At 44.8% G+C, this 72,089-nt stretch overlaps 1 protein-coding gene across 1 annotated transcript; it reads right to left on the bottom strand.

The window, feature by feature from the left end:
* Positions 1-42,602: 42,602 nt before the first annotated feature.
* LOC149331139 (uncharacterized) lies at positions 42,603-65,826 on the bottom strand. Its single transcript, XM_089555880.1, has 4 exons — positions 65,724-65,826; positions 63,265-63,434; positions 43,900-44,688; positions 42,603-43,656 (listed from the first exon to the last, which is right to left on the bottom strand). Exons 1-4 carry the CDS (start codon positions 65,824-65,826, stop codon positions 43,318-43,320), a joined length of 1,401 nt encoding a protein of 466 aa, XP_089412006.1. The 3' UTR covers positions 42,603-43,317.
* Positions 65,827-72,089: the final 6,263 nt, after the last annotated feature.

The raw sequence follows: 72,089 nt of genomic DNA, 5'->3' as shown, positions 1-72,089 counted from the left end.
CTTTCTCTCTCTTAGTGTGACAGCAATCATTTTTCATTCGATACCTCGCTGCGGTGTCATGAATTTAACTGGAACCCATTTGGTTACCGTCCACATTTCTGTTCAAAGGTGATCACCGGTAAAAACTGCTGCTATTTGCCTTTCTCTTGAGGAATATTCGTAAACTGCCGTTCGTGACTTGACATAACCTACCAAATGCTCTCAACTTCAATCTTATTCTTCTGGTTATTTCATCTTCGTGATACAGGTAATTACCTGCCCTAAATGAACACATTCTCTTACCCCTTTCAGCGCTTCATTAACTATAGTTAACTTCTCTTCCCTTCAAAAACTATAGCACAATTTTTAAGTTTTCTGCATACAACTCTTAGACCCACCATTCTTCCTTACCTGGGTAAACAACTAATCATGCCTTGCAATTCACCCCCTGAGTGATTTAGCAAGGCAATGCCATCAGCGAATGGCAGATTACTAGTGTATTTTTTATTAACTCATGTCGCAAACTATTCCAGCTCCAGATATATAAATACCACCTGTAAACAGACGGAGAATAGAAATGGACAAACCGTGTCTCCCTGCGTGGTGTCCTTTTCAATTGCAATTTTATTACTCACTTTATGGAGGACTATGTTGGCTGTGCAACCGTTATATATCCTAGTATTTTTACATGCATCAGATTTTCATTTCGTACAGTCACCATTACTTCTGAGCTTTCGCGTCAGTGAAGTGCTGTCTCGAAATCTTCGAAAACATTCTAACTTTTGTCAAACGTTTAGGGGAATCCCCCAAGGACCACAGCTTCACCGGAGGAGTCGCTCTGCCAACTGGGCTAACACGGGTGGCTGGCGTATAGCAGGGCGAGAGCGAATATATTAGTAACTCGAAGTGGGAACTTAGTGTTCGTAAAATTCTGAGGGGAACCTCCAAGACGGAGTAAATATGTAATAAGAGACAAATTACCGCTATAGCCGAATGGACAGATAGCGTTCTTTATTTTCCTTTTATGGCTCTATTCGCTTCTATATTTTATCTGTCTTATTTTTGTATTCGGAATGCCTTATTTTCCTGAACACCTACATAAATTTCACAAGCTTAATGTACTTGAACAAGAGTCGCGAGAAAGTAGAGAATGATATATTTTAATATAAATCCCAGCATTGCTTCTGGCACACCTACCTTGACCATGCCAAGGCCTTGAGACGACTCATTCTGTTCAAGAGCCTTAAATTATTTTTGTATTTTCTCTAACTAACAAAAAGGAGAAGCTAAGCTGGTGTTAAAGTCTGAGGCCAGAAAGGCTGAAAAAAACTCATGTAACAAAAATTTCCCTCAAGCTAACGCTTGTAATATAGACCCAAGTTTGTAAACTTAGGGCAGGAATCGGAGTCACGTTTTCGGTTACTTTTGGTGCAGAGCTAACGAAAACATAGTGAGGCATACTGGTCACGCGCCATAGCGGCGTGGTACGTGAGGAAGGTCAGTAAGCTTTGAACGTTCGTTTGTTTTCGCATGCCAGGATTTCTGCTGAAAAAGGCGGTTTTTTTTTTTCAATGCCAGATGGCGAGGACTGCCCATTCTTACTTGTCTTCTAACCTGCTGAGACAGCTTATACAGAACTAAAGGTCTCAGAAGAATTCGGACCACGCTTTCAACGGTTCGCGGCTTTGGCTGACTCGACCGAAGCGTATTATTTTGTTCGCGGGAGATGCACAGCAGCTTGACCACATAATTTGGCCCCTAGCAATCTTTGAATTTTAGTTCCTTCTTTAAAGGCTACCATGGGGGTGCAAGGAGCCGTATATTTGAAAGATAGCTGCCACCTATTTTGGTATGTTTCTTTAACTCATGACTGATATGGGACACAAAGTCATAACCATGCTGCATAAACAAGTATAAAACTGTCCATAACACAACTAGGCACGAAGACGCCATAATTCATGATTCATAGAGGATCAAGCACAAAGGAAGCACAATATCTAGCGTTTAGGCAATTTAACCAGGAGTGCTTGGCTGCTGAAGCCTACCTGAAGAGCATGCATTATTCATGTGCCTTCATGTGTTGTTCGAAGACAACTACGAATGTATCGAAGATACAAGTCGTCTACTTCCCCAGAGTGTTTGGCCGTGCTGAAAACAGCAAAAAATGAATTTAGACAGAACTCTCACATCGTTAAGGACTTCTATTTTTCGAATCTAGGAGAAAGAGTTGTCAGAGATACCAAAGAAATTTAGAGGTATGTGAAGCGTAATAGTAAGGATGACAGCTCAGTACCTGCTCTGAAAAATGTTGAGATAATAATTCATGATAATGAGCCTAAAGTTGAAATGCTTAACCGTTATTTTTTCAGCTGTGTTTTGACGCCTAGTTCACGTTCTGTCTGTTTTGCATTACCTCTTGAAATAGATTGCATACCGGAAGTTAATTTTCTTGTTGACAGTGTGCGTAAATTATTGACGGATTTAAACCAGGCTAAGGCTTGTAGCCTTAATGACATTCTTGCCGTAATTTTAAGAAATTGTGCGGGCACATTATGTCTGTATTTCACCAGGATGTACCAAAAGTCCCTAAATGAAACCGACTTGCCTGCTGATTGGAAGGTAGCATGTGTCGTGCCCATACATAAGAGTGGTATGCGAAACTCCGTTCAGAACTACAGACCCGTTTTCTTAACCAGCATAACCTGTAAAATTATGGAGCATGTAATATATAGGTGCGTTATGGTCCATCTAACCAAACACAGTTTCCTATGCACTAGTCAAAATGGTTTCAGGCGTGGATTTTCCTGCAGTACGCAGTTAATAGAGTTTGTTCATGATTTAGCATCGGCAATTGACAAGGAACATGTTGTGGACTGCGTTTTATTAAATTTCCGTAAAGCATTTTATATCGTCGCACACAGTATTCTTATCTCCAAATTGAAAGCGTGTAACTTGGATTGTAAAATAATCGCGTGGATTGCAGAATATCTGTCGTTACGAAGGCAGGCTGTTGTTCTGAACGGTATTTCTTCACAGTATGCACCAGTTACGTCGGGAGTTCCCCAAGGCTCAATATTGGGACCACTTTTGTTTTCGTTGTATGTTAACGATATTTCAATAGGCGTGCAGTCTTCATTAAAGATGTTTGCCGATGATTCTGTTGTTTACAGAGTAGTAAATTCCACCTCTGATTCGTAAATCTTGCAAACTGATTTGGCAGACTGGTGTGTGCGTTGGTTCATCTCCTTAAATATAAATAAAACTGATCACCTCACCTTCACAAGAAAACGTACTAATCATCCGTATAGGTATAGAATTCATGATTTTACTCTAAACATAAGCAAGTCATTTAAATATCTAGGCGTCTTTTTTACATCGGACTTACGATGGAATAAGCACATTAATTATATTGCGAATAAGGCAGCATCACGTTTGGGCTTCCTAAGGCAGAATTTTAACCATTTACCAAGTAACTTAAAAACACACTGGTATTTCAGTCATGTATGCTCAATACTTGAATATAGATGTGTTTGCTGGGACCCACACATATCTGAGTGTGTAGGCAAATTAGAGAAAATTCAGAATAGGCCTGTTAGATTTCTTCTTGGTAATTATAATCGGCAAGTTAGTATGGCGGAAAGCAAACTAAAACTTAAATGGCAAGAGTTGAAGGACCGTAGAAGGTACATCAGACTTAAATTTTTCCATGAGATTTATTATTCGAAAACTGTCATAAACCGCGAACAGATTTCCATCGAGCATTGTGCGTATCACATCTAATGATGCATTTTTCCATTCATTGCAATAATTGTTTTATACCTCTAATGAAGTCTGTACCCCGCCTGCTGTAATGCCTTGCGGGGCGATGCAGGTAACTAATAAATAAATAAGTAAGAAGAGCACAAAGGAAGTAAAATATCCAGCATTTAGACAATTAAACCAGAAGCGTTTGGCTGCTGAAGCCTGCCTGAAGAGCCTACATTTTATGCCCGCAAGAAGTAATTATCCTTCACATGTACCTTGAAGGTGAAAGCGGACGTTCTCAAGGATTAATAAAATAGTGAACATAAAATGCTGCAAATTTTCAAATATTGCAAAGCAGTAATCGCATACGGATGAGTAACCTCACTTTTTTTTTATTGCGTCTCCCGATTACCTTCGTCCTTGCTTATAAAGATTTCTTGGGACTGTTCTGCTATTTTCCCAGCATTCAGCAAAAGAGGGAAGAAACGCCCCTCTTAAGCCCGGTGCAAAAGGGAGTGAAGTTTTCCTGCTGGGTACGAGAAGTGGAACACCGCGGCCTTCATATAAGGTGCACTGCTATTCACGCAGCAACGAAACACTCTTCTGAATTTTCTGCTCGAACGATTCTGTCACTAGTAGATGTCGGCGTTCCTGGCCGTTTAGCATGGACTCTTCTGAAGGGTGCGCTCTACTCCCCTTGCCTGACAGCTATCACTGCCAGCTTTCACTTGCCACAGGCCACTGGGAGGGTGCCGATGCCGCGCGGAGCAAACAGTATAGACCTTTGCAATAAGGACTCCCTGGGCGCTGCCATATCGTTCGCTGGACTGTCGTGTGCCCCTCGTCCTAGCACGGTGGAAGCGGCAGCCGAACCGCTTTCCAACAGTCCAGAGAGGAGGCGTTTCGAAAACTCCCTCGCCAGGTGCAAAGGTCTATTAGTGTGGAAGGCGAAGCGCAAATTGTTTCTGACGAGCCGCCAAAAAAGCTTCCCCGTTCGTTTCCTCGTATAGTGCACGCTTCTGTGGACATGCGTTCAGAAAACCACAAATTAAGTAGGTTTTTCTGAGCATTCGCATCCTCGTGATTGTTCGAAGACGCAAACAGTTTTGTATGTTTTTGTTGTTCATCTCGAAGCACGAATTACTATATCAAACACAAATAAACAAGCACAAATTTTAGCTCATAAAATTTATTGTTTAACACGTAAGGCTGAGAGTTTGTACTTCTGCCCGCAATGTCACATTATTCTTGATGTGACTGAAAGATAGAAAGCTGTGACTCTGAAACCTTTCATTCTTTCCTGGCTACCTGTTCTTTCATGCAGTGCAAAAAATTCGCAATTAGAAATGAGAGGAAATATCAGGTGAACGTGTTCGTAATGGGAAGACAAAGAGATAAAAACATCCACCTTATAGACGTATGAATAGAGAGGCCTTGACTTTCACTCTGCCAGCGCTTGTTTTACCTATGCTTTGGACCTAGTTCGCAACTAATTTCCTTAAGCAAAATATTAGCAAAATCAGCAAGCAAAATTTAAAACGTCAACGCCAAAAACAACAGGAACAGATTAACCTTGTTAATGTCGTGACCACGTTGGGCCCAAAATCTCTCGCGTCACCGCTGCGATGTACAAGCCGCATGGTCGGTAGTCAGGTCGACGTTTCAAATTCAAATTCAAATTCAAATTCTTTATTTCTGCCTTGTAAAGATACAGACAGCGGAGGCGCAGAAAAAGCTGAGAGACAGCTTGACTAAGCCGTAGCCCCCTTTCGCTTGGAAGCAGCTTGACAGCAAGGCTTTTAATACAAAAGGCAGTTGCAAAGCGTGATAAGAAGTATACAATAATAAGCAGGTACAAGAGAAAACGAAAGAACATTATACAATATTGACACAATATTCACATTGGGTAGACACAGGTAATGGCAGCAACGAAAGAAAAAAAAAGAGAAAGAAGGAAAAAAAAGCACAAAACAAAAATCCTACATGCTAGCATACAAAGCACGCAAAGACCTGTTTGACGAACTGAAAAGGTCAAAATTATTATATATATACGCGTTTAGCAGGGACGGAAGAGTGAACTGCAGGCGTTCTCTACCCGAGTTTAACCGTGGGGTCGGGACTATCCATGTCTCCGCATACCTTGTTGTGTAGCTTGCATCTCGGGTATGTAGTTCAGCAAGTTTACGTATGTGGTTTACATTTCTACGTGTTTCGAGTTTAAACCGGACACTCAAGCGATATTTATACAAGTTGTGTATTTTTAGCACACCACTTTGTAGAAAGAGATCTTTGCTTGGCGAGTCCCAGGGGACATTGTAAACATGACGAAGAAACTTTTTCTGAAAAATGTAGATACGCTGAAGACAGCTAACCGTAGCTGTGCCCCACACTAGATGGCAGTAGTTTAAATAGGAGTAGAAAAGTGAATTATAGATGAGTAACTTTACTGTTCTTGGAATGACGTATCTGAGCCGACTTATGACTCCGGTTATTTGAGCCAGTTTCGTGACAATATGGTCCGTGTGGTGTTCCCAAGACGTGCTGGAAGAAAAAACTACTCCAAGGCATTTAAATTGTTCAACTATGTCTATACGTCGCGAGTTCAGTTTAATCTCGATGGGGGAGGGAAGCACTTTGTTTTTAGGACGAAATATGACAGCTTTTGTTTTATGGTATGCCTTGAAAGATATACCGTTTCTTTCAGGCATTATATTTTTAATATTCCTGTGTGCAATACCTGTGTGCAAGACGAACAAAGACGGCAATGATATTTGTGGCCCCTTATTTCGCATACCAAACATGGTCTGTCCCGTCACGCCATAGCGGGCAATGAACTGTAATCATGCCATCACTTTAAACGCGTTGATATTCATAATGCAGGCTTCAAAATGAAGTACTATTATACCTTTACAAGCTTTTTGGTACTTGTTCTCTTGTTCGCTTATTAATCTGAGGCCTGAAGCAGTTCGCACAGTGTGGACACTAGATTCTGCTCCAGTTGGCTCATTCTCATGATGAACGTAACTCAACGACTCAGCCAGATCCCATAGTAGGGTGTGCCAAAACTCTAAATTACCAGGATTGCTCAATACCGTTTTACTGCGTAAAGAGTAGAGTGTTCAGACGCCAAAAATGTGGTATTTGTAGGAAGCCTTGCTGAGTGAAGCCTCAGCTTTCCAGATACAAAACCATGAGCTTCTTGTCCACTACTGCCCCCCAGCTCAGGGGACTGGCCTTGCACATGTTGCCGCCATCGATGCACCTCCCCGCTCTACCTCCACTAATCTTCCATCTCCACAAGCGCCATCCGCCACCCATACACCCACCACTACCCCCCGAAGCGCCAAATCTAGGACAGAGTAGAAAAGCCAGTTACCCAACAGCCACCTAATTACACCCCTCCCCACCCACCTTATCCACACATATTAAGCTTCCAGAAAAGCCGCCAATCTACGCACCCCCTTTCATCCAACTTCACCCTCCTTAAAACTTCTGTTCCTTGTGCAACGCCTAGACTTAGAGTAAAAACATTCAGTTGACAAAAGCCATCAGTAATCAACGAGGGTAAATACTTGTCTTTCGCAAAATTGTCATTAGAAACGTCGCATGAATAAATGTTGTTATTTGTTTTAATTTTACCGTGGATAAAGTAAGCTATTCACGTCAATACAAACGGAAGTTTTTTTTTTTATCCGTGCTTCAAGCTTATAAGCACAAATCACATTTCTTTCTGATTATTTCAGTTATCGCTTATACTAACCATTTCCGATATTGCGTGGGGAATATCTATATAGAGACCACTTCAAATTCAGTTCCTTCATGCGACCAAACTGTTTGCTTCCTTATAGTCCACTCTTGTACTTGTGCCATTCTTTTTAACATTTTGCAGTAGAAAAAGTTTGCGCAGGATCTATTTAGAGTCATTACTATTGCGAAACAACCTAAACTGGCCAATCGTTACCGCATAAGATCATACCGCTTAACATTACGCATAAGCCTCACCACTGCTTCCTGAGAAATGAGGTCAAAGCAGAACGGAACCGACAAGGGCAAAAGAAGTGGCAATGCGGCTTTTCTGCGGATTCTTCCGTCTTGCAGTCCTCCGTCAGCGAAGCCGTCGTTAGGGAGATGAATGGTTGCGTGCTGACAGCGCTAATGAAAAATGGGTGCTCGCTGTCGGGAGCAGGTGGTAGCATTGACTCTTCGCCCCATGCGTTAGAGAAGCTTACTTGCGTTGAGCAGTTTGTAGGTTACATGTCACCGACGAGAAAAAAAGCGGCTTCTTTTCATCCCAGCTTCCATCCATATAATAATATACTTGGCGGTTGTTATCGGCCTCCCCTTGTCAAAAAAGGAGTCTTTCATCTTATCAGACAGCTTATTTTATTTTATATTGTCTTTGAATGTAATGTGGCGCGAGAACATGCCCAGTTTTTCTCTATAGTTTCCATCTTTCTTTTCTTGTTTCCGGGCGTTACGCTTACCATAGAGAGAAGCAACTCTTTGCAGTCTTTACAGTTTTTCAGGCCGGGTTGGGTAGGCAACTGGGAAGCCATCCAGTGGACGTATATACTAAAATACAATATTGCTTCTCTAAAAGCCTCTGGCAGTATTTGGTCCCAGTTTCTCAAGTATAATTTCGTGGCAACCAAAGTCAAGGAGGCTGTTTTTTAACATGATAGGTTTCCTTACGCTGTCGCACGTTTTCTTTCTACGTCAATGAGACAAGATAGAGCGTCGCGGCTATTGTTAGTATGCGGGCGTCAGTGGAAAAATGTTACCCAGCCGGCAGCCCTAATATTTTGTTTTTAGTGTTCAACAGCTGATTCAAAATGAAACCTATGAACGTGACGCCCTCTTTTTTTCTCATTATGTTCGGGCTAACTTTCGCAAATGTTAGAGCAGCATAATTGTTCCACATAAAAATACCACAACACTGCATCAATCACTGCGTGCAGCTGGTAGCGGGGCGAAAGTGCTTTCGTAAAATTCGTAAAGCTTATCTGTAGAGCCCCTCTATCGAAATTTACTTTGACGGCCATTCTTCATCAACATCAGTCCCACAGTGGTGACTAATGGGCGCTCGGCTGGTAAGCCCTAGAGCCCGGGTTCCCACGGCCACGGAGGCGTTGTTTCGATGAAGGAGCAACGCCAAGCGCCCATGTTCTGATCAAAATTATTTCGGATCCCTATACTATGGCTTCCCTCATAGCCCATGATGCTAAAGGACGTTAAAGTTCCTATATCAATACCACTCCGTTTCTACATCCCTGGGCTAAAGTCGGTCAGTATCCGTTTCTAGAACAGAATTTTCCGATTCCTGCACAACCGGCTTTAAGTGCCATGGACCAAATTTGAGAAATGAATTATTTATAAATAATAAGCTTCGTTACAAAGGCTACTAGGTGAGCCTGTACGCAAAGTCGGAATTAGTGCTGGAGATAAAACGAGTCTAGAAAATAAAACCGCTATGAAAGCTGGAAATCTCTGCAGACAGCGCCTATAAGGACATCAAAAGATAAAAAGAAAATTTAGGGGCCATCGCATAGATTAATGCCTATGAAATGCGACAGCTGCACTTCTTCCTCTGCCAACCTATTTAATTCTGATTCGGTTTCAATTCTGAGTTCGTTATCTCTCACTCAACAAAAATCGTTCCAATTACGATTCTATTCCAGCTGGCAGAAGAAACATAGCGCTGAAACAGAAAGACGACGACGACCAGGTGGGACAAGCGCTACAAGCGTGAGGTCATCATCATCACCTGACAGACCAGTCAGCTTTCGTGATGCAGGTTCAGGACACCCTCGACGCTTAATATAGACGTGAAATGAAGTTTTGTGCAGCTGTCTATTCCAATTCCTGCTGCGCTACTACCCAGAATATGTTACGTTGTTGGATCGCGGCGAGTCTCCGTACTGTTACAGGCGCAGTGGCGCAGCTGTTTAACGATTGACCATTGCACCGGCAGGTGGCTGTTTCGAACCCATCCACTGGTGGAGATTGTTTGAAATATTTGCCACACGGGTACGAATGTTCGGCTGATCAGAGGTAGTCGAAATATATGTCTCAAATATGCATACATCCGTGAATGTACTCAAAGTACTTGTGATTGTAGGTACAAAGGTGTCTGTCTCCTCCATGAGATTTCTCCAAAATTGCAACAGTCAAGAGACACTCATCTATCAACTGGAATCCGTCCAGAACCGGGAGGCTCGTTTCATTCTTTCAAATTATCATCGCAACTCCAGCGTCACGACTATGAAAACAAGCTTGTCACTACCCCAGCTGTCACAACGTAGGAAAATATACCGTCTTTGCCTGTTCCATGAGATTTATTACGACAATCCCATTCTTAAGAATAAAATGATATTACCACCCTTTTACATTTCATATCGCATTGACCATCGTCCTAAGGTTGGTATTCCTTCATGCCAAAACAACCATTATCACCATTCATTCATCCCAAGTACGTCAGTAAGCTGGAATCACCTTCCCGGATCTATCGTCGAAATTTCTGATAATTCTACGTTTAAATCTGCTTTAACGAACCTGCTGCTGTCATAAACTTGGGAATCCTTGACACTGTCATCTTTTCTTTTTTTTTTTACGGTTGTTCCACTTGTTTTATATGCGCGCATGTTACTGCCTTTTGAACGTGATTTCTCTTGTCGTTTTTATTTTTCTCGTATGCTGTTGCTTTTTGTTGTTTTTATTCTGCGATATGCGCTGTTAATTTTTTAAACGTTTTGACGTAGCCTGCTTGTTCGTTTTTTCTGTGAGCTTCATTTATGTCTAATTTTTAAGTGTATTTACAGCCGTAATTTTTGTTTCACTTTCGTGTGTAACCCACTCCCTTCTGTAATGCCCTCTGGCCCTCTGGGTAATGAAATAAATAAATAAATAAACCCTTTATATTTGGGAACTCTTTGGATGCATGAAGCAGAAAACTGATTTAGACAAAGCGACCAATAAGAATGAAGGGGTGCGCATATGGCATGTTCTTTCAGATCATAATTGTCAGTTTGCCAATATCCCTCAAGAGAAAAGTATACAACAGCTGTATCGTACCTGTACTCACCTACGAGGCAGAAACGTGGAGGCTAACAAAGAGTGTTAAGCTTAATCTAAGGACAACGCAGCGAGCTATGTAAAGAATAATGATAGGTGTAACGTTAAGAGATCGGAAGTGGACGGAGTGGGTGAGGGAACAAATGCTGGTTAATGACATCCTAGTCAAAGTTGAGAGGAAGAAATGGACTTGGGCAGGGCACGTAATGCAAATACAAGATAACCGATGGTCCATTAGGGGAACCGAGAGGATTCCAAGAGAAGGCAAGCGTAGCAGGGCGCGGCAGAAAGTTAGATAGGCGGGTTAGATCAAGAAGATTGCGGAGATACGGTGGCCGCAACTGGCAAAGAACAGGGTTGATTGGAGAGACATGGAAGAGGCCTTTGCCCGCAGTGGGCGTAGTCAGGCTGGTGATGATGATGATAATGACTAAATTGAAAGCTCCTCAGAGAGCCCCAATTGTATCATAGTTCTTAAAAATCTCATTACGTGGATCATAGTGATCACTCCCTCATTTCCAGTAGAAGACAGCCTATAAAAGTTTTAGCGTTTTGTTACAAGTTTTGCAAAAGAGAACTATGCATTGCAAAGCACGCGGGGCCTGACGGAGATATGCGCCTCGAACTGTAGTCAACCAAACTCAGAAAAGAAGCCGAAGATGGTTTAGACTTGCGAGTGATCTCTTTATAATTTCTTGAGAATAAATACCTGTCATGCCTACTCTGATAAGACAGTTTGCTTGCATTTTCTTGTTGCCTTGTACACCTGCGCACGCGCACGATTTTGGAAGGGCATATATATGTTGACCGCTTTCATTTCATAACATGCTATTTCGTAACAACGAAGCTTTTGTTTGTCTGCATAAACCAAAGCGCTGTGATACTACAAAATACGTCTTTGTTCAGTTCTACTTGGTTCAATCAGACCAGTTGGGCTAACATTCAATTTTCTTACTAAGTTATTGGCTTTTTCTTTCTCATTTGGAATTTTATGGCGGCGTCTTCTCCTTGTATTGTAGCGAGAGCTACATTACCTTCAGTCTCGCCATTTCGCTGTGGGCCTTGGGCACCGCCACTTGTGCGCATGCGTGAGGAGCTGAGTGACGTCACAGCCGCGCAGCTGGTGCGCCACGCGCCTCGCCGCTCGCCTCCGACTGAGAGTAGTAGTAGTAGTAGTAGAACTTTATTTTCCACCGATGTAGAAAGAATGTGTAAAATTACATGCATAAATAAACAAAATGCAACCAACATGAAGACATTTTAGCATGGTTTTCAACTCATTCTTCTTCACCGGTGAAGTCAACCGCAAACATCTCATTTTTTATGCATCCAAAATAATGGATAGGGCCTGAAGGCGTTAAGGGCAGTTAGCAAAAGTTTCACAAGTTTGATTAATATTCACGGGCCCGAGGCGAGTGACGTCAAAGCCGCGAAGCAGCAGCGCCCCGCTCGCCTCCGAGCGAGAGGAGCCGCTGAGTGACGTCAGAGCTGCCAGCGCCGCACTCCGACGCCGCTCGCCTCCGACCAAGAGAGAGACTGCGCATGCGCGGCAAGGGGAGTATGAGGGTCGCGCTCTATAAATGATGGTGATGCGGTGGTGGAAAAAACACACTTCCATGGCGGCCAAGAAGAGCGAGGCCGATGCTGTGCGGCCAGGAATATACCGTACCTCTCACTACGAATATCCTGGCATAGCTGGGCTAACCAACTGACAATTTTTGCAGAATATTTATGACTAAACGCTGTTTTACTCAGGAACTTTTTCTTACGCTTGTGCACACTTTTATTATACTGGGTGCTCCTTTCTATGGCAAACCTCTGCGTGTACTGCTCACCTCTTACTCTCGCTATCGCTGTGATAGGTTGGAAGCTAGGAGAGAACGACGGGAGGAAAACATGGGGTTCCATTAGGATTTCTCTTCCCGCAGGCAAATAATATTCCAGAACGCAAATAATCTTCAGTGCAGTGACCACTCTAACGAAAGTGTTGAAAAGGAAGTTAAAGCCTGTTTCTTTACCGTGCTGTTGTAAGCCACATATACATCAGTAGCAACAGTCAACTTGTCCCTGGGAACATGCCTTAGGCTAACCTTCCCGTACGGAAATGTCATATCTGGTTTGATATGAAAAAATCCAGATATGAACAAATAGGGAATTGGGCATATAAGGTCTTATATGAATATACGGGCGTATATGTCCTGATATGCCCAATTCCCTATATATCCATATCATGACTGAACTCATATATGACAATATATGAATATATCTGGCATATATGGCCTGATATGTCCAATTCCCTATATAATCATATCATGATTGAACTCATATAAGGATATATCTGGCATATATGGCCTGATATGCCCAATTCCCTATATATCCATATCATGAATGAACTCATATATGGATATATCTGGCATATATGGCCTGATATGCCCCATTCCCTATATATCCATATCTGATGGAGCCCATATATGGGATTTCTATATATGGTCTTTATATACCCAGATACGGCCAAATCCGTATATAGCCATATCTGCGAACAGTCATATATGGATGAATATACTTATATGGGCCATATATGGCCAAATATAGATAAATCTGTAATGTCCATATTTGGCTGGAGCTTATATATGGAGCTAGTTCTATATACGAACATATACTGACAGATCTGCACATAACCTTATATACTTTTGGTTAAATGTTGAGGGGAAATTTTCCTTAAGGCGGAGCAGACTTCCATTAAGGTATTAATTACTTATTCGCATCCATCCAAGCACAGTCATACACCATGTCCCCAGACCAGAACGAATCTTTTTACGAAAGAGCAAAAGTTTCTGTGGAAGCTGTGTCGGGTCCCTTTGTAGCCGTGTGACTGCTTGGCGGAATGAAAATGAGTGATTACTCCCTTATTAAAACCTTATAAGCTTTCATATGGAAATATATAATAAATGACAGCCTATGTATATGTGCCCTCATACGGCGAGATCTACCGAAGGAGACGGTACAAAAAAAATTGAAGAAATCCAACGATTTGCGGCGCGCTTCATCTGCAATCTCTGCAAGCACCTAGGCTCCCCTTCTCCAATGTTGCAGGCTGCTACTATCACATTAGCCAATAAAGAGTGAACCTGGGGCGTGGCGTCTCCAAAAAGTGATGGAGGGCGGCCAAACAAAAGATGTAATGAAATTAGTTGCAACCATTGCAGAATGCTGTCATACATATGCCGTTATCGCCACATGCAGACGTAAGCGACTGTGCAGTACGTCCTTACCGCTACTACTTCAGATATGTAATACAGCTTAAATTTTTGACGTAGATTTTTATTTTAAAACTTTGAGAGATACGTTGGTGCTGTGTAGGGGGGTTATACAGGATGGTTAACATTATGTAAGCGATAAACCTGATTTAATAGACGATTAATTAACTAACATTAACTAATAAACATTTTATTTTGATTCTGAGGGGCAATATTATGTTGCGAAATTAAAGGCCGTCATCGTAAAAGGTGAGCCCAGTTTCTAACTTTTTTTTTAATTGGTATAGGAGTTTGAAATATCGAGCGCCAGATTTTGCGCATTTCAAAGCTCGCTGAGTTGGTTTACCCGCATTGAAAATGCATAAAACTGTCGGTCACTTTTTTTATGCATCAAACACGGACACCGTTTGTGTTTTTTATGATGTAGAAAAAGTTTCTTTGAATTCGGCGACGATACGACGCGGAGCGACGCGTTTATGAATATGCGAAGCGGACAAGGCAATTCACTGAGCTTGCAAGTGTGTATGTTCAGTATTTCGAACCACATTAACGATTACGAAAATTTAAAAGCAAAGGTTATCTTTCTTTACTGACGGCCTTCATTTTCGCGATACAGACTTACGCCCCAAAATCAAAATTATGAAAGCTGATTAGTTAAATATAATTAATCATTTTTCAGATTATTGAGCTCTATTACGTACATAATGCCCGTCTTGCTGTACGGTCCACCTTCACTGACCAAACCAACATATCTCTCGCACTTTGTAAAATAAAAATCTGTAAACGTTAAAAAATGTCATCCAATACATCTCTAAGTGCTGCTTTAAATTGAAAAACCACTCGGTTTTATACTGCTCTAAAGCTCCTGATAATCATATAGCATAGGTAACACAAGTAACACAACTACCACACAGAAATTGCGCAGGAAATTTTATTGGGGTACATTTAATGCTCTTGTGGTTCTATAGTTCTGTATGCTTCTTATCGTCGATGCTTTTCTTTCTCGCTCCTTATTTCGCTGAGTTTAGTGCCCACGGCCAGCAAAAGCAGCTTTCCGGAGATCTCCCGCCCCTTCTTGGTCGGCAGGGCCGTTGTGTAGGCTGCATGGGAGATAATTTAGAGCGATCATGATATAAATCTGCGCAGAATTATGCACTGAATCCGAGACAGCCTACTGTAAAATCCATTGTGGGCTATTAAAGGTGCCCTGCTACGTACATAAAGCATGGGTTCTTTAATCTTTGTATGCAGAGTAAGGGACATTGTGAGTCCTGAACGCGCAATGAGATCACCGAAATCATAATATTTGATATTTTAATCTTCGCTAGTAATGCTTGTTTCGAGCCGATGGTGTCGCAACGCGGCGGCCATTTGCGGCAGCGGAAATGAGGTGGCATCCAGATAGGGCGCTGCCTTTCTCATTGGTTGGGCGTCCAGTTTGCATATTGTTCCTTCATACTTGCGAAATGGATCCAAAATATTATGTCTCTGAGTACTGCAAGCTTTTTTGCATGCCACAAAAACTGGAAAGAAGCAGGGAAAGCGAACGAAAACTAACAAGAATACAGCTAGGGGAGACACTTTCCATTCCGCTTCAAACCTTCATGGCGGCCAGCGCTGTTCAAAAAACGTTGGCTCAGACCAGAAAGCGCGCGCGTCGAGACCGGCCGTGACCATACCAAGACGGCAGCGAAAAAAAAGCCAGTCGACACACCTTGCCCAAAATGTGAAGAGAAAGGCCGGACAGGAGACGGGAGTCGAGTTTGGGGGGGAGGGGGGCTACTGCAGACAGCCTTGCAGTCCAACTCAAAAAGAAACTTCGGGGAATTTCCTTTGTCGTTAGTCACCCCTGCCCTTACTACGGCGTCGCGTACACGGGGGGAAGACGCCGTCAAAATGCGCGGCTGTCTACAGCCCCGACAAAGCAACAACTGCATGCACGCTTCCGCTGCGTGGGCGCTAGGCGCGGTTCTGATTGGTAGCGCCCAATGTCGGTACTGGGTGAGTGAAATGGGAGAGTGAAATGCGTTTTCGCCTCAGCTTTTCATTTCGAATTTTCAGAGTGGAATAACTTTCGCTTGCATGCCCCGATTTCAATAATTCTTTTTGCTCTGGTCTCTGGAACGCATGATGAATCTATTTAATAATATTAACTGGTACAGAGCAAATCATCGCGATGCCCCTTTAAAAGCTTAGTCTCATGCTTTTTTTTCGGGCTTTACCATTAAAGTTTCCTGGCACAACCGCGAACGAAAACAGGTATACGCCAATTGTTTCTGAAACACGTTCGTTCGCACTAACCACCCGAAATAAAACGCGTACCACCTCTTCATTCCACTGCTCCTGCTTAGCTGTAGAGCGCAAGCCTTGTGGCAAATGTAATGGGGCCATTGTCACCTAATTGGATACGCAGAACGCAGCAGTGCTGATCCCGTGTTAAAATAGAATTCGCACTATTACTTACGACAATGAAAAGGGTTCAGTTCCTGATACGTGCATATGAGAGAATCCATTACAGCTTGCTGTCTACGTCTCGTTACTTAGAAAATACATCCCTAACTAGCCCCGCAATGTGCTTAGTGAGGTTAGTCTATGTTTTTTGCGTTACACAATTCATGTCATGCACTTGAACTACCGCTGGCAGGAACGCAACTCGGTGGCGGTAAAAATTTCGCTACTGAAAAATGAGAGATTATTCTCCGACTGCACATAGCCCAGCTTACAAATAAATCATGCATTATGATACCATTTAGCTTAATTTATAGCCCTATCATCGAAAACTGCCGACAGCATTGGCAAAGGTAAACAACAAAGCAATACGGGAAAAACAGTAAATGGTTGTTCACGCTTACCTGAAATATTGATGATTGCAGGTTCACAGAAACCTTGGTATTTCCCGCTCACTTGCACCCTGGATCCTTCCGATGGCTCGTCATCCCATGCATGCTTGGCGCAGGTCATTTTAACGCCGTCAAAAGTGTCTTCTTCCTCAAAACGCACAAGTGTGGCGCTGTACCATGATTTCAAAGGGAAAACAAGTGGATGCAACAACGGATTGCTCGCCCGGCAGGAAAGTGCGTAGCACACTGCAGAGTCCGGCTTCTAGCTCTGTGCAACAGACGACAGTCAAGGGTGGCGCCACCAATGCCTTCCTTAGCAGATATCTGTGCATATCTGTGCATGTCAGATATCGGCACCTGCGCACGGGCGCTCACGCGCGCGTCAGAAGCGGGGTCCGGTTTACAACAATGGGAAGACCGCGGAGGCTCTCGGGGACTCTTTTTCTTCATGGCTTGAAGTTCTTTCAGCCTCCCCTAAATTTTCTTGGAATCCTTGCAGATCCCCAACCATCTCTTGTTCACGGCTTGACATTTTTTTCAGTCGGCTCCCGAGGGAAAGCGAGCCAGCACGAGGAGCATGGAGGTTCATGCCACTTTTCGACGCCCGTCGCGGCGCGTGCTGGGCGCGCAGGCGCTTCGCGTGTATGCCTTGGAAGTGTCCATCGAGATGGGGCTTTATATCGCGTGTATCTTTATCAAAATAAATATAACTAACGATACCCCTGCTGCGTCGTTGCTTGAAATCTCGTCGAACCGATCGCCACTCGAGTCGACGGAGCTTTGCGGAAATTGAGAAAAAGATATCTTAGCGGAAAGTTGAGCACTCTTCGGCGTCCGGCCGACATTCGACGGTTTCAAATGCTTACGAAATGCGAACAGAGACCGCCCCTGTCATTGGCGGTGGCCGTTATCTTGCCTCAGAGCCGCGTCCCGCAACTGTTTCGGCCCTCTTGATTTTGACATCTGCTGCTCACTTGTTTCTTCTCCTCTTTGTTTAGCACACTGCTTGCGTTGTCGCTAATTTAGTGCTTCAAGTTAATGACTCGTCATTCAGCATTTACAGCGTGCGCGTGAAATTTCAGCGGGAATACACAAATGTCGACTGCACTGCAGTACCACCGTTGTCTGCATACCTGTGATCGTTTGTATGGCATAAAACGCAAGCTATGTTAAATATTCCCTTTCTGATGCGCGGATTGCAACTGTACTTGTTTACAGAGCATGATCACTGCAAGAAGACCGGATGTTTGCGATGAAACACTTGATAGCCGGAGAACTGGCGCTTTCCGGTCGTGGTAGATCCGCTTTCTGTCATACCACAAATATTCGGTGCTGAACTGCTTTATCCAGAAGCATGTTCGACGATTAATCGCATCGACGAAAATGATCTCATTTGTTATCCACGAGCGGCGCCAGTGGTCGACTGTTGACGGCTCCCTAAAGCAATGCTCGGCATGCCGGGTGACACCGGTGCTTCCTGCTCGTTCTATTCGTCCTGCGATATCAGCAATCCTCCGCTAAGGGTTACAGTTTCCAAAACTTCACTTATGACCATTTGCATTCGCCAAACTTGTGTATTCGCTCTCCACAAAAGCCGAGACCACATACGCGAACAATGCCGACTAGCACTTATTCGTCGAAAGCAAGTGTCTCATCGAAGCAGCTAATGACGGCGCTGGAGAGCTCGGAAAGCGCCGTGATATGGTCTGGTTGCGTGCACAATGGACTTCAATTCTAGAGACAAAAGCTATCTTTCTCTGATTTAGTATTTTTTGCAGTAATATGGGGAGTCATCATATTAAGAAGCAAATAGAAGGATCGTGAGCGTCAGGTTCATTATAAGGTTCAGGCTGTACAATCCAGCCGGAATGAAACGCGAACACGCATATTGCCTTCTTTTTCTACATTGCAGAGAGGTATTCACTTGCAGCCAGTTTAAAAATATGTACTTCTGTAGACCCTTCACCCAGACACAGGAATCAGGCTAGTTCTGCACTACAGTTGAAAGTAGACAGGCAAAATATTTTGTTTTTTTTTCACATGCGCTGTTCGCTTGCCATGCTGTAGACGGAACAAAGTGGGCTTAACTGTTAACATGTGACCAGTAAATAATTTACATTGCATTTTTTTTCTCTCATGGTGTTTCGAATGGGGTTTTAATAGCCGGCTGGGATGTCGAAGTTAAGTATAGGCACCATGCGCTGCGGTTTGGCGAGCACGAGTGACGTCATCTGGGTAACAGGGAAGGGGGGGGGAGAGGTGGACGTTGCTCTCTCGTTCAGTTTGCAGTCAGCTAGGAGAGCGCCAAGATACTCCCTCCGAAACCGTAAACAAACTTCGCTAATGATGGGAGGCTCGACCTACTGCTGTGTTTATATATCAAAATTAAAATTTCATCTCTTTTCATGGAGACCATGCATGCTTGCGCATGCATATGAGGGTCCACTGGAACGGAGTCTATTTTGGAGCTAAATTCATGAGTGCAAACTGGGAGCGGATTTACATAATCTGGAGTGTTTTCAAGGTGCCATCACTGGTAGGAGTCCTAGGAGTTGTTTTGTTTCTTTGTGTAAAGAGAGGGAATGCGCTGAGTAATAGGCAGTGGTTTTCGGGGGCGTTCTTGGAGAGGACATCTTTAGTTTCAGACTACGGTTTTTTATACATCTGTGTGGTTCAGCGGGTTAGGGCAGTTTTTTTTACATGCGTGCGTGCGCGTTGTGGGTACGATGTAGTTTTTCTGAGCGTGCTTATGCAGTTTTTCACGATGTTTCGCTTATAAGTTTTTCTGTATGGGTTTGTATCACGTTGCATAGAGCGGATTTAAAATTTTTATATTGATATCGGTGAACTCCCGACATCTAAAACCCTTTTCTGGATCAATAGAAAAAAAAAACTAGAAAATACATTACATTTTGTAACGTAATTTATTGAATTTTACATCGCTAAACCCTTCCTAAAGTTTACCATCACAATGCGATACATCACGGCCAAATTCCTTTGCTGTCCCTAATTAAATTAATGCCCTGAGGAAATACCTAACACAAAAGTCCTGTAACATACTCAGCAAGAAATGCTTAGTTTTTTTGTTTACTTACACCAATGCTTCTCTGAGCGGAATACATGTACATAAAACAAAGCAGTGTTCATCCTGAAGACATCTAGTATATAGCACTACCATTGTCTGTGTGTAGTAACGATGCGTTTTTCGCCATTCCAGCCGACCATGTTATGTATGTGGATGTTTGGTATGCGGCTGATTTCATTATGTGAGTGAATTAGACACCTGTCCTTCAATCTGCAAGGGCACTTAAAGGAGTATGGACACCTAACTTTTGGGTGCGTGTTTTCTTCTTTGTAATGATGCGTGAGGCATTATTATACATGGAGTACCACGTGGTGTTCCTACAACTGCTAAATAATTTATTATCGATTTTTTCTCTTGCTGTTTAAAATTCAATAACTCAACTATGAGTGGGACGTCAGTGAGTGAGGCATGAAAAACTGCGATATAATCGCTGCGTCCTCGTTTTAATTCACTACAATGCTGAAGCCAGTCAGCCAGCTTCACTATCCGGACTTGTAACGAATGTAAAACAGCACTTTTTTCATGCCTGCTTGTCATTTTCATTTTCGAAATTCTGTGTGGGCACGTCGCCGGCGGAGCGCATGGAGTCAGCAACGCCTCGACTGGTGCCGGTGCTGCTCGCGCTGCTGACACTCTCTTTCATTGTGAGCATGTGCCGTCCTGCTCGTGGGTGCACAAAAGAGGGGTTGCCGCTCGTTGTGAGTCATCACTGGAATGCCGCGACGTTGAGGGAGTGAAGAAACGTATTGTTGTGTCCGGTGCTGCCACAATAGTTCTCACAACATCAACAGCCAAGAGCAGCCTGTGGAACTCTATAGATTTCCTGGACATATGTCCCACATTCCTGAAAAAAATATTCAATACTCGAAATTTGTAATCTACTGCCGAGGAAATTTTGGAGGTAATGGTGAATCTTTTCGATGTGTAGCAAAATCTTGCAGAACTTTTCCATCGCTCGCATCGAGCGATAACAAAAATATTAATAGCAAGACAGAAAAAAAACAAAAACAATGCAAGCATGTCGACGGGAGGTTGGTATAGTGAAATCTTCCAGTGTATAAAAAAAATGCGTTCATACACTTTTTCCTATTCAAAAATGGTTTTCCTCGGAATTGTTGTCTGTGAAATGATTGAGAACGAGAGACGGCAAGCCTGGATAACTTCTGTGCGCAAGCTGAAGTAGGCGGTTTTCTCTTGCTAAATTGGTTTGGTATGTTGCGCGTGTGTATTAGTTCTGACGAATTTTCATTGTAATTCACTAAGCATGCAGTGTTTAGTCGTACAGCTCGCGCTAAGGAAACAATTTTTTTTTTTTTTTTTGCCAGTAAAGCCCTCCGCCGGTCAGGTAACTCAAACAAATATTTTGGAGGCTGACATCAACAGCTGCGTTAGGCAGACCCGTGTGAGGCAAGGTCAGTGATCGCCTCATTGTTCCTTTGTGTGACGCCCGGCTCAATTTCCGAAGTTATTTTGCTAGATGTAAAAAATGTCTCAAAGTAAAAGTAGTAAAGATATTAGCTTGCACATGAGCGAGCGTTTGAATATGAGAGATGGCTCTGCAAATAAATTGTTTTGGGAATGCACATGCGCTGCAATCGGCATTACATTAAATGTACCAACCACTACGTAGTGATTGACCAAACTAGAGCATTTTTTCTGTTAGCCGTAAGCCAGCATCTGGTAAACGCATTTCGCGCGTTTGTTTTTCTTTTCAGCCTCGCCTATCTTTATTTTACGCCCAAATAAACACATAATCGTTATTATTCAGCGAAAAACGTAATGAAATTCCAACTATTTGGCAAAGAAAGTTGCGTACATCTAACTGCTCAGCTACCCAACAAAATTAAGTATTTTGCGAAAATTTCCCTGCCATAAAAAAAAGGTATTAAGCTCGAATTCCGCGTCTTAAATAAACTTGCCATTTACTTGCGACACACATTTCGCGGCAACGGTAACGACGGTTTCGTCAACAATCTGCTCCACGAAGTGGACCTGATGCACTGTCAGTTCTCTTTTTTTTTTTCAAGTCGGCGCAGAAAAAAAAAAATCGCTGACCACTCTTTCTTGAAACCTGCACCTGTGAGGGTACTGTCGCGATAGAAGGAAATGCGAACAGCGCGGCGCCTAATTCGAACATAAGTACCCTACAGACATGAATTCCAGTTTCGCAGTGCGTAGGCAACATGCTGTTCACATTATTTTCTATCGCCCTTGTACATTTTCCTAGTTCTCTTAATTTCGTCAGCGTTCTAGCACGAAGGAAAAAGCAAGCGTCAGCGCAAAACAGATTTCCAGGCAGTCCAACACGTGTAAAACATGTGCGGAACTGGTCTTTTTTCAAGAAAAAGGGCTCAATGGGAGGGGTGACAGGTCTGCCCGGTCAATTGTGGGGAGTCGCGGGAGACGCTGCTTTTCACTCGCGCTTGTAGCGCCCCTCTGCCAAGCTCTGGTTCCCTCGGCGTGCCTTCCGGAGCGAAAGAAAGAGAGAAAGTGACACTGAGCTGGACTAGGCACCCGCCAGCTATCTTCTAACTGAGCACTGCCGAGGGCGGCAATGTGTCGCTTTTCTGCTGTTCTGGGAGGGGGGGGGGGGGGGGGGGGGGGGTTCTCGAGGGTCCGCTTTTTCACCGCCTCAGCAGCGCCATCTCTCGCTCAGTAGGGTAAGGAACATTTTGCCGTGAGTGGTGGCTGACCGTGGACACAGCGGCGACTCATTTATTACGCAAATAAAGTATGTCTTGCTTCCCCGTGACTGCCGGTCTCAGAACTGGCATCTGAATATCGGCCGGCAGGGGAGGGTTGATTATGAAGGGAAGAAAAAGTTGAGGTGAAAAGAAACAGACCAACGCGCATAGTATCAAAAACTATTTGCAGAAGATTTTTTACAAACTGTTCAGCTGTGGCACAACAGTCGGAGTAGAATGGCGAGCTTGGTCAGTACACCACGGAGACTCGGCGGCGCGGAATAGGCGATGGGTAAAAGATTTGCGTGCAGCTGTGGAGTTTTCTCGTCTGCATTGTAAACGTTTTGCTGGCAACTCTAGATGGATGAATTTCCAAACATTTTGTATTTTTTCTCTGACAATTATACTAGAGCGTTTTAATCTTCATCCCTGTGCCGCAAGCAACGATGTGTTATTTAGGCTCCTGGACAAGAAATGCCTGTATGCTGCAGCGGTTTTGCAAACGTTTATTGTCTGGCATTACCGCAAACAATGCAGGTTTCCCCTTCCTTAAGAACGACATAGTTTTGGGGAACAGCGCCCAAAGAAGGAACGTACAGCGCGCCACCGGCTTGATGGTTTGAGTATTCATCACGTTTGCGAAGGGGCTGAGTTCGATCTCCAAGCGCTTGTTGTACGTTCGGGACTCTATAATCTATCAATGTCCCTAGAAACTATGATTTCGATCGCAACCAACTCGCTGGACTTGTAATCCGCTTATTTAGACCCAGTCAGGAAGGTTTAGTTCGTCAGGAAGGTTCGAAGTCCACCGAAGATAGAAAGCGCATATATGCATGTATTAGTGCATTTAAATCATAGCAAAGTTTAATGTGATTTATAGCACTGTACTTTAATTCACATAATTAAACACCGCTACGTAATAGCAGTCTAATTTGATTGAAGCCGCAATCATAAAAAGCTTAGTATCTTGTTGTGCGATGTGTTTCACCATCTTAATTAACCAATAATATCATGTTTGACACAAAGTTAATTATATAAGTTCGGAAGTATATGGCACAAGAATCCCATATATGAGGTCGGATATGTTCCATATATGCGAGATTGTTTCCATATAAGGATTTGAAGGTCCCCATATAAAGAAAGAGCATCTATATAAGGACGCAAATACGACTATATATATCAGTATATGGCACTATATAAAGTACCTTATGGCCGTATCTGCCCATATTTGTGGTCTTATACACCCATATATAGCCGTATATTGCGGCATATCAGGTTTCCCATGGTCATATCTGGCCGTATATACGACCATATATGGACCTATTTAACTGTATATGATCCCATATATGAGTATGTACAGCCATATATAAAATATATCTGGCCCATATCTGCCATTTTCGTAAGGGTTTATTCAATCGAACGGCAGCCCCAAGCTCTGTATTCCAATGATGCTTAATATATTACTCGCATCTTGCATAGCATGCGTCTGTAATTAGTTTCCTCTGCGCTTTTCACCCCTTCTATATTCTTCCTCTTTGAGCAGCTCCTGTTCTCCACCCTCACTATTCCTATACACACATTTCCTCCCCTCACAGCACACTGCGTGTCCTAGTGTGTGTCTCCACGGCAGTTTTTTCCGGAAATCCGAAATAAATATAGAGCATCTTTCACCTTCCAGTTTCGCTGTGGGATAGAAATAAATACGGTTGATAACTACTTACTTTTGCTAAATACTTACTAAATAAATACTTTTAAGGCCATAATTGAAAGACGTGTACCACAAGAAACAGAAGGTACATTTTGAAGGCCTTTACAGGAGCAGTGCAATGCAGCTTTCGCTGTTGAAGATTGTGGATGATTCTTTTTAGAGAACTACAGGAAGGGGATCATACCTTTCACTAGAGCTGTGACTATTATCGCTAAAAATATGTCACAGATCATTAAAATTTTGTACAAGCCATTGCTCAAATTATTTCCTATGAACACCGTGTTTTTATTTATTTTTGTTTAGTTATTTAAACTTGAAGCCTGGACGCAATAAAGAAAGCATTGGGTACACATAACATAAAATGTGGAAAGAATTTTGTGAATACTACAAGAGATGATGTTTTTCATCCTTCTTTTATAGAATTTTATCTAACGCATACGGGAGATTCTGGTTACAGTAGATCTCTACAATTTCTAATGAGACGCAGTTTCAGCCACGTGATGCAGGAGGTAAGGACCGCAATGCAGATGCCGCGATATATGAATGAACATTCCAGTGATGAAAGACTGCTATAAGACACATATCAGGGGAAAGAAATCAGGGATTCGCTTTGCTTAGGATGGTAGCAAAGTTTATTAAAGAGGTCTTGAGGAATTCTCATACGACCAACCGTTCAGGGCAGCACTTATGTGTTAGCTTCCAGCAACTGCATGCTCGCGGTACGGTTCATGCTAGAGAAGATAAAACGAGCTGCGTTATTCTGGATAAGCTTTAAGGAAGTGCCCAGTTCCTCGTTTTGGGGGCCGCGTATGACAGCGTCTTCGAGTTAAGAACATATATTGCTGTATAAAATAAATAGTTCCTAGAATAAATGGGGCATGTATATTAAGACTGGTCAGACAAGACTCTTCTTTCTTGTCGAAAGCACCGAGGACCTTAAACACCTGACACATCAGAGTAAACACCAAACCCTGGTGACACCACAGTTCACTCCCATTGCCTCACTCCGAAAACAGTGAATGATAGATGGAATAAAATGCAGCTATGAAACATCTGTTAGTGATTTTTTAGGCGCTTTTCACCATTTCACTGTCGTCAGTGGAATCCTATCGGCGCTCCCTTTTGTCAAAATTCATCTGTAGTTGTTCCAAAAAAAAAATCGAGGATTGCTGCGAAGGCTCTACTGCCGTAAGGTAGCTTGCTCCTTGTCTTTTACAACAGCAGAATAAGTACGGCTCTAATCTATCAAGAAAACTCCGGAGCAGCGGTTACCTTTCTCCTACCGTATGCAATTTTCGAGACCAAGCCTATTCGGCGCCGGTTTGCTATGAAGCTGTCACCAGCAGGTGCCGCTTTTGCTCGCCGTTCCTGGCTTGCCAATAACTTTCCCGTGGTGCGCGTGGTGCTGACAGGCTTCGTGAACTACAGTCTTGGTCTCTGCGATTGTTTCACGCTTTACGGGCCAGCACTGACTGAGGAATAGGTTGAAAATAAAAATTAAGTGAAGCTTTGAGCATTGGACTCTCCTCTAAAGTGAAGTGTAAAATTTGAGATCTTTCACTTTTCAGTTTTAATGAAAGTCAAATATCGTTAAGTTTGCCTCTAATACTGCAGTAACACGAGCACCACTGAGGCTTTTGTAAATTAGGGGCTCTTTTTAAGCTCTCGAGATATGCAGGTACACGACGCAAGTGCCACGTCTTTGCCGACACGGGCCACGGAGATCAAAGTGGCCGTTCCAGTCCTTTGAAGCTCAAAGGAACGCCCACCTTCTGTTATTTGCAATCGCTGAAGCAGTTCATAGTTTAAGCAACCATTTTAAATTATAGCGAGATGGTTTAATATGAGATTCTTGTAAGAATATTGGCATTCTAAGTGGAGGTACTATGATTATGACCAACAAATGACGAGAAGGGCAAGCAAAGTCAGCTGCCGCTAACGAGAGAGCCTATTTCTTCTATGTATAAAACAAACAGTTCCTCAGATTTCAGCTTAATAGCCATCCTGTTTCTGTTTTGCAACCTTCATTTGCGTCACCATACGCAGAGCGAGTGGTGCAAGGAGTTTAATTAGTGTCCCGGCCTTTAGTTTCCGTGTGTAGTTGCGTCGCTGCTCTTTCCAGGTTTTTCTCTTTGGCAACACACGACCCTTTTCCTCGCGTCACCTTTGAGGAATGCTGTTTCTAGGATGTAAAAGATACCGCTGTCACCAGACATTCCTTACAAAGAAAGAGTAATATACACGGAGTAAGAAATGACCACCTACATCATGGCTAACACAAGTCACTACCGCCGTTGCCGTCACTGACGCAGTAGATGAAATATCCGCCCGGAACTGCCGGTCAGTCAAAGGGATCCTACCGGATTGTTAATCAGCATTCCGCGAAAAAGCATTGAAATGCTCACCAAGTGTTCTTGGTTGACGAGAGCCTTTTAAATGTGCAATGTATTTCCCTGCTGTCCTATGTACCGCAGGCCTAGGCCTATTTTTAAGACGAGGGCTGGAAATGAGGAATTAGCGTCTAAGGGATGTCTGTCGCTATCACTGCTCAGCTCTGTAATAGACGTGAAATGGGGTTAACAATGTATGAGCGGGGGCTAGTTGGTGCTTCATACTGATTTAATCGCGCCAAAAGGCACAGAAAGACGAAAACACAGACGGACGAAGCGCGTATTAAACGCGCTTCGTCCGTCTGTGCTTTCGTCTTTCTGTGCCTTTTAGCGCGATTTGATCAGTATGAAATGGGATATTTTTGTAAAATCGTCCACTACATTAACAGTAAATGAGACCATTCAACAGAATCGAAATTTAATTATGGCAACTGCCGGGCATTCACGCATTTGTTTTGCAAGGATGCTGCACAGACACGCAGGAAATTTTGTTGCATAGCAGTTTACTTGAGAAGAATAACGGATAGAGGTGAACTAAAATCACACACCGTAAAAGGCCCCAGACGATATTCAGGCATCTCAGATAATCAAACCATGCGTAGATTCGGGCGCTATGATGGTGTCTACTAAATGCCACAGTCAAGCCTGCCACGAATCGCGGTGAAAATTAAAAAAAAAAACAGTTGCGTCCTCTGTCTGCTCTTTTGGAGTAAACAAAAACTTCTGCAATACTCATGTTACGTCACCGCATTTGCTTCATCAACCGTTCATGGCATGAATTTATACCACGAGGCTCATAAAGCAATGGCCGCCGCGATTCTTGGTGAAGAAATGCACGCATATGTCATAGTCCAGCATTTTTGCGAACTATTGATTGAGAAATAGGAGGTTTTGCTTGCAGTAGGGCTTTTCAAGCATCCGTGGTAGTCCTAACATTCGACGTTAGGAGCATCGCAATTCGCTTCAACTTCAAGAGATCTGAAACTCTTGCTTTGCATTGCAAGCCGCACGATGTCACCCAAAAATAAAATTCCTAGGGTCCTACTTTGTACAAAGTGTGTACACTTGTGGTATAGAAAAGTTATTAACTCTGCATTTCCGCTTTAATACAAGGGTCGATATGTGGATTCAGGATTCTTGCCCCCGAGATTTTTACTTCGTAATGCCCCTCAGCGCGCCAGGTTACCTCAGAAAAAATAGAAAATCATAGATATGAACAAAAGCTAGGACATAATACTTGAAGTACATACTCACTAAAATATCAAATGCGCTAGGTTCATGTTTTACGGCTATAGTTTCATAATAAGCAAAGAGCGAGATGCTTCTTGAAAAGGGAGAAATTTTCACTGAAATAATATGGCAAAAGAAACGAGTACATATCGGAGTCAGGATCATGCCCCATATGGTACCTATTTTTTAAAGCGGATGCAGGAAGTGCAAAATGAGCTATTTACTCTATTAATACGCATGTTTATAAAACAAATTTCTTTCCGCACTGCGGAATCAGGCTAGAGTCTGATCTTAGGATGACGCCCGCTTGTTTTCTTTCTGATGCTCCGCACAATCTAACTGGGGAGGCAGTCGTTATTTCTTCTTCGTGTATGCGAGGTAAAAAATATTGTTATCAAGTTCCAGGTCTTATTACCTGTACTGATGAATTTACGTTACTAGGTGTAAGTGCGGTATTTCTGGATTCCTCGTAACACCGCGCTGACAGAACAGAAAATGGCACACAAGGTATGCAGTGTCCAAACAAAATACGCATTTTTCTCATTTGCGGAAAAAAAAGAACACTCCATACAATATGATAGCTGACCACCATAAGAGCGAACCTTGACATGCTAGTGCCCGTAACTGTTGTTTAGCAGCCCTTGTGCGGGAAGCAATTTGGGGTGCACGTTGATAATTTTTGCATGTTTACCTTTTTATCAGGTCAGGGAATGCACAACCTGGAAGTAAACGGCGAGATTATCATTTCTCAAGCGTTCAGAATGATGCTTGTCAAGATTCAGAAATATTTGGGACCCCTTGCAGGTACGAATTTTTTTACTACTGAGAAAAATCTGAAAACTTCGGCGGGTATATTTAGAGTCCTGTATTTCGCGAAAACAGCATGACCTGCTCAAAGTCTTTATGATCACATACTCACCGTTTACTTTCACGTTTGAAGAATTGCAAGCTTATTTTTCTACAAAAACGCTTAACCCCTGAAGTAATTCGATTTTCCCCGCTGCTGTTCGTGCAAGTCGTATATTAACTGTGTCTTCCTTACACATCGCTAAAAGAACAGCTACCATCCGGCATAGCGGTAGAAAAGCCGCTACCCTCCGGCAACTCTCCTCAACAGTAACTACACTACGGGTGATTCTCGTTTAAGCCCCAGCAACATCGCAAAATCACTTCGGTGCTGCTGCGAAGGCCTACGGCTATCCCTTAAGAGTTGCGCTCTAGAACGCATTTAGGCACAATTGTTTGCTTTGCTTATCCTGTGAAGAAGCTGGTCCTTCTAATGCAAACTCACCTTAAGTTTCATTTACTAAACAATTAAAGCGCGTCAGTTAGAGAAAAAGGGAGAACACTGGGCAGCATTTCCTAGCTGAGACCTAGAATTCTGCGTCATTTATAATTATTTCTCGTTTTCGAAAATTATTCTTCCTTCAAGGCGCAAAAGGAATCTCTTTTGCATTATCGTGTTCGCAAAGACAGCTTAAGGAGCACCGACAAAAAATTTTCTAGACGCGTGCACAATCATAGGCAGAATCCAATCAATGAAGCTATACTTTCAGCTTTGATAGAAACCCTAGGGCGACCAGAGAGACGACACAGTTTAGGCTGTGTGTGTGACGCATATCGAGTACTTAGTAAGCTTTCGCTGCTTGTCTCAAAATAGGGCTGTTGGCATGCTCCAGGGCTAGAGATAGCTAAAGTGCGCCGACTAGCGGTGCATTTCCTCTTCATCTAACCAACTCGATGGAGATAATCGGATAAAACAGCCGCTGCAAACGGATTTAAGCGGCGACCTCAGGAACTCTTGATAGCACCAGAAGAAGCAGATGAAGACGGTCTGATCAGATAACCTCTGTCAGAGATGCTGAATTGCCCAAATATTTTAGACCACCCCATGTTTTTTGTAGCGGCGACAACAGGCAGTCACCGCCTGGTTATGGCCAATCCCCTTGGTTGGTATGTGCCATTTTGTGAGGTAGACAACAAAAACAACAAATAACCGAATAATTTGCAGACATTTTTCTACGAGGCAGAGGCTTCCCATTAAGAGATGGAAAATAACCAACCCCACTGAAAGACTTTTTGTAGTAAGCCTACCTTGATTACGACGAGAGGTGTCGCATTCTTGGCAGCCGTCACTTGGCAGTCTAGAATTACCTCAGGGCTGACCTCACATCAATGGTAATCTTTCTGGAAAGTCACGGCAGGATATTCGTCGAACTACGCGTGTACTGACGCTTTTCACGAAAGAGAAATTTTTTTACGTAAGTTTACAATGAAAAAAAAACAGCATCAGAAAGCGACAATGGATTGTTCAAAAGACATAAAAACAGAGTTCTTTTCAATTATTTGGGGAAAGGCAAACAAAGAGCGAATGGAGAAAACGAAAGTTGTCTATAAAAAAATCACAAATGCAACAGCCACTGCTGTATATTCGCAAGTTAATGGATATTACACAAGTGGACCAACTCCGTATAAACCCTAGGCAATAACATGTCCTCAAATCAAGAACTGGGCCGGCAAAAAACCGACGTAAGCTAGAGACAGCTTACTTAGACAACATGCGGCAAAGGAGAAAGCGGCTTCCAGAGGTATTTTCGTATCTGTCGTTTCTTCTGCTCTCGGCAATTTGGCTTTCTGCTCTTATATTTCGCCTCAATACGGCACCTTCACTTCCATGAAAAAAGAAACACATTGGCACGCGCTCTCAAGTTATTAAGGCACGCTTTTCAGAGGTGCAGAAATACAGAACCCAAAATCAGTATTATTGCAAAGTTGAATCGCAGCATTATTCCACAGTTTTGTTTCAATTCATAATTATTATAAAGCTGTTTTAGAAAGATTACCAGTAGTACACAGCCTATTTGAGCTTGGGAATTTCATTGCGCACAACAGGTTCTCTCTTTAGGAAAAACGAATAGTCACTAATCTGCAGAACAGCACGGCAAAGAATGAGACTCTTGTATTTTGCATGATGGGCTCGAAAGAATTAACGGTGGTGGCAATATTGTCTGTTAAATTGCACCTAATATTAAAAAGTGATCCCCGCAATCATCTTCATTACCCCGCGTTCCTGCAGTTTATCCAACGAGTTTGCCAAGGTGGAGAGACCAGCCTGCTGTAAAGGAGACAAAACTGTCCGCTGCTAGCGATAAGGCAGCCGGGTTGTCAAGCCAAATCATCTAAATGAAGAAATGCGCGAAACGTCCCACTGCTGGAGTCACTGCCATTCGAATGCTGTGTCAGGAATGTCGTCAAGGTCAGCGAATTGCGCGAGATTCTCGGGGCACTGAAAATTGGACACCTGCTGTTAGTACAAGGCAGAGGTGGCGTTGAACCAGGAAAACATTTGTCAAGGTTTCTTCGGCAAACCTGTGGGATTATGCAGCTCATGCTAGAAAATCAGAGAAATTGATTTTGAAGTCACTTTGATCCCAGTTTTTGTAGTAGCTAAACGACGGTTCCACCTTTATCTCGGACACTATTTTGTGGTAGGGCAGTATTTAGCGCTCTCTAAATATAGGTGTCCAGTAGCGTGAATCACTGCGACTTACAATATGAAGACACCACGGTGGCGTTACCAATGTCTTTCTCCTATGGATTTTATAAATTCACGCTGTGCCTTATGCGTAAAAACGAATGTACTCAGCAACAATAACCAGCGGTAGCAATAAGCTCTCATCGCTGCATTATCGCCACTTGGTGTTCATTGCTGAAATGTAACAATGTATCTTTCACATTACCATTAGATATAATCGTAACGCAACAGCAGGTATGAAGGATGTTGAGTGTAGATAGCGCTAAATATGAAATCTCCTCTTGAAATTATGCGCGTCTTGTTTAAGTTTTCCACAGATACAGAGGAGAAAGAGACATCATTTTATCTCATTCAGATCAGCGAACATCTCTCGATTCAGCGGGAATGAATTTATGAGCTCTCTGCAATATATCGAACTATAGAAACCGCTTTTAGGCACGCTGTCTTCAACGAGCCTGACTCGGGCGGAATAGCCCGCTGTTGTTCCTTGCACCACATTTTCATCTTACGCTTCAGCGAGTTTTCGCAATCGCGTACATAGACATCCAGAAACACATCCGCAGAGGTTAATGCCAGCGCGCCCCACCTCAGCGACGCAAGAGACAAGCACGTAAGCACATCGTCTGACGGGAAGTGAAGTGTGCATAGCGGACTACTCTGCCCTAAGCTTTTGCGCGCACCCGCTGAGTGCGCTCTGTAATAAGATGGCACCTTAAGTATAGAGTACCAGCAATCCGAACCGATTCTTATTATCAGAGAAGGATCGTTCAGTAAATAAAATCTCGCATTCGTAGATCTCGAGATGTTTTAGGAAGCTTCTCTCGTTAAGATGGAAAAAATTTGTTCATAGAATGTTTTTCTTCATGCCCGGAAAGACCGCATTTTTTCTGAATACCTCAAAATTAGGCCTTCAGTGCGCCTTCGTAGCGCAATTGTTTCTGTGAAAAAGCAGCGAACTATCAAAGTATTATAAGCAAAGAGACGTGACAGCTATGATGATGGAAAGGCTATCGAGTTTTAAGAGCCGCTATCTCGTTTGCTGTTCCATCTACAGGTGTCAAAAAGTTACATTTACGCAATACTTTGTTGACATCAGCACTGGCTGCAGATATAAAATTCTAGAGTACTTGATTTCGCTGCGGTCTAGAAGATGAAGCGTCGGTCCACTATTCTCAATGTAAATTTTTGTTTAAGCAAAACCCAAAATAAACCCCAGGTAAGTGTACATTTTAAGTAATAGGTCACTTGTCTCTCAGTCTTAAGGCATAACTTCTTGTATAAATGTTTAAGTTCTGAACGCCACATGAAATACTTTAGGGGTGCTTCTCACCAAAGAAACAAACAATAGACATACATTGTTCACAGCCCCCACCGAGGATTATTCGCCGGTCATAAAGACTCTGATTGCTTGCCACTTGCTGGTATTGATAATTAACGAAAGCGCTCGCTTCTTCTGACACACTTGTCTTCACTCTTTCTCCTCCAAAAACCTTCTCCGCAGACACAAGCAGTTACCAATATTTTTGGACAATTCCTCTGACGGGATGGATTGTCACATTTCTTTCCGTCGCAGTGCCCAGCGCCCTTCTTGAATACTTCGTTCTCTCTGCACTTCCGGGAATGCCCACCGCCTGGAATTAATCAGATAAACACATTATGCAAAATAACCTTGAATTAAAGATTTTGGTGCCAGTACTCGCCCCTCATAACTAATATTCGCATGTCTCTCGGCTCTCCTGAAGTGCTCTATAGCAAAAGGACATCATTCGTTTTCCGTGCGTTGTTGAGTGCAACAGCTTCTGTATATATCAGCCTTCTTTTCACAAAAAAATGCTTTGTTTCAAGGAAGTATCTACTCCGAATAGTCGTTATTACAACACGAGTCGGATTTGTGAGTGAGGTAACTACGCTCAAGGCTTCCGTGCATTATGGTAACCTGTTAGTTAGTGCGCCAACAACATGAAGGCGAAGCTCTCGGAACAAGCTCCCAGCAGTAGCCATGCTCTGGAACTAGCATAGTGACTGTTATTAGGCACAAACGCTGTAAAGCAGTGCGCACTATGCCCGACAATGCGCTGGTGACGATCGTTGCAGGAACTGAGGTTTTACAGCACGATGGTGTTACTTAGACGTTAATGCTTAAAGGTAGTGTGTACCCTATGACTAACGGACACATACGTCACTGGTCACCATCGCCTGGCTCCTGCGGTTTAATGAAGGACACCCAGATAGAAAGATCTTGCGGGGAAACGTACTGAGCCATCTTGACGTTTATTATTCTAAAACGCCTCAAATGACCTGTGAAGGTAGCGAATAAAATAAGTGCACTGTATATCCACATTCTTCCTGGGGCAAATGGTCGCGCTCGAACAGCAGAAAAAGTACCATTGCACGCGGTACAATGACCACTATCAATGGTGTGGTTCAAGTGCAGGATGGAAAATGATGCGCGTACTGCAAACACTTTGCTTAGTAATCTCAGGGAGGTACTCTCCAATGACATGTCGCACAACTTACAGACACCTCCGTTACGCGGCAGCCAGGAGAATTGGAGCAATTTCAGAGCATTCCACAATAACTGAGGATCTAAATCTTTATAGGCTGTTGGTAAATTATGCCAATTACCCTTTTTCTGTACCAGCCATTAAAATGGTGACTTAATCGCTGAATAAAGCATCGGCTTCTTCTCACAGCAATAGTGTTGCGTGGAGAACCTTCATGACGTAGCCGTGGACAATATGGTTTCAAAGTTTTTCCGCCTCAATAAATTTTTTGCCTATGACGTCAGACAAAGCTGCCAGCGCTTTGCCTTCGACGGTGTTGACTTTCTTCCTTCAGAGGAGAAGCATTTCAGGGTTACAAATGCACCGGCACCGTAGATAATTACATTACGTGCCTGTGCGCTCTGCAATGATGAGAATACCGAAAGCTGTCACAGTTATAATAGGCGATTGCGTCACCATTTCAAATTCTATATCAAAAACGCTTCCCATGGATATCTCCAAGTTTCAAGCATTGCATCTGTTTAAGCTTGTCAAATCCCAAAATCTCTTCACTTGTACTTTATGTCAGAAAAAAAAAAGAGTCATGATGGGACAGCGGCCATGGATCTCAAATGTCGTGCTACTTGTCACCGACAGTGCCTCTGGCACAAGTAGCGCTGCTTATTAGCCTTTCATGTCGACCTGCACTCTCTACGCGAGAAGAAACTTTTTAGATTAGTTGGCCTAGCAGTTGCCAACCATCTTAAGGAAGCACAGCATTGTTTTTGTTTCATATTTTGGCAATTTGTTTCGTCGACCGGTAACTCACATGATGTAAGATCTATCCGATGTCCGACAACTTGTCAGTAAAAAAAAATTCACCGACAGTGTGCAAGTGCATCTATGACGAAAACCCGAATAAGAGAAAGGAAGCTGCGGTAGTTCGGTTCGTGCATTTAAACCAGCTGCCAGAAACAAATCACATAAAACACCTTCAATCAGGAAAATGATATACTTTTTTACGCTTTGTAAGCGGAATTAGGAATTGTTATTGTCTCACTGTGTGAGCTGATCGCTTGCCCTCTTGGCCATGCACAGGGGAAAACTTGCTTTATTATTTAAAATAAAATGAAGTAGGTTCAAACAGCTCCAACACGATCAGAAAACAGCCGGAACACCAACCCCGCTAGACTTATCCATAACATTAGAGGGCAGCATCTGGATGGCAGATATTATTATAACGACCATGCGATCACCAACAAGTATGCTCCCACACCAAGCGGTGGTATAAAATGTTGAGGTGTACAGAAAAGTTTTGCCTTTCAGTGGTTCGCCTAACTCACCGAATGATGATTCACCTCCCTCCCCTTCCTGACACGCATCCCCTCCCACACCACTTTCCTTCCCCACCCCCGGGGCCTTCCTCCTCGGAGCGAAGGCCCTATATAATCCCTGCCGATGATGAACGCTTTGCCCAGACGAAGACAAGTCCCCTTGTCGAAACGTTGGCTCTAGCAAACTGAGGTTTTCCCCTCCCTTGTTCATTTTGTGATCGCCAAGGACCATCTACCGCACCCTCTCTCTACCATCACCTTCAACAAGTTGGACGAGTGTCACAAGGGCCAGTACAGCCAAGGCGGCGAAGAAAATGGTCCTTATGTTTTCACTTCTTCGGCTTAAAAGGCACCGGGATGAACGAATGATATAGATAGTGTGATTTGGCACAAATCACGCGTGTCTTTTATACAAAAAATGCCTATGCGGAAGGACATTGCGAGCCAATTAATCAATGTTTCAGATCGGAAAACGACCGTTTATTCTTCGAAAATTTTGGCTGCTTATTTGACATATTCCTGGAACATTTTTGAACATTTTGCATTGGCGACTAACGAGCCAATTAAAACATAACCTCAAAAGTTTTAGTCAGGGAGTTATTGGGTTCATCAGTGGTGTGAACACTCGTATGGAAAGTTTCCTGTAATTACAGGTATGTCATTTTCGTTGACCCGTATCCGCACTTTCACTATTCTAAGAGAAACAAGTGTCAAACTTTTTTGTTCATTTATTAGACACTTAGAATTAGATGTAGACATTAGCGTATAATTCCTCACTTTAGGAGATCTTTTCGATTGATCTGGTTCTAAGAACTCCTGTAAGAACTGTTATCTCTTGTAAAATGCACAGCGCATTACTTTCACCAAGGACGAAAGACTCTCCTCCCCCCCCCCCCCCAAAAAAAAAAAAAATAAAAAAAAACAGTGCCTCTCGCGGCTGCTGAAGCCCCGATGGTATCTTATCAAATAAAGCTGTTGGCAAATCGAAATCTGCCTGCTTTGTTTCTGTATTCACTCGCAACTCCTTCAAGAAATTCTTAGCGTGCTTTCTCGATGCACATCAGAATGCAATCACATAAAGCACCACAGAAACCATCTCAACATTTCGCTATAGCAGATGCCGAATAAGTTCTTTTCTTCCTTAAAAATTCAGACCTAAATCATATCAAAGTCACTTTTTTTACGTGAGCTGGATGGATAGCTGGGCTGAAAGCTGCAAAACAGCTTCACTGATGTTCATGAAACCAGCAGATTAAAATTCAGCAGGATATAGAACGAAAAAGCAGAACTCCTGAGTTGTACTGAAGTAGACATCAAGATTTTAAACAAGACATACTTTACCAGCAAACAAAGAAGCACATAAAATGCTTATCAACAACAAAATCGAAAGAAACAATTCAGCAACGAGACTACACTTTGTGAAGACTGGCGTAATAATTACAGCACCAGCAGAAGGAAGGATAGTGACTACATGTCCACGACGGAGGTTTTGAGCTGCTCTAGACTAGAAACAGCAGTGTCTATATTTCTTTAGAAAAAAAACCGGATGATGATGCCTCAATGACTGTAGTTTGTAATTTGTTACAAGCAGTGATATAGGAAAACTATCAGTGCTCTAAGAGTTCACATCTGTAGTTGGCTGGTAAAGAAATGAAAGTTGTGCCAGCAAATTATTATTACCTGGGGAAGAAAGATATGCTAAACGCGGCATGCGAAATTCCTAGATGTTATCTGCACGGATCATCATAAGCGACGTTATTATGTGAATAATGGTATCCGTTTCTGTCTAAGTTTGCGATAATGCGGCTAATTGTTTTTTTGACATGGGAACAGCCAGTTCACATTTTTTTAACTTGTTGGCCGCAATAGACTACAGTAGCTAAAATGTTGAATAAAGACAGCGGAATGTATTTGTGGTTGGCCATCTCCAAATGTCTTTCTCCCAGATGTCTGCGTATTGTATAGCTCCGTGCACATGCTGTTGGCATTCTAGCGGCGCCGACTAGCCTCGAGTGGGGTCATGCCTGCTTTTCATCGTTAAATTTAGGTAACAAATCACTGCCTCTTAACAAGTGAAATCTCAGCGGTCACCAGAGCTCCTGTGAAAACGCCGAGCCATGCCGATGCCAAGTACAATTCGTTCCGAGGAAAGGAAGGGGCCTCATAACTCCCTTACTCTTCGTCATACAAGTGGAGGCAAAAGAAGTGCTCGTTATGGCCTACATGATGGAAACCTACAGCTACCGAAACCAAGGAGCATAGGGGATGTATTTTTTGAAGCGAAAGCTTCACTACGAGAGCTCGGGCTTAAATCGCAGACCTTTAAAATTTGACCTCCAAATGACCTTGAACTTGATAAGCAAAGTAAAGGCGCATAACTGCCTTCTTGGAGCGGTAAACACTCCGCTGCGAAGTCCAAGACTGCGTGTGAGAACTGCGGCGGGTCCGGATGTGCGGTTTTTGTTGTGTCTTTGGCTATTGCGGTTGCTTTTTGATTGTAGTGTTTTTTTTTTTCGAGGGACAGCAGTCCCTTAAACCACACTGTCCAATGAACTTCTATAAACCTCTTAGACCAGTGGACACCTCAGTCGTGCTTTAAGCTACGTAGTAGTAGTGACAGATGTGCGCTTCTTAGGTTGGCACTGACAACGTTGCGGCAGAAACGTGGCACTCAAGCCATATATCATCGGCATTAATTGAGTTCATTGGCGTTGGCGTTGAAAACTTTTTACACTGCGATGATTTTCAGGAAAGGAATAGCAAATAACTGGCTTCCTGAGTCACTGGACGCCTGAATCGCGCTAATAGGTACGTGGGGTGATGAGAGAGAGATGTGGGCTGCATGCGTTACCGCTGACAACGCTGTGTCAGACACGCGGCACTGCTGCAATAGGACGCAGCGTTCATTGGGCGAGCAAACTCTCACAATCAACCATTAACTACCGCCCTGCGTGTGGCAGTTAATGTCCGCAACGCACTCAACGTCACAGACGTCAGTCCAAAAATAGAAATGCGCTCAAATCAAGTGCTCTTGCCTTTTTTCCCCGGGTGTCTGTGTGACTCTTCTGCGTACAGCAAGACACTAAGCAATATGTGGGCATACTGAGGACGGTGAAACTCGAGCGCGCGCGACGAGCGTGTGCCATTACGTGCTGTAAATCCGGCGGCTATCCTCCAACATGGCGGATCGCGCGCGGCGACCGCTAGATGGCAGTGCATTTCGCATAAGGTCTATATTCCATGTCGAAAGGTACTGTATCACAAGTTATGCCAGAGGAAGTGAGTCAGTAGTCCTGGTTTTTCATTCGGCCAGGGCCTTAACCACAAATTCTTTGTACATACTTGACAAACCAACGCGCAGCAGATCAAATAGATCTCGACTAGTTTACACTGATGTCGATGCTCCTAATAATGCACCTCAGGCTTCTGTCAGCAAGGGCAATGGTAAAAGTAGCGCGCAAAATGGAAGCGATCTTGGATACATTACATTCATTACAATACATGAATGTACTATAATTGCTTAATTGCTACAATACATTACATGCATGTGGATGTACAGTCCTTGTCAAAAGTTTAGAGTCCCAGGAGGTTTGCTTCTAAGCCTCGCAGTGGCACTCCTGTAGCATTCGTGGTAGTCCTACCGATTGGAGGAGGCAGGACCAGAAATCTTCTTACCTTCAGCAAATTTGGAGCGCTGGTGATGCATTACGAACCAGACAGTGTGCTTCAGAAGCAAACCCCCTGGGCTCCAAACTTTTGCCAAAGGCTGTACTTAAGAGCACACTAAGCTCAGTCCTCTCCCCTGCCCATTGCTTCCTCTGCCGCCTGGGTTGCACACATGCATAGCCTGAATTTTCTGAAGGCAATTAGAATCCGGAGCATGTTTCATCTCTTACGTTAGCTCTCGTACTCTTATATATATCATTTTCTGCTACTTCATCTGTGTAAATAATTTTGTTGCCAAGCAGTAGGAAATTTATCAAAGGTGTCCAAGTTAGTAACAGGAACATAGTTTAGATAGTTTACAGGTGTAGCCGCGGTAAACATGTTTGGCCCACTCACACTGCCGTTTTTTTACACACTCTGGGAGATATCGGAACTGCCAGGAGCAAAGAGCTCTGATTGAGTGTCCTCAATTCAAAGATGGGGGGTCATATGGAACGTAAGCTGCAACATTTATTAACTGTTTTGAGCCGAAAGAGTTTGGTACAAAGACATGTGGCGGGGCTTATGTGTCATCTGGGACAGTTTCTTAGGGGCGAGCACAAGTGTCCCTCTCAAATTCCAGAGATGTGGAACGTTGGCGTTTAGCAGCGTGTCGCACAGCTTGGATCAGAATGGAATTTCTTTGTTCTTTATTTTCACGAAACTTGTACTACGTGAATAACGCAATGCCCCCTTCACACTAGTAGAGCATTTCGTAGGATGAATGGCACTCCGCAACTTAATTAAAGAACGTTTTTCTGTTCAATCTGCCCAAATATATCAAAAGTAAACCCACATTTCAACTACTCAAGATGAAAACTTCGAATTTAGATGAATATATAGTTGTGGTTTTAAGCGTTACACTTTTGGCACCAAGCTTTAACGCACCTAGGATGCCTCCTGAACCCCAAAGTGTATCAAACCCAAGTTGAGGCTACCAACACTGGAGGCCTGGAGACTAATTCCTGTTTGATAATACCGTGAATACAGGAACGATAAAAAAGAATGCGTCATTACACGGCTTGGGCACAATCTATGCAACTGTTCTCAGCCGCTCACTGCGATCAATGAATACCTATTACTGTGCACTTTGTCAACACTCCGCGTTTGTGCTCCCAACAAAATTGAGAGTCCCATGAAAGGCTCTCTTCTCGCAGAAGTGCTTTCAACATGCTCTACCAACACAGGTAAAGAGTGCTTCAAATCTAGGGAGAAAAGTACGAAGGAGCCGTTACCCATCTGCTGCCCCATGCAATTTTCGAAGCCACTCCTATTCCACTCCTTTTGGTTGCGAAGCTGTCGCCAGCAGGTGCCGAGTTTTTTCTCCATTCATGGCTTCATGAATACTTTCACGTGGTGCACGTGCAACTGACAGGTGGCCCGGCTCGGAAGTCTTTGGCTTTAAGATTGTTTTAAGGGCAAGGGGAATGACGATAAGGAAAGAACAGTCAAATTTCTGACATATTTTTGGATGTTAAATAAAGCCTGTTTATTATAAACAGTAAAGACCACTTTTGCTGTAAATCGATTTATCTCGTCGAGTTAAGGAAGAGTACCTGCTTTTCACGCAGATCTGAGAGATTGCGTGATTGAGTGTACATCCTCGAAGACTTGTGAAACGGTGTTCAAATCTAGCTTCTTTTGTTGTAAATCGATTTATCTCGTCGAGTTCCTTAGCTTTACATACAAGGTGACATATTTAACATTTCGCTAACCTCTCACTGACTGCTTTCAAAGCCAAAAAGAGCTTAAATGACTACTTATAAATAATATAAACAAAGTAACTTTGCTGCTAAACTAGTTCAGTGATAGAGACTTGCAGGTGTAAGCTGCGGCTCTACAGTTGCCGAACCATGGAGTCGCACTCCACTGCTAAATAGTCAGAATGCTAATCAGATAATCCTGGTTTAGGGGCGTAGTAATAGGCCCATTTTAATTTTCAGGAGGTGGGCAGACAAAGGAGAGGTTGAGATGGGGACGCTCGTCCCGCTTCTCAACGAGAAACTAGAAGCGATTATTTGTTTTTTTTATTTGCTCGCGTGAACCAAACATTCATTCATTTGGCGGCGCACTACACCACTTCTGAAATCAAGTCAGCTTGGCTTTAACAAGCCCTCTGAAAATGGGCAAATTATATATCCTGTTCTTTTCTCGAGAACGCATACCGGGTTAAGAATATTTTAATAATAAAGTAAGTAAGTTTAGCGAACGTCCTAAATGATTAGAAGCAGAGGAACTGCACGGGAACTCCCAGTAAGTCCCAATGAATCCCTGCCTGCAAAGAAGAGATACTGGGGAATAAAATACCTAGAAAGTGTCCCCAGCAGCAAACTGGAAATAAAATGTCTAAATGAAACAGTATTACATACTACGCTGCGCTTATAACGCAATTTTTATTCGAAAAGGTAATCCGCACAAGGACCAGCTCAAACTGAAAAGTTTCTATAGTCCGCCTCCATGCTACAAAACTTTGCGTGCGGAGCAGCACACTTGGTCAGTGTGATTTATTGAACCTTTATTCATTTATATTATATAAAGCATAACCTGCAGTACGAAGCATTATAGCGGAAGAGTGGGTGAAAATAACAATACAAAGAGGCAAAAAGACACAGTGTCGATGGCATGGTCACTATAAATCAAAACATTCTCAGTTCAAAACACGCTATTGAAGCGGTAACAACCGCACACTAAAAAGTAACAAAATATTATAAATTATTAATCAGATGACCGTAACGGATAACGTCAGCTGAGAGTACATCTGCTGGTATAGCGTACCATTCCGAATATTGTTCCTGCAAAGAGATTTGCAAGCAATTTGCGCGACACTTTATGTCTCTGATTTTACTGCTCTGGTCGCTCTCACTTGAGCTACATTGGTCTCGTGTGCTCTTTAGTTGGAGACATTTCGAATAGTGTGACCATATCGTTTAGGAGCACAGGGGAATACCGGTGCGGCAGTGCGCGGGCGAGGCAATGTGACACCTCTCCCTCCGGTTATTGTGCTGCGCCTGCGCACTGGCGCCCAGCTGTGCCCTTAACCGATAGAGTGACGCTATTCTAAATGTTTATATTGTTACGGCTATAATCTTTATAGCCGGGGTGTTCTAGTTGGTTCAACAGGCCAGCGGCGAGAGGTTCGATCGGCGAGCGGGAATCAGCGTCCAGCGGGGCACAACACTCTAAACCTCTTCTTCTTTTGTTCTCCGGCCTTGCCCTTCCTGCGTTTCTCCAATCCCGTAACACTTCCCCCGTCGCAGGCGAAGCCCGCTGGGCGAGTCAGGCATCGGCACGTGGATGACAAAGTTTCAGCCGCGCGACATGGATGAGTTCTGTGCGGGCAGAACGTCGGCCGCTTGCGGTGACGCGCGCAATCCTATAAGTGAGGTCACTGAGTCGCTCCAAGATGACATAGGGACCGGTATAGTTCGCGAGCAGTTTCTGGCTTAAGCCACGCTTCCTGAGTGGAAGCGTAGCTGTGACGTAGCTGTGAGTCAGTGGCTGGAGTAGCAGCTACTGCGTCTGGTGCGTTAGCAACCAAAGCCACCGAGGCAGGGACATCTTGATTACACGTGGCGACCTTCATGTGAACTGGTAAAACAACTGGTTGCGAAGAACAGTTGATGGCCCACAACTGGGTCCTGCCCTGGAACACTGACACCAGGCAATGTGGAACCAGAATGAGTTTCTTAGCGCAGTTAGAATATAGAGGCGCCACAGTGGCATCGAAGGTATCGGAAGCACGGCTGGGGCATGAAACTGGGACGCACTTGATAGAAAGCGGGGGCACACTGGTATCCTCGGATACACAAAACACATCTTGTCGAGCCGGCGTCTCTTCGAAGAGTCCAGATGGAAGGGAACCATCAACGCAGAGTTCCCCAGAGCGACAGTCAACAGTTGCGCCACACATTCGTAAAAAGTCAATACCTAAGATAACGTCATGCGTACATCTCGGAAGCACTGCAAACTCCGCTGTAAAAATGGCTCCGCCGAGGTACACCACAGCACTGCAGATCCCCAAGGGGCACAATAACTCACCGCCCGCGCCATGAAAATTAACACTGCGGTCCCAAAGAAACATAACTTTGCGGCCTAACTGGTTCTTGAATGACAAACTCATAATTGAGACAGTTGCACCCGTATCCACTAACGCCATTGTGGGCACACCATCTACAAGCACATGAACTGTGTTCTTCAGCATAACGATTGAGGGAGGAATTTCTAAACGCAGCGCACAGTCTCCAGCGGCCTCACCTCCCGCGGCCGCGCTGACTAGTTTCCCGGCGAAGGCGATGGGGAACGTCGCCGGGGTGACGAATAACGGCGCACAGAAGAGGAAGGGGGTGGTGAGAAACTTCGGTCGGAGACGGGAGAGTGGCTGCGTTGTCCGTCGGGCAGAGGATAGTCGCTCGAGGTCAAGGGCCGTTGAAAAGGAGGGTCGTACGAATTGTTGACCGGCGGAGGAGGATGGACGGGCCGCTCGTATCGAGGTGGTGGACGGCGGCGGCAATAGCGAGCGATGTGCCCCTCGATGCCGCAGCGGCGGCAAACGGGAGCGGTGCGACGAGGAGCTTGTTCTCTTGAAGACTCTGACGAGGCGGGAAGCACTGAATACCCACGCGCGTCCTCAGGCCTTGTGGCTGGGCGCCGGAAGGAGGGTGCAGGCGGTCTTGAACGATGTTCATAATCTGGATCGTAGTTCATTTCGAAGTCCGCCGAGCGTGGGTAGGAATGATAGGGATGACTGGGTCCACCGAACCTGGACGTGTGTGCGGTGTTTACAGAACTCAGCCCAGGCATCGAGGGGACTACTAATGGAGAACTTTGATAAGCGGGAACTTCAGACGGCACAGATGGAGGACACCGTGCATGGGGCTCGAATCTCAGAAGTTCCTCGCGAACGATCTGGCGGATCGTCGTTGAGAGATCCGTAAAACGCTCTTCGACGCTGGCCACAGTTGGAACGTTAGCCAGTCGCCCAAATTTAGGCGTAATACGACGAGTCTTCAACGTCTCGAAAGTGCGGACGTGCCGAATGACGTCTGAGACGGCCCCCAAGTCATCTTTGGTGATTAGAAAATTGTACACATCTTCTGCAATTCCCTTCAGAAGATGTCCTACTTTATCATCCTCGGTCATATTAGCGTTCGTTGTTTTGCATAACTTCAGTATTTCTTCTATGTAGGTCGTGCACGTTTCGCCCGGTAACTGAGCCCTGTGTGCCAGCGTTTGTTCGGCCCGCTTGCGGCGCGCGAGGCAATCGCCAAAACACTGTCGCAGTTCAGTTACGAAGCGGTCCCAGGTGGTGAAGGAGTCCTCGTGGTTCTCAAACCACACCAAAGCTGTATGGGTCAGAAAGAAGACCACGTTGGCTAGCTGAGTGGCGGCGTCCCAGCGGTTATAGCGGCTCACCCTTTTGTAATGGGTCAGCCATTCCTCCACGTCCTCGCCTGCTGCTCCGGCGAAACTGCGAGGCTCCCGATAGTGCTGCGTTGAACCGGTCGCTGTGGCCACACGCTGGTCTGAAACTTGGATCGAAGCGTCACTTCGTGCTGCGGATGGCTCTTCGGGAGACTGCATGGTTTCGGTCAGCGGTTCCAGCCCGGCAAGGCGACGACACCGGCGGGGCTGCTCCAGTTGTTGCTGCGCCGTTTTGTTGCTGAGATCGTTACCCAGCACCTCCACCAAGATGTTACGGCTATAATCTTTATAGCCGGGGTGTTCTAGTTGGTTCAACAGGCCAGCGGCGAGAGGTTCGATCGGCGAGCGGGAATCAGCGTCCAGCGGGGCACAACACTCTAAACCTCTTCTTCTTTTGTTCTCCGGCCTTGCCCTTCCTGCGTTTCTCCAATCCCGTAACAATATCAACACCCTAGCTTATAGCGGGCATTCGATGGAAAAGCCATGCGCGCTCTCACACTTAGGATTCGTACACACGGTTGTGACGTCACACGTTCCGATGTGGAACGAAAACGAATACAAATCGAGTTACATGATGGCCATGAGGTCAACGCATCACTGAAAGTTAATTATGACACATTAGTGTCTAAAGCAACTTATTTGCACTGAAAATAATATTTGGGCACTAGTTGTGAATCGAACTCATGAAAAATGGGTTTCGAGTCAGGCAAGCTACCCTAGGATAGTGACACACGTTCGTTGGACATGTTTTGTGTCTTCGTGTGTGACATGTCTGGTGTGCTTACTGATGCATGCAAATCACTGTGTGTAATTAGAAATCGAGTCTAATTAAGAAAAAAGTAACAAATAACCGTTAACACCTTCTCGACATACGATTAAGGCGCAGCTAAGTGCCCCATAATTTTGCATCAAGATGGCCCAGAGGGAACACGATTAGCCTTGCAGAAAAGATTGGAACGATTTCGGTTTGGAATATTACTTCTGCTGGTTCATTCGCATTCAGTGGGCTTGATAAGGTTTTGTAGGTCCTGAGACCAATGTGTTTGCTGCTAATAAGCCTCTCGAATGCAGTTAAAACCTGATTTAAGGAAGTGATGAGCAAGCTGGAATTATTTCGTAAAATCGAGAAACTCGTGAAATCGAGAAGGGCATTTTTGCTCCTTCAAACCCTAAAATTCTAATCCAGTGACACCCACGATACCGCGGCAGCGTATTTGCGCTTACCCGTGCTTGCGAGTCCAAAGCAACACGAGTAGGTGTTCTAGAGGGAACTGCGAATTTATCTTTTTGTCAAGGAACCTGTTATCTTCGGCTAAGCGTCCTTCCACAGGAGTGAGTGTGCACACTTTTCGTAGCACGCAATCACTTTCGTGGCATCCTAAGTTTCCTCGTGGGTCCCAGCAAGCCGCTAAGAGCCGGGGTCCATCACATTGCTCGCAGTGGGCACGGAAGCTTCGGTGTCTTTCTCGTCGTCCACATGCCCCAACAGCTCGTATGCACAGGTAACAAACTGGACGATAGATTAGTTATTTAAGGCCTCAGCTGAGTCCTTGTCTGTGTCGGTGGACTCAAGCTGCCGCATTACATTCTTTAGTAACTTAAGCGTGCCCAGAATTATTGCTCGCACTCTAACATATGAGACACTGTGCGCCAGATAAATAAAAATCATCTTTTTGTTCACTCGTTTCGGAAAAAACTTCGTTAGATCGGGTTTCGTGGCCAAGTTAGTTTCATTAGTTCGGGTTGATGAAAGCATGAACACTATGGATACATGCCAGAAAGCGAAACTTTGGTCGCTAAATCGGGAATTTCGTATAATCAGGTTTCTCTGCATACAGGTTTAACTGCAATACCTGTGTTCATTGTTCAGTCGGGTGTAATTAGTGTCATCGGTTACGTGAGGGGGCCATTGCGAAATGATGCCCTTGTTACACCTCCGTCATTGTCGGTTTCTGTTTCTGCACAGCCACAACCATGCGCAATCACGGTTTGTTGCGCTTGCCAAGCTGGACGCCAACTGATCTAGAAAAATGTTATCCATCACTGGTGCACGAATGACGCCGTCGGTGAGGACGACGACACAGCGGTTCGCTGAGCATACCGTATACAGCTCTCACTGTGAAATATCAAAAGAGGACATTTGTCTAAAGAAAACATAATCAACCAAATAGATGTTCAAACGTGTAGTAGGTAACATTGACAACGACATACTGCAGCCCAAAAAAAGTATGCGCTGCTCCTAAATGTCCCGACTTATTAACCGGCCCCTGTTGTGACGCAAGTACCAGACTTTGTCACGTTTCCTGGAGGTGTTCGGGAAAACCTGAACCTTCAAAGACAGCACATACGTCTAACGAGAAGTGAGAAGCACGACTGACTAGCATTTTTTTTTTAAGATCAACTAAAGCTAACCTGCCGGTTCGCTAAGCAGCTCGGGCCACTGGAGTTCAGGAATGAAGACTTCATCCATCTGATCGTAAAGCGACTCTCAAGACCAGTTTCTCGATACAGTTTATTCCATGTCTTACCACAATTCGGATAAAGAGCCAATTGTTCTCCATAAAAATTAGATACTTTTATTGTACAGAGACTCCTCACTTCATTTTTTTATTGCAGTTTGCAACCATTTGTTAAGAGGATCTATTCTACACTTTGGAAATTATGCGCTCAGAGCAGCCCACTAACGCTTTACGCCCGCGCTCAAGGTGCTGCGTTGAGCCACAACAAGCAGAATTAACGCAGTCGCTTTCACCGTGGCCTTTTAATTCGGTATTCAGTGCGGCGCCCCAGCTCAATCGTTATTAGCAGGATGCATTGGAAACTTACTACACTAACTTGGAAACTCTACCCACGTCTCTAACTAGAAAAATGAAACGTGCATGGTAGAAAATTACTCTTTTTATTTTATTTCAAGTTAAAAGGCAAGTTATCACAATGAAAGCCGAGTTTTTGTAATTTCCTGCCATGGCTTGACGTGTCTTTGACTAGACCTCCTTCACGAATAAGGAAAAATAACGAATGAAGGAAATTTCTGTTCACTTTTTGCAATATATTTCTGCTCACAAAAAAAGATTAAGTAAAAACGACGACATTGAGGCGCAAATACACTAGGGGTAGGCTTGTAGACATTCCCAATCTTTTCCGTCACACTCTGCTTTCTTTCTCTTGCAGCATTTTTTTTAAAGATTCCTCCACGGGCCTCCTCAGATGACTTCTCGTGTTCAGCGTCTTGGAGCATGCCTCTGACAAAACCAAAAAAAAAAGAAAGTGTCCTTTGTAAAATGCTCTTCGTGCTCTTTTCAATCTTATCGATTCTATTGCTTATATTTTTTACGAGCGCCCAGGGTAAAAGCGTTCTTTGCTTTGTGCTCGTAAATCTGGCAAGATGAAAGAACACGCTTCGGGTTCCTGGAGAAACGAACTACTTATTTGTAACTTGTAATATCTCCAGCCTTTAGAAGGCGCCCAAGTCTGACTTCATCAATCGTCCTCACGTTCTTGTGGCTCTTGGTACTTCGACCATTTCTTAATTTTTTGTTGCAGCGCGATTACAAGAACTTGTACTTTCACTAGGAACTGTACTGTCAAATTTCGGTGTAAGGTGTAAAGATTGTTGTCCGAAATTTCACGAGACCAGGTTTCTAGCCAGGGCAAACGAAAAAATCGAATGAGAAGTAATTGAGGCTTTTTATATTCATCAAAGAAAAGACAACTGCGTTAGCACGCCTTCTGTTCTCCTTACCAGAAACAAACTAGCTTTTATGGATGGTTTCGTTTAGATGCCCTTTGCAAAGTCCGCTTGCTTTATTCAATCGGTTTTATGATTGTTAAGATCTTAGCGTTAGTTCTTATCCTTATTCATAATCTTTCAACCTTGTGCTGTCATTCACACTCGCAAGTTTTATCAACCATGCTTTTTGTAATAGCCACCTCCCTATGACTTGTGCTGTTATCACTCGTCCACCACCGCATTTGTTTTTAGTTTTTATTGGCTATTCTCATGTTCAAGCACCCTCATGCAACTGAGCGGCTATAAAAGAGAGCCTGGTTTCCTTTCCTGTTATTGAAGTTGGAAGTTGCGCCTCTTTCCTCTTCTATGTTTCCTTTCTGTTTCGTTCTTTTTTTGGCGTACGACATTCTTTCAAGACTCTTTCTTCACTCCTGGATCTTTATGCCTAAAAACAGTTTTATACAAAATAGGAAGGTAAGGACTATCGCAAGGCTGTGAGTGTACAGACAAATGTGAAGCTCTGTGGTTTATCAAATGATGATTGTTGTCGTTAAGCGGGACGATCAAGCAACGGCTGGTTTGGAATACAAACCTTATGCCTCACTTCTTCTTGAACGATGCATGCTGTAAACAGCTGAGTGGGTTTTGTCTCCTATGCCACTGTCTTTTAGTGTACGTTTCCTCTGCTTAGAAAAATGTATATATTGTTCGTAACTGGTCACCAGGCTTGAAATATAGATGTAATAATTCATAAATATGCGAGTATTATATATTTCCTAAAGGAAGAAACCGTGCAATGAGATTGTACAGAGGCTTCTCCAACAAATTTCGTCCTGAGATTCTTGTCCGCATTTGAAATGGCGAGGACAGAAATAGCTGGTCCTGCTTGCATCAGGCTATAAACTCTCTTCATGTACAAGGGAGTTGTGAAACTCTCAAAACTGAGCATCTTGATTGCCCCTAGCGCTCAGTTACGGGACGCCACTGCAATGCCGATTGGACAAAAGAATTTGCTTTAAGGAATAAATTAGAATTAAATATCCTTATTCACAGAGTGAGTGCCACACTGGCTACGTATATTTAAACACTGTACTGGGGACGTTACCTGCACGGCGGTGCTTTATTAAGCCATTCTGTGCAAAAAAGCGACTTGAAACATCGCTTCCAAGTAAAGAGCATAGACATAAAAGCAGGAACAAAATACCCTGTCGACCGCTTAAACTAAACGACGTAGGGTTGCGCCTGTCTAGGCGAACTACAAGCAAACTTAATTTACACACTTTGAGAACTGAGAAGTGCACAAAACAGAAACAGGGCTCAGGGAGGCGTACAGAGAACACGCGCAGTGGTCTATGGGGGTTTAACATCCCAAAGCAACTTGGCCATGAGGGACGCCGTAGTGAAGGGCTACAGAAATTTCAACCGTATGGGGTCCTTTAACGTGATCTGACATCGCACAGTACACTGGCCTCCAGAATTTCGCCTTCATCGAAATTGGACCACCGGCGGTTGGGATCAAACCCGCGTCTTTCAGTCAGCAGCCGAGCGCCAAGATACTTAGCCACCGCGGCGGCTACACGCACAATCATCCGCAGCTTAAAGTGTTTATTAGTAATTTTCAAATCAAATCAAGCTTTATTTTAACATCGTGATGTTGGGTAGGGAAAAGGAATGAAATAAACGTATTTCGAATACAAGACGAGTTTTATTAAGCTCCTAGGACCCTTTGACGCCCCTCTTTTTATGACTTGTTCGGGAATAAGAAAGAAAGTGTAAATGCGTAGTACATGTTCTCATTATTTCGCCAAATATGTCGTTATGAAACGAAATCTGGCAAAAACGACTCCTCTGAAGTTGAGAACAGCTTAAGCCTCGCCCGTACATTTGCTTGTTTTTTTTGAGTAATTTTTGAGGTTCACTGTTGGCTTAATCTTTGTAAATTATGCCGTATGCCCCTTAAGATTTTCTGACTCGGTGCATCTCACCACTGATCAAACCCATTTTTCTCGTTTCAACAGTTTTTATTGGATCGCTGATATTTCTTACAAGGCACATGGCAACGAAGTTCTTTATACCTTCAGCACGCAAGTTCTGCATGATGAAGCAACACTTTAACCTTCTTCAAGGAGAACTTGACGTTTTTTTCTGTACCACCTCCAGCCATTAGTGGAAATGAAAGTCGGTCGTCATCAGTCATTGTCATCAGTTTGCGGCAGCTCTTGGTTGTACAATCATTTTTTACTTGTTACAACGTTCGCAGGGTAGACGTTTTATATCACTTTCAATGGGGCGAAACATCAAAGAAACGGCCGCTCAAAAGGTCCAAGGGAAACGATCGCCTTGTTTCATGTGCTCTGCAATATGTAGGCAGACGCTCTAAAGCTATCATGGAAAAAGACTGCTTAAAAAATAACCGCAATAATGATGGAATATTAAACGATTTAGAATATTAAACCTTTTGTTCTATTATTACCCGCATCACCTCGGCTATTCAACCAATTTTCAGTGCGAAGGCGCTGCTCCAAAGCTTTTCACCGAGGCAATGCCTTTGGAAATTTAACAGAGGAAAAACTTGCACTTCTCCAGGAATTCACTTTGATGTAGGTGAGTAAGGAGTCCAAGATATTTAAAGCATGTAGAGGACAAGCTTAGGGCTTATAGAAAACTCTGCGCACACGTGGAATCGTCTCAGAACATGTACTGCTCGATACCTTACTGGTAGTACTCAATTAGGCGTGGATCCGTAGTTAATTAGGCTCTTCAGCTGCGTTGAAGAATTCGAGCAGGCTTTATCAGACTTGCGGTACGTGCTTGAATGACGGCTTGTGGATGCAATGGCCGGTCTCGTGAGAAAGATTTTACTCGTAAAGTTGTAAAACCGTTGCATCAGGTGCAATATGCTCAGAAAGTCATGTTCGGTGTCAGGTACCATTTCGGACCACCATCTTCAAGGTTTCATTCAGTCTTTCGCAAGTCAAGTGTACGCTCTTGTCTTTGGCCTCGTCGCAAATTTGACGCGGTCACAATGTGCGGTGCACAAAGCACCCATAACCATCGCTTTCGAGGTGGGTGTACCGCTCCCCTTTTACCTTCTTTGTGATTGAACTAAGTAGGGCCGGTCTCAAAGATTTTCTGTTCGGATTTGTCGCAGTTACCGCGTAATGCCGGCCTCATGAAACCAATTTTGTTTCAACACAAGTCCGTTTATGGGCCAATTTTCTGCGAACACGTGTCCTATCACTTTGTCCTGCGAGCAAACTTCATGGCAACAAGCAAACGCACCATCCAAGATACGAATAGAGAGTAGTGCTGGAAGAAACATTAAGCCAGTTTTGTTCATCTCGCATTTTCTGTGCATAGTGGATGAGGATATACCCACAATGTAGTTGCTGAAAAACCTGCTTCCTATCCTCAGCTTTATCCTCCTGCTATAAGTGAGTGCAGTGCAAGTCTTACTACGGGGCTTATATTTTTGTGTGCGCCTCTAAAGTGGAGGAATATTTACGAAAGCTGACAGATTTTGCCCCTCTCCTCAGTGAGAATACGTGCTGGACATACTATTTCCAAACCACCCGTCATCAAACACACACACTAATCCTCGATCGCCTGCGCCATTACCTCCGTTGATAACATGAGTACGAGAGAGACATCACTGGAAGCGCCAACTTCCTGTCCTACGTGGACAATGCTATTTTTAATGGAGACCAAGCCAGAGCTTTAGGTGCAGATATGTAAATATGCCCACGGCGCTTAACAAAAACGGTGTGATGTAAGCACACCGTCACTGAAACACAGCTTTAAGGGTAATCCTTGCTAAGTCTACATTATCATTCTTCACAAAATGCGGTTCAGTAATCGTTCGTGCAGTAGGCACCACCTCTATTCCCTTCTGTCAACTGAGCTCCCTTAGGACCACATCGATTCCCCGAGGTTATCGTCGACGCTTGTGAATACATGGGCCCTTCTCTCCTCTCCAGGTTGTTTCGGGTTGTGCAAGTATTGTTCAAGTGGGCTCCTGCTGAAGTCACAGTAACAAACAGCTGGCTCTGCCAAGTGCGTTAATCATTTCAAGCTGTTCGTGTCCAGACATATGCTCTGGTGATGAGTACACTGAAAAAGCCCTGGTGGAGAGCAGAGGTACAGCTGCCACTGAAGCAGAGGTATTACACGGCTAGGTGCATAAGTAATGATGGTGCGCTTCAAGACTTCATACGTTTTCCTAAGGACCCAGGTGCACCTGTGTACAGAATTAGCGCAGGAGAAGAGCAGGTATGGACTGTCCGTTCGACAGGCACACCTTTCCGGAGGAATGGACGGACGAACGAAGAAGAATCGACGTGGTTAGAAATGAACTCTGGAAACGCACCCTCAAGAAAAATAATCCAGCAACGACTGATTGAATTTCAATAATGAAATATATCTTAATGCAAAGCCAGTTTTACAAAAATGTCAGTTTCATCGCAGCAATATTACCCAGGCTTTTTGTCCCTCTGACGCGAACATGCCATCGGGATTACAATGTCAGGCTACGGGTCCCCTGAAGACCCCAGCCCAGCTTCAAGGCTCAGGCAAACCAGGAACAGCTCACTACAAATAATGCTCGTTTCCATTAGAAATGACGAGCAGCTGATTAGCAGTTTCTGGCTAATATATACTGAGGAGAAAACATAAGTTTTGCTCTGGCATAGTTTCCTCTGGCGTGGCAGTTTTGCTCTGGCGTGGCAGTTCAATGACTGCTTTTTTAGTATGCTAACCAGTTCAGAGTGCGTTACAAGTTTCACCGTTAAAGGCACGTTAGTGATGGAACATACTTGGTGGATCAGCAGAAAATATGGAGCATGTCAAGCACGTTACACCAATGGGGGGGGCGCTAGCGTCGGTGACGGGAGCGGTCGCATACCGCGTCGGCTCCGTGACAAATCGCAATCAATTGCGATACACCAACTTTTTCCCCTGCAAGCCTGGTATTATCGTCTCCAGGAACCTCAGCGGCACCCGTCTACACCACGTTTGTTAAGGTGGGGCCAATTTTCGACCACTTTTCGGTCATTTGAAGCTTTCGTCACGCCGCGGTGGTGCTAAGCCTAACGGCGCCGGGGCCTGCGATGGCCCCGGTCGGCGATCCCTCGGCCTCGGCGGCTCCAAATCACGTCACCGGGTACAACCCACAGTCCTTGCGGATCGTAACAATGGATACAAACCAATCCGAGGGTACTACTCAAGGCGAGGATCCTCTACCAACCGAGGACGATTACCTTGAAGATATGGTCCGCGTCTGGCGCGGAAAGAAGAACGCGGCGGCGGCATCGAGGGACGCTGGTGCTGGTGCCACCCAGCAACAGGCGCCGGCTAGCTCTACGAACGCAACCTCGAACGCAACCTCGAAGCGCTCCAGGCAACTCCGGTGGCGGCCGCAGAACACGCCGCGTATCGAAAAAGACGACATCGTCGTGGTGCTGAAACCGCGAAACACGGTCGACCTCAGAGCAACTTTTGGTCCCGGACAAACCGGCGCTGCAATCCGCAGCATCCTCGGGGACGACGCAAATGCAGGACTTGCGGTGTGGCCTGTTTGGGACCAAAACGTGCTAGTATGTGCGCTGAAATCAGTCGACGCCGCGGAGAAGCTACTCCGGGATGTTGTGCTGCGGGTTGGGGAACGCGAGCTACCGTTCCGGGGACACCCCAAACTCTCCGGTGCGTTCTGTCGCGGCGTCGTGAGTGTTTCGCCTGACGAAACGTCTGAAACCGTTAAAAGAAAACTCTGTGCGGAACCAAATGTGGTGTCTGTGCGCAAGCTGGGGGGAACCCCGGTTGCGGTGATCACCTTCGCGGGGACTAAGGTGCCACGGACGGTGTTGTACAGCTACGAACGGCTCCCAGTTCGCCTGTACAAGAAAACAGTGCCTGCATGCCACCGCTGTGGCACAGTGGGCCATCGGGCCGATGCGTGCCCGCGACCGCAGCCGGGGCGCTGCAAACGCTGCGGAGTCCAGGTTCCCGATGCCACTCCTGACGGCCCGGCGGAACATGACTGCGTTCCGAGCTGCCTCATCTGCGGAGGCGGCCACCCTACCGGAGCTCCTGGCTGTGCCGGGCGGTTCCGGAAACCCATCAAACCCAGCTCCCCATCAGGATCCAAACCGAAGACAAAGACGGGGCCCAAGCAGGCTCCTCCGCCCAAGGCCAAGAAAGCGTCAGCCGATCAGGAAACCAAGGCCAAAACCGGGCCATCGAAACCTGTCAAGTCCGCGACCCAGGCGGCGCCCCCGGTCCTCAACGCCAGGGACTTCCCGCCCTTGGCACCCGTCCAACCACAGGTGAGCAGTTGGAGTAGGGCAGTCTCCGGGCCCACTACCCGTCCCTCCCCTACCCGTCCCTCCCCTACCGAAACCGCCCTACAGCAGCAAGTAGAGGAGCTCAGGCGCCAGAACCAAATTCTAGCGCGCAAAATTCAGGAATTAGAGGCCAAACAGGCCGGGTCATCTGAACCAATGCAAGAAGCTGAGCCAGACGACGAGGATGACGGATCATCCGTAACATCTTGCCTCACTAGCGTCTCGCGGCAGAGCGGGGACACGGTAGTTGGATCAGCTGGTCGCGTCGCCGGCCTAGAGGCACTGCAGCGCCAAACCGTGCAACTGGAGGAGCAAGTGGCGGCCCTCCCGAACCAAATCATGTCAGCAGTCAGCGAGTCCTTCCAGGATATGTTCAAGGCAGCTTTAACGCAAGCACTTCCCGACCTTATGGCCCAGGTCACTGACTCGGTCCTTAAAGCCGTGCAGCCCTGGGTCAGCACCCAAATTAAGAACGCCACAAGCTGCGAATCCCATCACCTCAAACGTAAGACAGCCTTCCGTCAGGCAGCGGAGGAACATGGTTCAGGCTCGGCAGCTGGTGGGTCGGTGCGGCCCCTCACTGGGGTTGCGCCGGCTTCCGGCCAGAGCTATTCCGATCACCCTTAAATAAATACGACAAGATGGCTAGCAGATGTAATAGGAATTATAAAAACTTTGAAAAATTCCAGATCATCCAATGGAACTGCAGGGGTTTCAGATCTTGGAAAAAGCGGTCACACCTCCAGCTTTACCTGCAGTCCCTAGGTGACATGCCGGCGCTCATTGCCCTACAGGAGCCCGGCATAGACGCTAAATTATCAGGCTACAGCACCTTTCAGGGGGGCCCCTCTACGTGCATCCTGGTGAATAAGGCTTACACCGTGGTTCAGGTCGACTTAGACTTGAGTACCGAGCAAGAATATACAATGGTCCGAGTGTTGCCTCTCAGACGCCGCGACCCGTCAATAAATATCCTCAACATATACTGCCCTCCGCGTAAGCCGCGCGTAACTTTCAATGAAATCTTCCTTCGCGCGATAAAATTGGCAGCCAAAGAGCCTCTAGTGATCGTTGGAGACTTCAATGCTCCCAGCCTTCATTGGGGCTACCACTTCGAACAGGCAAGAGGACGTAAGCTGGCGGAGCTCATCTCCACCCTCAGCCTCACGTTGCTCACGGACCCGGCGTATCCCACTCGAGTGGGGAATTCGGTAACCCGCGACACGTGTCCAGACCTTTCTCTCGTTAAAAATGCTAGAGCGGCTGCATGGGAGAACTTGGGAGATTCTCTAGGCAGCGATCACCTCCTTCTCCGGATTACACTCGAGGCAAAGGCAGCGCGCAAAAAATGGGGTCAGGCCAAGCTGACCGATTGGCACAAATTCCGGAATCACACTATCCCTCCCGTACTATTTTCCGGCGGCTACGCGGAATGGGCTAACCACATATACAACATTCAGAAACAACACGTCACAACACTACAAACCACCGAAGAGATCCCCGCAGTGGACACCCACCTCCTGCATTTGTGGGAGGCGCGCCGGAGCTTAACTAAACGGTGGAAAAAGCAGAAAACTAACCGCAAATTACGCGACCGCATAGCCAAACTCACAGAGCAGGCTGCAGCGTATGCTGCCAAGCTCTCAGATTCAAATTGGATAGCACGCTGCGACGCCGCAGATCATCAGATGAGCTCGAAGGGGACGTGGCGTCTCTTTCGCAGTCTAATCGACCCCTCCCAAACGAGAGGGGAGACGCAAAAGCAGCTCCGGCGGGCTCTGCAAGGGTATCAAGGTACGACGGCGCAACTTGCGGACACTCTGTGCGACAGATATCTCTGTCGTATGGAGGACCCGCCTGGGCAACAGTACATGTACTCTGGCAGGCCTAATGAAACACTCGATGCCCCTTTTGAGTTGCACGACCTTAAGGCGGCCTTAGCAAAAATGCGCCGGGGTACGGCTCCGGGACGGGACCACATAACAGTGAACCTGTTGGCGAACCTACCGGACTCAGCCTACCTTCATTTATTAGAATACATCAACCAGATCTGGGACGGGCGTCCACTCCCTCCCGAGTGGAAAACGTCACTTGTGACGTTTATCCCTAAAACAGGTAAGGCCGTGAATACGGACAACCTGAGGCCCATATCACTGACCTCATGTGCGGGCAAGCTTATGGAGACGATGGTACGGGATCGCCTCTCTCCATACCTGGAGAGTAAGGGCTTCTTTGCAGTCACCATGTTCGGGTTTCGCCCTCACATGTCTGCACAGGATGTCCTTCTCCAGCTGCACAGGGATGTAATACGACCCACAACTATGCAACACAATGACAAAGCCATCCTCGCCCTTGATCTGAAAGGGGCTTTCGACAATGTGAAACACGGAAGCATCCTGGCCAACTTGAGTTCTACCGATTGTGGGGCTAGGACCTACGCGTATGTAAGAGATTTCTTGTCTAATCGCCAGGCCTTTCTTCGGATTGAGGGCGAGGAATACGGCCCTTACATGATGGGAACACGGGGTACCCCTCAGGGAGCAGTGTTATCACCGCTCCTGTTCAACATTGCTATGATGCGCCTCCCAAGCCAATTGGCCCGGGTGGAAGGCATTCAACACGCGTTATATGCAGATGATATTACAATTTGGACCACTCAGGGGAGCCTTGGAGACATGGAGGACCGCCTTCAGCAGGCTGCTTCCATAGTCGATGCGTATGCTAATGACTGTGGGCTCCAATGTGCTCCAGCGAAATCAGAGCTTCTGCATGTCAGAGCGAACCCAAAGGATAGGACAGCAATACACATCTCTCTGTCAGGAGGTCCTATTAGAGAGGTGGAGGAGCTCCGTATTCTGGGCCTTTTCATTCACCAGAGACTCAGACCGGACTCCACTATTGCGAAACTCAAGAGAGTAGGCGAACAGGTAGGGCGCATGATCCGCCGCGTTTCCAACAAGCGGGGTGGTCTGCGGGGCAGGGACGCGCTTCGGCTCGTCTATGCCTTCGTGACTAGCCGGATCCTCTACGCCGTGCCATATCTCCGCACTACTAAGCAAGACGAGGCGCGAATAGACGCCGTCATCCGCAAGGCAACTAAGCGAGCCCTGGATCTCCCGGTGGCTACCTCTAATGCCAAACTCAAGGCATTGGGGGTGCTAAACTCCTACCAGGAGCTGCGGGAGGCCCACCTCGTGAACCAATACACGCGGCTCACGCAGACGGCTCCTGGGCGCCGCCTGCTAAACCGCTTACACATCCAACACGACTGCACTCCAGAGGAGGCGGAGCGTATCCCAGTACTATGGCGCCATATGCTCTGGGTCTCCCCGCTCCCCCGTAACATGGACACCGACATGCATGAAAACAGACGACAAGCGCGGGCTCGGGCTCTTGAGAGACAACACGGCTCCCGACCCGGTGTATATTATGTAGACGTAGCAGGGCCATCGCCCACGGGATTTTACTCGGCCGCTGTCGTTCACCAGGAAATGCACGTTGATGGACTCTCCTTTCGAGCCCCGAATTCAATGCGGGCCGAGGAAGTAGCGATAGCGCTTGCTGCCGCCCACGCCAATTCGAGAATAATCATCACGGACTCCCGAAAAGCATGTGAACATTACTTGGCAGGGGAGATCTCCCCCTTAGCTGCTTGTATTCTACGACGGACTGCCACTGATCCAACACCCAAACGAATCATTTGGGCTCCTGGCCACCAGGGCTTACGAGGTAATGAGGCCGCTGACGCGGCTGCCCGAGCGCTTACTCACCGGGCTCCTCATCCCAGCTCTTCTGGCTCGGAGACTAACCAGCCGCTGCTGCGATTCAGGGAAATATTAACACATTATAGCGACAACCACCGCCTTTTCCCGGCCCCTGCAAAAGGGCTGAGTAAGACGGAGGAGCGAACTTTAAGGCGCCTGCAGACAGGTACTCTACTCTGTCCTGCAATAATAAAACATTACGATCCTAACACGGATGGGCGATGCCCACACTGTGGGGAGACCTGTGATATCTTCCACATGGTGTGGGCATGTACTCAAAATCCCCACCTCCCCCCTTCCCCTACCCCTTCCAGAGAGGCATGGGAGACTGCCCTCCTCAACTGCTCCTCGCTTGAGTCCCAAAGGGCTCTGGTGAAACGGGCGAGAGACGGGGCCTCGTCGTGCGGTGTCCCGGACTAGGGACGCCGACCATGTAGCGGGGCCACTCTGTGGCTCCCAAACTCTTTTTTACAATATAAAAGTTTTCACCACCACCACCAATAAGCTGCTTGAATATGAAGAGCTGATTCCAACAAAAGTCTTCAAACTATACCATTGACACTAAGTGTTAAGACAGTTTGATTTCGGAATAGCTAGTGATAAGGTTGAGCACTTCAGCAACCGGCGATTTGATGACGGAATTACAGCGCGAATTAACTCAGGGTGGTGCGTGGCAGAGGACCGAAAAAGCCGAACAGAAAACTGGAATGAAAATGCATATAGGCAAATGTAACGTTTCAATGACTAGGGAGTAAACGACATATTGCGACTAAAAGTCGTAAAGCGATGTGCCTATTTATGGCAAGTCAGGAGTGCACGTTCCGTCTATTACGTGTAGAAGCTAAAATAAGAATTGGATTGCACAAAACGTTTTTGAGACATTTTGGACACGAAAAAAATTACAGACGATTACGTTACTTCCTAATGCGAAATTTGAGCGCAGCAAATAAGCTGTTTCACCTTTTCAATAGATTGAGGCAAAGAAATCGAGCAACACATGTATGCGCTATCACAGAATTTTTTTTTTATTTTTCACACGTATTCCTTTAATAAAGACTCCACTAACAGTTCTTGACAGTCATGAAGGAAGCTTTGTGGTCGGAGAAATAGACTGATATATGTTCGACTTGGTACACCAATGCTTGATTCTCAAAGACGAGATCTATACAAGTGCCTCGCGAGGTTGTCACAGCCGTGGGACGCGTTACGAGCGAGAGGAACGGGATGTTCTCCCGCATAAGTGTTAGGAAATTGCTGTTTGTCTTTATGTCAACATTAAATTCCCCCACTACTAACATCGGTGTGGATCGATGGACGGTTAATGCGAGTTGCAGGAAGTGCACGACGTCTTTCGTGAGTGCGGTAGGGGCGAAGTAGGCAGCTACTACCAGCAAGCCGTTGGGCAACTTTGCGGCGCACAGTTCGCCAACTTCATGTGACGTGCCAAACATTTCGACTGGTATTGCAGAGAGACCTGTGCGCAAGTAGATAGCGACTCCCGCCGCTCTGTTGTCGTCTCTGCGAGCACCACAGCAGTATAGGAAATCTATGATTTCGAGAGGCTCTTCGGGATCCATCCAGGTTTCAGCAAAGCAAAGTACAGAGGAATGGCGCAGAATGTGATCGTGGTGTACTTCCTTGGCATGTGCGGCAAGGGAGCGTACGTTAAGAATGTGGTTGTGAATGATGAATCAAGTGCTGCCAGCGAATGACGCGTCCATTGGCTGTCTGCGTGTGTTACTGATGTGTGGTTAACATGTTAAGCTTCGCCTGTAAGAGTGGAACGCGACAGCGTCTTGCAACGCTGCCAGGGAGTCCACAGAACGCCATCGCCAATTCGGCTGTACGCCTTGCTGGACGGTAAATTTATTTTTTGAGGAAAGGAAATGTATCTCTCTCGCATATCTGGGTGGACATCTGCACCTCGCCGTAAGGGAAAGGGGGAAGATGGGAGTGAACGAAGACGCCGTATTAGCTAGACGCGCCTTTGTTCATTCCAAACCATTCAGCTGGCATTACGGAGTGGCTAGCGTGCTCGTATCGCACTCCGGAGACCCTGATTCGATTCTCCAACTCGACCAATTTCGTTCTCGGTTTTATTGATTTATGCTATCTAACTAGAAAGGTTAATTAGGCTATTTCATATTTATATTATTGTATTTCTATCCATCGTGTTCTGTCATTAACCTGTCAATTGTTGGAACTGTCTAGGATGTTCGACACAACGTATATGAAACGAGCAACGTCTTACTGAGTGGGGAAGTGCGTGGTGGTGGAGGGAACGCGGCTTCGTACTTGTCTGTTTTTTTTCAGCAGCGTCTCCTTCCGGCTCACCTGTAATAAGACAAACTACTCAGAAAACTATTAGCCTCTACAATAAGGGAAACTATGACGCAATTAACACCGAACTAGCTAACTTTATATCGACGTTTCAAACGGATCTTCATAGTAGAAGTGTAAACGACAACTGGGTGCTATTGAAACATAAGTTTTCTGAATTAATCAATAAATATATTCCGACACGAAGTTTTCGAAAAAATAATCAAAAACCCTGGTTTACAAAAGCTCTGAAAAAGCGTAAAAATAAGAAAAAACGCGCATTTCGTACAGCTAAGCGTCAAGCAAGCCAGCAGGCTTGGGATAAATACTACGAAACCGAACACACGTACTTGGCGGCGATTAGAAGTGCGAAGCGTTCATTTTACGAAGTTGATCTGCCAAAAATGATAACCGATAACCCCAAGAAGTTCTGGAAATTGATAAACCCGAAGGAAGCACGTCTTCCAACCCTCACTAACAATTCTGGTGAAAGGATGACTGATATCGAATGTGCAAACGCGTTTAACACTGCGTTTTCTTCCGTTTTTACTAACGAATCCGAAGCACCGTGTTTTAGATTGCCTCTTATAATCACCACAGGCATGGACGCGATAACCTTCAACAGTAATGGAGTTTCGTGCATAATCGACAAAATTAACAATTCCTCGGCCTCCGGCATAGATGAAACCAATTCAAAGGTCCTGAAAAACACTAAATCAGTCTGTTGCAGCATTTTTTGTTCATTGTTCTCGCAATCACTCTCCGAAGGTACCATTCCAGACGACTGGGAAGTGGGGAAGGTCGTTCCCGTCCACAAATCAGGTAGTACTGATTCACCTCTTAATTATCGCCCCATTTCATTAACAAGTGTACCGTGCAAAATCATGGAACATGTCATTTACTCTCAAATCATGCAATTTTTGGATTCAAATAATTTCTTCCATCCATCACAGCATGGATTTCGCAAGGGGTTCTCCTGCGAAACACAACTAGCCATTTTTCTACATGATATTCACGCCAACCTTGATACTAACCAACAAACTGACTCCATTTTCCTAGATTTCGCTAAGGCTTTCGACAAAGTACCTCATCAACGCTTGCTTCTTAAACTCTCCCAGCTGAACCTACATCCGAACATAATTGCATGGATTAAAGCTTTCCTCACGCATCGCTCTCAGTCCGTCGTCATTAATAACCAACTTTCCAACCCACTTCCTGTAGCCTCTGGCGTCCCACAGGGTTCTGTTCTCGGTCCTTTGTTATTCCTCATATACATTAATGATTTACCCCAGCATGTCTCTTGTCACATCCGCTTGTTCGCCGATGATTGCGTCATTTATCGCTCAGTGACTAACCATTCTGACCAAGAATCCCTTCAGGCAGACCTGCGCCATGTGCAAGACTGGTGCTCCCAGTGGATGATGATGCTCAACTCTAACAAATGCAAGTGCATGTCCTTTCACCGCCGTCGAAATCTTCTTGTTTTCAAATACACAGTTTGCAATAACCCAGTTGACCTCGTCCAGTCATATAAATACTTAGGAGTCACCATTTCTAATGATTTATCTTGGCGTTTGCACGTGACTAACCTGATATCATCTGCTAATAAAACACTAGGTTTCTTAAAACGTCACCTACGGGAAGCCCCACAACACGTAAGACTACAAGCGTACATCTCATTCGTTAGAACTAAACTTGAATACGCATCACCCATCTGGAGCCCTCATCAAGAATATTTAACACACGCTATCGAAGCTGTTCAAAACAGGGCTATCAGATTCATTCACTCCTCATACTCGTACGACGTGAGCATATCATCCCTCAAATCTCAGTCAGGTCTAGCTAATCTTTCTAGTCGCCGTCGCATAGCCAGTCTTGTCCTGTTTCACAAGTTCTTTTATTCACCACTAAAACAAGAACCATACATTTGCGCACTTCCACAACGCAGGTCCCATCGCATCGGTCATTCTCTTCAAGTTTTGCGTCCACGTGGCCGTACCACTGTTTTTGCCAACTCATTTTTTTCTCGTGCAGCAGCTGACTGGAACGGCCTTCCCCATAATATTGCTGCCATAACATGTTCATCATCATTTTCAAGCACTGTTGATTCCTGCATTTTGTAAACCCCACCCCTTATGTAACACCCTGGAAAAGGGTCTTTAAGGAAAATAAAGTGAAGTGAAGTGAAGTGAAGGACGCTGTTGTCGCTGCGGCGCGCGTCTTTCTTTTCTTTTCTTCTGACCTCTTCATTCTCCTCTATATTAATTAGGCTAATTGATTAATTAAGCAATTAACTAAACTCAGTCCAACTTAGTTGCAGCATCACTATACGATCCCTTTGATTGGTTGCATGGTTACTAGCCAAAGTACAATTGGCCCCATTTGAAATTCGCGTACTGTGACGTCACGAGCATTTCGACCAATTGAAAAGCGTGACATTGGGGGCGGAGCTGGTTACGAGGCCGACGCCGACGCCGACGACGACGCGAAACCCAGGAACGGACGCCAAAGAGCTGCGCTCTAAAACAGCTCATACATATGAACAGAATCTTATCAATATCTCTTAAAAAATCATGTAATCTAAAAACAAGGGGCATTCTTTCTTCGGCATTGCCATCGGTCAGCGCAAGGCCTTGCTCCGACTTACCGACTCACAGCGGACTGCTTTCACCGCTTCAACCACTCTACCACTTCGCCAAATAAATCCCACTTTAACATTGGTGATGGTACGGGGTGGATTCCAGTTCTTCTCGCTCCAGTCTAAATACAAGCTGACGTCAGTAACATCCCCCTCGTCGCTGCTCGCCCAGCTCAAATCTGGAATAAATGGATATGTGTAGTTTTTGAGCGACACTCATTCGCGCAAAAACGACACCTGCTACTCTAATATCAGACAGAGTGCCTGTCCATCCTGTCAGCTCGTAAGAGAGGAATGCATTTTCACCGAGCTGTGCCCAAATGCTGCAACTACCCGCTCCGATATCGACTGCAGGCCTTTGGAGAACAGGGGGTTTGTCGTGCTCCAAGAATGCTCGCACTGATAGACGACGGCGCTTTCATGAAAAGATGACTATACTTCTCACGCAATAAAACTCCCAGCATCCATATGTATGGCATATTAACGCCGCATCTAATGCTGCAAAACCAGCATCTCATAACATGCGGCACGTAGTCCAGTGATGAAACACAAGAGACATGAGAAAATCAAAAGCCAGATAGGCACCTCGAACAGCAATAGGTGCAGAAAAGGAACGAAGTTCTGATTTTCGAGAGTGTAGTTTCATGACCAATAAGGATAAATGAGGCACCTGCTCACCAGTGACACCGCGGCTCCCCTACAGTGATCAAGGAACCGAACAGTAAAATAGTAGAAACATCCGGGCTGCAAACTCCTAAGAAAAACAAGGTTATGTTAACAGCACGTAAGATAATTCTATCTGTGGTTAAGGTTGCCACTGATATTTTTAAAGTGGTGATTTGGATAGGTTACCCATTGCAATTAATTCTTATTAGTTGAGTTGGAAATTTAACCGCTGTTGAGAAGAAGATTGGCGGAATGTCGACCTAAAGAGAGTGGCATTATCAAGGTTGTGCACCGTAGCCATAGGTACAGCATTGAAGTCTTTGCCGTTTGTAGAGAATGACTACATAGGCTGAAACACGCATTTTCATGAGATCTGGCTCCCAGCTTATATACCCGTCTATTATGAAAGTAAACACAGTTTCAGCGGTCAAATAATGAGCACTTCGTAAATCTCCGCGATGACAACATTGTCTTTTACCTCTTTTTCACCTTGGCGTGGATTAAAAAAAACTCATTTCAAACTTCATTGCAGGAATGACCTACAAATTGGTCCTTTCCGGCAAACTGCTTGTTCCTTTTCCTATTTGAAAGACCTGTACTCACACTCCCCCTAACTAAAGGAACACCGGCACCGGCGCAGATTTTTGACGTATAATGAACTGGTGAAGGATGCATGTTCATTATATTTGGACGTTGAACGAACCTTCTTTTTTGCACGCAGGGGACACGTTAGATTCCTGGGACAAGCGAAATCTACTTCAAGAATACACAGAGGAAAAAATTACCTGGGAGGAACGCCAGTTTTATCTCCAGCGTTTCGTAAATGGTTGACAAACCCTTTCAAATACCTTATACCTCAACGCTTTGAAATACCGATCAGCCCTTTCAAATATCATACGCATGCGAATAAAGAGCGGGACCTGTCAGATGAGACAAACCTGAGTTCAAATTTTCTCGCAGTTCTAACGGGTTTTCGCTTCATCTCGAGTCACGGAACTAAATCTTCTGCTCGACCCGAGCTGTCGTTAAAAAATATCTGTCGGTGTCAAAAGACTGGAATAGGCGCACTGAACTGCCCCTTACTTATGGCACCGGTTCGTCTTTTCTCAAGAGGGACATGTTTAGATAACATTTTCAGTTATATATTTATAACTGGACACCATCAGTAATTAAATACTTTAAAACGGATGCATGAGGGAGTAAGTACGACATTTTCCTCAAGAACAGCGCGAACTTGGACGACGACTGAAAGAAGACACGTAGACGTCCATGTATCTATGTCTATGTGTCTTCCTTCAGTCGTCGTCCAAGTTCGCGATGTTCTTCAGGAAACCATCATTAATGAAATTCCGCATACGTACACGAAGGAATACAAAGGACAAGTGCTTTCAGTCGTGGTTCTAGTCTCTGTGCTGTGCCTTTCTGCTATGGAATCTTGCAAAATCTCGGCCGGCTTCGCAACTGTTTCATTTGTGCGGCAGCTACTAATACTTTACAACTTAAGACAGCTCGGTGAGATTTCTGCACCTCCATGGCAGCTGCCTCAGTCTATTACCTCTCAACAATAACACACTGAACGATTAATCCGTTTTGCGAAACCACATAATCACCAGACAGCGCTTCACAACGATTAATCACCTGACGTGTTCTGCCTCTTTCGAGAGACCCGCATATTTTCGTGGAAGTAAGTACTGGGTTAGATTTACGCACTATTCGCTGAACACCGAACTAGAAGTTTCCGCGGCACACTTGCGTAAGTTCGGCGACATACCTTGAATTGCGGCCATTCTTGGACTACTCACCTGCATTGCGCATCACTTGGCCGTAGTCATTCTCTACCAGGATAGTCTGGCATCTCCCGAAAAATTCGCTAATGACCCTCGAATCGCGGCGCTCGGGGGTCATTTAGAGCGCAATCAAGCTCATCCGGAGCAAATGGTTTTCTTGCCTGGGGGAAAAACCAAATGGCATTACTCGCACCCCACGTTTGGGGCATTTACGAACTACGGTTTCAGTGACCGTTGATAGCTGCCACGGGGTACTAAGTTGAATGCGCACAGGCAGCTCTTCTCAGCTCAGTTTCTATGAGAGTATAATGGACCTCTATGTGCAAGACATTTGAGGCAGGTAGAAAGCAGCGGGTACAACTTGTAACGAGAACAGAAAACTGGGCAAATTGGAACGGATTCATCTTAAAGCAGCGCGAAACACAGGACGTAGTGGAAGAAACAAGAGAAACATTGCGCTCATGTCGACTCTTGTTTCTTCCACTACGTCCTGTGTTTCGCGCTGCTTTACGATGAACAGCTTGTTAGCAGGCAAGTATCTGTCCAATATAGCTGTACTGTTCCTAGGAGCAAAACTGAGTGAGGCATAAACTTCTGATGTATTTTGCACTTGTGTTTTTGCTAGTTCTTAAGCCAGCAAAAACACCAGTTCAGAATTGGCCAACAGATAGGACCAGGAGGCGTGATGTTCACATTTTGTGAGGTGATATTTAAGCCGGCTGTCCACTAGCCCTCTTGTCGGAAGATACCGTACATGGAGATAAAATGAGTAAAAGAACCTGAGAGAACGAACAATTGTCCTAAGTTCTCACATTTTCACTGCAAGAATTGCGTCACATATTTGGTTGTGTATTTCACAGTTAAGCTTTACGCTAGTCACCGAAGAAACGCAGTCTATTGTTGAGCATCAATTTCTCTACCTTCGACACATCAGTCCAATCTGCACTACATCTACCACATCGAAAAAAACGTCTGAACAAGGATTGCTTAGTACTGGCCGAGGATCCATCTGCTTACCGTTTTCTGCCAAAATTAAGTCACCAGAAATTGGTTCCCCTTAACAGAAAACCATGGGCCCCAAAAAATGCAAGGATTTGTTTCGTAACTTTTAAGTGGGCTGCTGTCATTTTAAGAATTCGCATTGATAATGGTTGCAAGAAGCTTTGCAGGTATCAGGTGAGATTTATTTTGAGATAAATATTTGTGGCAGGTTACAGGCTGAAAGGATCACAGTATGGCGTGAGAGGGGGATCACATAATTGGAACCAATGAGAACTAAGATTATAAGATGCTTATTGACTTTTTGTACTTATCACTCAGAAGAAAATGCATAATTATGCCACAATTATTGACACATTAGTGGTTAGCAAGGAATGTTACACTTGCAGCTCGAAAAACTGGCTGGCTCACTCATATTCGGGACGTGTTCCGAACCACTATTACAGTAAATTCTTCCGCTTTCCCTGCAGCAAAGCTGGAGAATAAATTCAGTGGTTCGACTAGAAAGACGTTGTTCAAATGGAAAAGGTTGTAAAAATGGCATGTACTGCGATAAGGTTGGTTAAGAAGCAGCGCTGAATAATTGCCATTCGAGACTGCCATATCTAATGGACATGTTAGGGAAAATATTCACCTGATTACATTTTCAACACGGTAATGTTTTAAGTAGAATAGTGGTTAAAAATTAAGAACTCTTAGAAGGGCCTGACGCGTGCCTACTAGGGGCTTAAAGAAATATGCATCAGTTTTTTTAGCCGATGAAGAGAACAATTCACTGTAACCTACTCCTAGACCCGCCTCGGGAACGCTAACTACCATGAAGCCTGAAAGTTCGTGCAGCGCCAAGCCATAGTAAACTTCCGAACGGATTAATACCCTGTAGCTTGGTTTTACCGGAAACGCACATGATCAACTCCACACTCTTTGAGAAATAAGGCTAAAGGATACTACAAGAACGTTGCAGAATGGAACGAAAATCCGGCAATTTGTCAGGTCTTCGATGTGTGTGGTGATTCATCTCTATGAATTATCAAAGAGCACATGTTCTTATCACGACCTCAATAGCTGTGTTCACATGTTCAACCGTAAGCTTAGGCTATCAACATTATGTTTGAAAGCTCGTTATGAGGCAGGACGGCTATACGAATTTGCTGAAAATTGTAAGATTTTGCGGCGTCTCCAGTTTGCTATCTTGAAGAGCTATGAACAAAATTTTGAATAAATAAATAGACTAAAGACTAAAAGTACAACGTGTTCCTGTTTCTTTTAGGGAGTGTTTGAAGAGCGTTTTTTTGCGTTGCAATTCATAACGTACACGGTAATGCTTTAGAGCTCAGTTCGACACCAATGGCTGAAACTCATCCCTGTTGCTCTGAAATGTGCACTCTGGGTAAATATGTTAAGCTCGTTTCGCTATTCAATATATCATGTGATTTCAAGCTCATGTTCGTTCCAAGGACCTAATTCTTACATACATTTCTTCAGAAATATGGCACTCCTAGAAACCAGCTTACTGATATTTTTCCTCCGGACCTAACAAAGCAACACCGTTTGTTTGCTTCCCTTTAGAAACTCTCGGAATAGAGCAACATTAATGCCGGCTGTTCATTTTTTTATCGGGCTGCATTGTTTTCGCTTCGATTGCTTAGTTTGCTTACACTACTGTGGGGCGCATTCAGAGAGTAAATAAATTTAAGCTTTGTGAAGAATCATTTGCGGTTGGCCAAAGTGAACAGATCGCGATATGGTTGGTTGGTTGGTTGGACCCTCCATAATCGTTTTTGCTACTTTTTTTTGTAGCTGGGGCAGTATGCTTTGAGCACTACGCCTGGATGCTCACAATTGAATCAGCTGCTGGGGCAGGACTTTATATCATCAGCGGTGATAAGTTAATTAGGAACTTAGGCCGGCTGCCAGAGAACCACAGATGCGCCGTGACGCAAGCAGCCATCATCGCTTGTCTTTTCCTTGTATTTATGCTCTCAGCGTATATATACGAGTGTGTCGGCTCTCTCTCCTAACCAAAGATAGCTTAACTGCAGTACGCGTTGTGATTAGATTTTCGCATTAGCGTCCTTCTCAATCAAGATAGCATCACGAAAATTCCATTACGCAAGGTGTTTTCTGAAGACGAATATGCAGAGTTTTGGCGCAGTACGCACGTAGCATTTATTCATGCACGAGCCTTTATGAATTTTCCTTTCCATACTGCACTCGCCTAACAGTGCCGTTTCTCAGCGCGGAGTCTATGTGTGCTACTTTCATAGCCTTGATGCATTAGCTTAAAGTAGGCTGACAGTGTTGTCTGTATACAAAGGCCCCAAAAAACAGACTACGAAAATATTTGACTCTGGGCTAATAGCGGGTGCCACCTACACAAGGGCATGACTGAAGACAGTAGTTGCAACCTCCTTAGATTTCTGCACAATAATAACCTGGACGACTGCTTGCTGCATATGGGATTTATAGAGCATAACATGTGTTCACATTGCCAAAAGAGTACATGGTAGCTTCATGGGCAAAAGGGGAGTGTCTAACTTATAATTCAAAATATTGTTGCACAGAAAACCGCATAAACTAAAGTACTTAAATGATGAAAAACACTAAAAAATAAGTAAGGTGAACTTTTTCCACGCCCAGTACATTGGGGCCAGGATGATGTTTTCAAAATTACCTTTACAGTGGCGGCGTCAAACCGCAATATTTTTATTTTAACTCCATTCACCTTATGTGAAAAACTTGTCGTTCACCTCCGGGCCAACGAGAACCCAGCATGTAAGGACCCAGATCACGTGACCCTATATTCAGGCTCGCAGACAATATCACAGCGTCACCTGATCAGTTACCTCAAGAATATGTAGTTTCCCTGGCCACCTGAACTGGGTACGGCTGGTCTATGTGTGTAACGCTCGAAGAGTTCCCGGGGTCGATCGATAGCTATTACAGGCGTGCCAAACTCCAGACGAAAATATTCCAAGGGGCCTTTTTTCTTTCGTACACGACTTGTCACTTCTTGTAGCTTGTATGCCAGCTCTGTTGCCTTCGAGCACACAACAAAAACGGCGTATAAATATATAGTTATTGTTTAGATTCACTAAATATAACTGGGTTGTTTTAACATTTAATGCCACTTGTTAATTGAAGGCAGCGTGGAAAAAAGTGGAAAACAAACCAACCTTCCAAGTTTCTAAACTGCACCCTAGCTACGGCCTCCTTCATTCGATTACAGCGTTTCGTGTTGGCTACGCACTGGAGGACCTTCGAAAAGGTTGTATTATCCCAGGACAGAAAATCTGCAGGGAATGGCCGTTCTTAGCCAGACAAAGCCATCTTTAGCTCGCCAGACAGAATCGAGCCTTTTCAACATGCTACCCTGTAAATAACATCACACCAAACTTACCAGCTCGTGTGACCTAGATTTGCATTAACAGCCTCCCATTGGGCCTGAAAATGCCTTTTCCTGCCGATTTGTTTGCACCGTTAAACAAAGCCTAGTTCCATTCTTACCAGGTCGCTAACCCTGAATGCGAATACTTGTAAAGTTTCCATGCAACTAATTGTTTGCCATCAATCTCCTTATGTTGTTCTTTTTTTTTTACAATAAAGAATAATTACAGGGCAGTGTCACACCAAAATTAAGATCTGAATGAAGCGCGCCCTTTTGTGACCACTACCACATTGATCCCATCAAGGGCATCGCATTTATTTTTTTACCAAAGGGGTAGGTGTTTTCATACTGTCACGTTGTAGTGGCAATACAAACCGACATCTAGTGCAAGGCATGATTCTTCGCATGTGGAGTGATGTTTATCTTGCAATAAGCAAAGCTCACTTGGATATTGAGCATTAGATAATGATGGAAAAAAGCCTCTGGCCACTTTGTACGGAATTTAACACGATGCATACAACGTGAAAAAGCGATCTGTAGCAAAGGACGTGAAAGCCACTGTGATAAGATTAGAGTCTGCAAACTTTTTTCAAGTTTTCAACCCATTTTAACAGTCTGATAAAAATCCATTGTTTTATTTATTATTGCAGAAAGGATTAGTATCTTTAGTGGGCCAGCACAGATTCCTTAGCTTGTCATCTATAAAACAAAGTTCAGTGTAGCAGACATCAATGTCTAATGAGCCGCAACTATAATTTTAACCACCATAATTTCATTACCATCCCTTTTCTTTTTACAGTTGACTGCTATTAGGTTATATCTAATTCATTACAAATTAGAGAAAACCTGGGGTCAGAAGGAACAGTCTCAAGGGACGCTGATATAAATGTTGTCCCCATTTAAATACAAGTCGATAAATAACACCCCGAGCGCCTTTTCAAAGGCAGATTTTGTGCAGGAATGCCACAGAATGGATTACTTAGCGTCTTACTTCTATCTACTTGAAAACAAATTCATTTCATTTGAAAACACTATTTTTCTGCTTAGACAAGGAAAGTCGGCATCGGCTCCCCACAACATCACTTGTGTATGGAAAGTCTTTCACTTTATACGACAGATGTCCGGGTCTGCTCTTTGTACATGGTTGAGAAAATAGCGCAGAAAAGTAATAAGGGAGTAATTACTCATTGGCATCCACCCAAGCGCAGCCATACGGCTACAAAGGAAAGCTGTACAGCTTTCTCAGAAACTTCGTAGTTAAAGAAAAATTCGTCCTGGTCCGGGGTTCGAACCCGGAACCACCGCCACACCGGAGCAGTCGCTCTACCAATTGAGCTAACCGGGACGGCAAGCTTATGGTAGGGCGAGAGCGAATTGATCAGTAACTCGAAGTGGGAAGAGTGTTGGTCAAATGTTTTTTTTAGGGGAATCCCCCAAGGTGGAGTAGATTTGTAATAAGGGAGTAATTACTCATTGGCATCCACCCAAGCACAGCCATACGGCTACAAAGGAAAGCTATACAGCTTTCTCAGAAACTTCGTAGTTAAAGAAAAATTCGTCCTGGTCCGGGGTTCGAACCCGGAACCACCGCCACACCGGAGCAGTCGCTCTACCAATTGAGCTAACCGGGACGGCAAGCTTATGGTAGGGCGAGAGCGAATTGATCAGTAACTCGAAGTGGGAAGAGTGTTGGTCAAATGTTTTTTTTAGGGGAATCCCCCAAGGTGGAGTAGATTTGTAATAAGGGAGTAATTACTCATTGGTCCGGGTTCGAACCCCGGACCAGGACGAATTTTTCTTTAACTACGAAGTTTCTGAGAAAGCTGTATAGCTTTCCTTTGTAGCCGTATGGCTGCGCTTGGGTGGATGCCAATGAGTAATTACTCCCTTATTACAAATCTACTCCACCTTGGGGGATTCCCCTAAAAAAAAACATTTGACCAACACTCTTCCCACTTCGAGTTACTGATCAATTCGCTCTCGCCCTACCATAA

Source organism: Amblyomma mixtum, chromosome 8 (genome assembly GCF_055824585.1).
Source record: "Amblyomma mixtum isolate Tamu chromosome 8, ASM5582458v1, whole genome shotgun sequence".
NCBI lineage: Eukaryota > Metazoa > Arthropoda > Arachnida > Ixodida > Ixodidae > Amblyomma > Amblyomma mixtum.
Note: the sequence above shows the minus strand (reverse complement) of the source record. Positions and strands in the feature narration are given on the sequence as shown.

Coding starts and splice junctions, on each gene's coding strand:
- LOC149331139 (XM_089555880.1), bottom strand. CDS start 65,826: ATGACCCCCGAGCGCCGCGATTCGAGGGTCATTAGCGAATTTTTCGGG. Junction 44,689..63,264: donor AAGCAGTCCGCTGTGAGTCG/GTAAGTCGGAGC, acceptor AAAACGGCGCAG/CAACAACTGGAGCAGCCCCG. Junction 43,657..43,899: donor CCCATGCACGGTGTCCTCCA/TCTGTGCCGTCT, acceptor GCGCGTGGGTAT/TCAGTGCTTCCCGCCTCGTC.